Here is a 70,948-nt window from a genome sequence, read left to right on the forward strand (position 1 = left end):
ATATATAATATATATATATATAAGTTCATTCTCTCTTTTTTATAATCGTGATGTTCAGTCAATATTTATGTACAATTCAATTAATTTTACAAATTCTCTATCCATACATGTATGAGGTAACTCTGTTTATCAAGCGTGATCGCTGAAATTAGGTAAATTACCTATTTGAGTGCACATGTATAAATTCAATGTTACTCTATTTTCTCTTCATATTCACTCCTGATCAAAGAAATTGGTCGACACTCGACATGCATAAAGTCAATACATCACAACCTCCCAACTACTAAGTAATTAAGTTCATAAAATGATTTTGCACATTAAAGCCTAAAGTGCATATATTATTACAAAGTCTCAATCATGAGTTGTCAATGATTCATGAGCAAACCATGAATTGATCAAAGTCTACTATATCACTTGCCTCTCAAACCTTTGGTTTGACTTTGTTTGCACTTTAATTTTCCCCACAAGAAAATGAAGCAACAGTAAAGAGGAATGGCCCAGAAGATATATAGGATCATCTAGTACTCATGCATTAAGCTAGCTAGCTAGAATATAGACATGCCATTAATGCAAATTTTTGGGAAGACTTAGTCATAAGGTGTACAAATTAAATCTATGAATTAAACATATATTGGGTAAGGAGAATGGCCGACTTTCTTGTATTTATGATGGATGTGATTGAGATATCCACTTCGTTTCATATTAGTTGTTTATATTATTTAAAATAGTTGTTCGGATTATTTGTTAATTTACAAAATCAATCAAGAGAGAATTTTAATTATTTTTTTTTCATTTACCTTTATAATTACTTCTTTTTGAAGGTATATACAAGTAATTTATAAAGTTTATAATTTTTTAAGAGATGTATAAAGGAGAAAGTGAAAAACTAATATAGGACAGGACGGAAGGAATATTGAATAGTGGATACGCTTGCTAGTCACATGGATTTGAAAAGGAAAGTAGCTAGGATACATAGAGTTATGGGATCAATATATATATATATATATCCTTGAGCAGTTGGCCATTTTGAATTTGGCTTCACAATTTATTTTCTTATTTTTTTAAAAATAATAATAATTAGGGATGGGTTATTTTTAAGAAAAAATAGTAGAAAGCCCAACCAAACAGAAAGGGATCAATTCAATTGGAACTTTAGTAGAAAGATCAAGGTCCTTAATTAATAGTCAAATTAAGTGCCAATCAGTTTAGTTCGTAATTAGTCAAGTAGAGGTGTTAAGACCTTTCTATAAACTCAAACCAATATATTTTGTACTCTGTTCTGCTTTTTTTTTAATATGATTTTTTACTAATATTAAGAGTTATCTCAAACTTTAATCATCTAGTCATATTACCAAAACAAAAGATCATCTAGTCATGATACGTACATATCTTAATCTTAGCTATATAAATTTTCTCAATGTCACAACGACTAAAATTATAAAATAAGAATGAAACGTTATATATATTTGGAAGTGCTGAAAAAGTTTAATTCCTTTATATTTTTGGCATATATGACTGATCAGAAACCACAACATAATCTCTAAGGAATCGTTCGATAGAGTGTATATATATAATTAGAGGGATAATAATTTTGTGTATTATTAGTATTTTGTTTGGTATATAAGTTCGGAGTCAAAAGGGCAATAATTTTTTTTGAAATTTCAAAAGGCCAACAAAATTATTTATCAAACCAAAAAAACAACAAAATTAGACGTCGTTCAATTCCGTTTAAATCAGGGTATCCACCGCAAGGCACGGATACCCATGCGACTTGTAAGGCGCAACAACCTTTAGCCTTCTAAGGCTCAGCCGCCATGCGCCATGCGCCTTACAAGACACATGAGTATCTGCGTTTTGTAGCTTTTTTTATAAGAAAAAATGATTTTGTGAATTGAGTTGTTAGGTATGTTGATGACTTACTACATTTATAAAGAACCAATATAATGTCTATTTTTAATATTGTTAACTAGGGTTCCAAACGAAATTATATTTAACGTAATTAAGAAATTTGAAATTAAGCTTTTAGTTGCATGGTCTCTTTCCATTTTCCATTTTTTGATTATAATCTTCCCTACATTGTTTAGTTAACTATAAAAATCTTATCATTATTTTTATAGAAAAAAATGTAGTACTTAGTATATTTGTAGAAGATAAGCTTCATACATTTGTGGTAGTATATTCCTAAAAAATGTAGAGTTGAGCAAACCACATTAAGAAAAGAGTTAACTTAAAGCAAAAAATTCTCACCACATTTTTTTTATATATAATTTGATATATTGAGTACAACATATAAGGGACATGATAGAAAATATAAAAGACAACGTAACACTTTTAGAGATTATCGTCTGCCTTGATGCGGTTGTTGTTGTTATTGTTTATGTCTACCGGTTCCACAAGTGATGGGTACGTGTGGCCTTGTTGTTAAATAACTTTGCAAGATAATCTCTAGAAGTGTTGTCTTTTATATTTTCTATCATGCATGTCCCTTATATGTTGTACTCAATATATCAAATTATATATAAAAAAAATATTGTGAGAATTTTTTGCTTTAAGTTACCTCTTTTCTTAATGTGGTTTACTTAACTCTACAATTTTCTAGAAATATACTACCACAAATGTATGAAGCTTATCATCTACAATATACTACTACATTTTTTTCGATAAAAATAATGATGATTTTTATAGTTAACTAAACAATGTAGGGAAGATTATAATCAAAAAATGGAAAATGGAAAGAGATCATGCAACTAAAAGCCTAATTTCAAATTTCTTAATTACGTTAAATAATTTTGTTTGGAACCCTAGTTAACAATTTTTTTTAAAAATAAAAAAGTTATATATAAATGGTTCATGGTTTCATTATATTGAACTGAACCAAAAGGTCTAAAAAAATTAATTTGTGAAAAGAAATTAATTAATTAGTGGATTCAAAAGTGTGTTGTTTAAGTTTGATCAATGAAGAATTTGTCAAAGTCAACAATTGTTTTGTCAAATACAGTGTTTATATATAATATATTGATCCACTGGATAAGAGATCGCACAAAACAATATTAAAAATAGATATTATATTGGTTCTTTATAAATATAGTAAGTCATCAACATACCTAGCAACTCAATTCACAAAACCAATTTTCTTTTAAAAAGCTGCAAAACGCAGATACCCATGCGCCTTGTAAGGCGCATGGTGGCTGAGCCTTACAAGACTAAAGGTTGTTGCCCCTTACAAGTCGCATGGGTATCCGCGCCTTGCGGTGGATACCCTGATTTAAACGGAATTGAAACGGTGTATAAATTTGTTGCTTTTTTTATTTGATAAATAATTTTGTTACCCTTTGGAATTTTCGAAAAATTTGTTACCCTTTTAACTCCGGACTCCTTTTTCAATCTATATTATACATTTTTTTTTTGTGTGTATTGAGGTGTGTATTATTAATACATGAATGTTTATGATATTAATAATGCAGGAAATTTTATTGCATGCATATTAGCATGGTTAGCTCCTAATGGTCACTCAAATCTTTTTAAATTCTAAATGAGATGGTAATTTTAATGATTAGTTCTTATTAATTAGTTAAAGTACATTGGATCCACTGCTTCATTTATGTGATTTGTGATTATGTTACTTAATTAGTGTTACTGCAAATTAATTCCTCTTTGATATCACAAGAACATAAGCCAAAAGGAAGAGGTAATCAAAATACAGAGGGTAATTTAAATTGAAGCTCATAATTAACATACAAATGAAATACTATAATTTTTGTATTTAATACTAAGAGACTGATGTCAACTAAGGAAAAAGATGAAAATTTAATTTTTCTTTTCAAATTCATTCACCTTTTTGAATTTTAATTTCTGCATTTCTATTTTTGGTTGGGTTGGATAGTTTTTTGAGTTGAATTTTTATTTATTAAATTAAAATATAAACAAGACTAAAGAAATTATTACCCTTGAAAGTTGTATTTATTAGGTCCCTTGAAGATGATGTTTGGCTTGGAGAGCCTTTAGAGAGAAGGATCATATTTTGGGGGAAGGAGTTGACTCCATTTCTTTTGATATTGTGCGCTGATTCGGGTCGGGTCAAATCGGAGCTTTTAAATTAATTTTGTATTTATTATGTTTAAAAAAATCAAAAAGTATTTTATCCATCGTAATTTGGATTTTTCAATAGGTGTGACTTTTGTGTCTAGTAGACTCAAAAAATTGTGATTTTTATGTTAGTAATATGAAATTTACGAATACAATTATTGATGAAAAAAAAAAACAAGCAAAATTGTGGAACTCACATGTAGGAGAAGAAATAACATTTCTTAAATAATAAAATTAATTAGTATTAACTCATAATACATCATAGGACAATAATAGAAATTCCACAAAAAATATATATTTCATAGTAATCTGAATTTAGCTTCATCTCTTATCTTCACAGTTGAGCTAAACGCTGAATATCAAAAGGATAAGCATCTGATGAACTTTCAGCTCTGTATGACCTTCTCCCAACAACTATATTTGCAGCTTCACCTGGATGAAATGCATCCCAAAATAAATATTCATCTCTATTTTGGCATGGATTTTGTAGTGGAAGACATGTTATTTGCCCGTTATTCCTTCCTACTCCACAACATCCAGCATTCGTCACTCTAAATCCTGAAAAATATTAAAAAGTCAAATATGTTAGACAATCAATATTTCATCTGTTACAATTTATGTGATAGTACTATTTTTTAGTCTGTTTTAAAAAAAATGATGTACGTGAGAAGGAATATTTACCAAATGCTGAGGGATTGTCAATTAAATCTTGGAAGATATCATAAGCATTAATGTAGATGAATTTTGCATCTGGTGTATTGCCATTGAATTCATCCACGAGACCTTTTAGCCTATTGTTGAATAGCTTGTTTGCATTATTTATATTTTCTGCACAGGTTCTTCCATCAGGACTGTTTTGGGCTAGAGCATTTGGGCTACAACCAATTTGGCCCACTCCAATTAACACAAACTTCCTTGCTCCATAGTCATACAAACTCTGATGCAAAAGCCCAATTAGACTTCACGCGTGTGATAGTACTAGATATTTTACGATTTTATCTCTATTAATCATCGAATAACTCTTTGTAAAACGTAAGTACTTTCTTTTAACATGTTATGTTTATCGATTGCTTTATTTTAATCAGCTAATTCAAACTCACCTTTAATTGTTGAGTGTATTGTTGAATTAGAACATCAGCATATTGTTCAGGATTGAATTGTCTGCTAGTGGAGTAATATTGGGGCATGAAATAATTATTGAGATAATCGTTGCTGCCCAGTCCAATTGAGTATATACACTTGCTCAGATAATTAGCAGCTGAATTTTCATCTCCAAGTATTTGCACTACTTGTTGCACTGTGTTCCTGTAATTATTTACCTGACCACCGAAGGTAATCCTTGCTCCCTATAAACATTTTGTAAACAAAAATTCAGCAATAATATGTGAAAATAACCAAAAAAAGATCATTAAATCCCGTGTATTTAGACATGTCATGTGGAAAGTTAGAATTTAAACGACATTCTTTTTTAAACAGACTAAAAGACAAACAAATTGAAACAGAGGATGCAGTAATTACCAATTGTTGGCCAGTTTCTTCTCTAATTCCAGCTGCAGCAGATGCATAATTAACACCTTTGAGAATGTCTTCACCCCTTGCAGATGCATAGGGTGGAATATAATCATCGAACCCCAAAAGCTCAGCTGTAAATAAATTTAAACACAATCAATATTTATATTAAGTTTTGATCACCATTTTTATCACTTTATGTCGCTCCTTATTTTTAAAATGAAAAGATATATCGAATTATGCCTTACTTTTTGGGGAAATACATAGATAGTCCTTTAAGTTGTCATCAACGGCACTCAAGTATAGTTATAAAATGTTATACACACCTTTGTGCCAATTCATGTGTCACGTTTTTCTTTTTAGTCCTTCCCAAAAATGTCAATTTACTATAATTAGAAGCTACATTTAGTAAAATGATATATTTGCTACACGAATGTCTAAGGTACGTGTTTTAGACCACAACTTTCAAAAAACTTTTTTTCTTTCTTAAATTTTATATCAAATCAAACAGTGTCACGTAAGTTAAACAGAGAAAGTATAATATGCATTAGAAGACTACTTAAGTGAGATAATTACCAATGACATCAACAGTAGTTTTGCCATTGGAAAACCTCCCAGTTGGACCATCAGGATAATCAATACCATAAGGCAAGTAATTAGCCCTAGCCAAAGACTGAATATTGTTGTTATTCCCATTATCCACTAATGAATCACCAAATATAAAATAACAAGGCACTTGTTGTGCATTTACATTTACCCCCAAATTCAATGCTAAAAGTACCACTACATACACCACTATCCATCTCTTTACTTCCCCCGCACCCATTATCAAACAAAATGAAGCTAAGGGGGGAGAAAAAAAGTGTGTACTATACTAGTGGAAAATTGAGTAGTTTGGATAAAAGCTTCAAAGAATTGTCTAATTATATAGTATACTTTGAGGTTACTAATCTAGTGATTTTAGAGACTACAATAGTAGTGTGACGAAGACTTCAATTCATTGATGAGAAGTTAGTTGGATGCATTTATTTTCACGCGGCAGAGAAAATGTGAGCAGTGATAGATTCCATTTGTATTATTCATCCGTTCATTTTCACTTGTTCATTTTGAATTTCGGCATGTCTTTTAAAAAATAATGATTGATATTCAGTATTTTATCGTAATTAATATTCAGTATTACATTTTGAAAATGGATTGGACTAGAGGGAGTCATGTTATACGTCTTGAAGAATGATTCGGGAAATGATAAATAATTAATGTTAAGAGTAAAATATGAAAAAATATGTTATTATTTTTATATGTTAATAGTGAGAAGTAAAAGTGAAAATTTATTTTTAAAATAGTGGACGAATAAAAATAAACGGAGGAAGGAGTACATGCAATGTCTCTCTGAAACTGATGTACATGTGCATGGGAATACTACTTTTTTAGTTTCTGAACAACAAAGAGAATCAGTTTTTTATCTTGGTAGAAATGAAATGTGAATTAATTATATTCCATGGGTAGCTCATAGCTGCTAAACAAATTATATTACTATATTCTCAATGATTGTAAAATATGGGTATGGACGTATCACAATTATTAATCCCATGCTGCCAGGCTAGCACTCTTTCAGCTCCCTATCGTTTCAATTTATGTGACGTTGTTTATCTTAATATTTTCTCTGACATGATCATTTATCAAATTAGAAAGAAAATAATTATTATAAACCATCAATCAGTGTAGAGAATCCAAATTAATTGGATGGTTATATATTTGTTGACGCACAAAATACACATACAACAAATAGATATATACATCATGCCGTGCACACAAAAGTTATTAATTTAGTTAACTATATTTGAGACCTCTTATTAAAATAGACTTTAGGTCGATTTTTTGCGTGCCTTATATGAGAGAACGAAAGTAAGTGAGTAGTAACTATTAATTCTTGTAAAAGATATATTGCTACACATTCAAATTCAAATTAGAGTAGAAGAGAAAGGTGTGTGAAGCGTGTTGCATTGAATTCTTGTTGAAAAAGTCTAAGGTAATGCTCAGAACGACTTGGTCACACAAACATGGAGGGGAGTGGAGAAATGAATTTGGGTGTTGGAATTTAATTATGATGATATAGATTAGAGACCCTAGCTACCCAGGGAATTTAATGCAGGTAATTTAGTCACATGGTTTTTGAAGATAATCAAATTAAAATGCCGACATATCTTATCAACTGTAATAGTATTTCCTACAATTTATAAAATAATAAAAATGGTGTTTTTGAATATGAATTGGATTTTTATTTTTATTTTAAAAAAAATTACGAATTTTGAATTGGATATCAAATTTAGTACTATGGATTTTCAGACACCCAAATAAACAAAAAAAAAATTATGCATTATATTCAAGGTGAATCTACACATATCATACATGTCTAATGCTAGTAAGTCTAATTTTTGAAGGTCCAATAGATTAGTATCCTATGATTCTAGTAATATGAAGTCCAAAATGAAATTGCACATATGGTATGTAGATGGGTAATCTCAATCCGTGTTAAGGGTTGAAAATTATACAGAGCAAACTATTAGGTGAATTGAGGTTGTTAATTGTTATGACATATCTTTAAAGCTCAAAAGTCAAATTTGAACATCCCATTCAAACTGAGAACTCCAAAATCGAACATAAAAAATCCAATTCAAACCAAGTTTATTTAAAATTTATTTTCTTCAATTTTATATCCATTGCAAACTCTGGGATTGAATCATTAATCAAAATCCAAGTTTACTGTCGTGTTTGTTCTTCAGGACTAGGATCATAGGATGGGAAATGGAAGTCGGCTTATACATATTTTAGGATTAATCTACATACAAGTTCTATCAATAAACTATATATCACTTGTTAAATTAGATAATTACATTGCTTATTATAATTGCATTTCTGATCTCAATACTAAATTGTTTCTGATCTTTCTGGACCTGATCGACTGCTAAACTCATTCAATATGGCTCTCAGTTTCATGTATTTTAATTTTTGACTTCCTTTAAGATAGTGAGTAATTTTTATTATTTTTGTATGACAAGAGAAACCCATCGTTGCTATTCTTTGGGTGCACACGGGGTAAAGCCCTCGCTTCTATACCAATAGTTCACAAACCATATAGGAGAAGTAATCCACACTAGACAAGCCCGATGCGACGAGTTCGACCCAGAAGACAAACCCTTTACTTTCACTAGCAAGGGGCTTCAAACTTGAGGCATGTACACACTCCATTAATTTTTACTTGTCACGTCTAGTTTCATGAGAATCAATTTGACTGGTTCTTAAAGCTAAATTGAATTAGATTAATTTAATATTTAAAAGTTTGAAAACTATATAAAAAAATGTATAAGTTACAATCATTTTAATATTAATGGGATGAAAATAGCATAAAATATTAGTCAAAGGTTATAAAATTTACCTTTCAAGAAGCAAAAAAGGGGACGAGTAAAAATGATCAGAAGAAAGTAATTTAATTAAATGGATGTTTCACTATATAAGTTCACACATATATTTGAATTTTTCAAAATGCACAATCAATCACTCTCTGGAGTAATAATAACCTAAATTCTCACCCTAATTCTTATCCAAATGGGATTTGATGTCTTTCTACGTAATAAAAAAGTCTTGTACATGACCTTGACACATCTCTCATGGCGTTAATAACTTAATAAATGCATTGTCTTTAAAATAAATAAATTTTCAACCATGAAAAATGTCAAAATTAGGACACTCAATATCCAACATAAAAAAAAATCTCATTATGATAATGCACATGCAAGGTACAACCAACCTTCCAAAGTCGAACTAATTAAAAGGCTTGTCCATTACTCCACTAGACCGTTGATCACAAGAATAAACGTTTTGCGTACATAATAAAGTAAGTACCCACCTAAATTAGCTTAATTGTTATAAAGTCGTCGTAAGTAGTTAGAGACATATTTATACTCGAAGTTAATTTCACTTTGATTCAGATCGACGTATTTTTATATATATATATATATATATTTTTAATGGCATCTTCCGGGTTTTCAAAACCCGGTCAAAATATTCAATCAAGTGTTTTCAATATGAGCACACCCGGAAATCGGCCAGCCCTCATTAAGAGTAACATGCATGATATATTTTGTAGCTACAGCCCATGTCAGGCAGTTTCTACAAGAGGAGTTCCACCACACTAAAGCAGCCTTTTTTGAGTTCCTTTCAGAAGCCTTTCTATCATTGAACAAAATCAGCTACTTCTATACTAGCAAAAATATTCACATAGTTTTGGCTCTTAACAAGTCACGTAAAGTACAAGCCTGGAAACAAAAATTCAGCTTCTTCTACATTGAGCTTTTACACTTCTGTTAGTACTGTACCGGAGAGCAACAAAACTTGTTAGGGAGTTAACCATAATACCTTGGTTTCAACTTCACTCAGTCACAGCTCTGCCCGGGTAGAGAAAGTAGAGGTATATTTTGAAGAAATATCCTTCAAAACCGTGATCAGGCCCTTCAAATCAGTAGAACCCAATTCAAGGCAGTCCTTAAGCAAATCACCTTCTAATACTTCCTTCTGAAGTGTCTCCATTACTTCCTTCACCGGACCCTGCTTCAAAATAAATAAATAAATAAAAACAAACTTAGACAAAATGCACAACAGCAGACTCGACATACATTCAGTCTTCATCCTCGCGTTTTGGTACAGCTCCTAATCACTAACTACCCATCCCCCACTGTAGAAACTGTTCGAAGCTCTATTATAACAGAAAACAGGATTTGTTGGTCCATGCTACTTCCTTTTTTTACCTTTAATTAAGACATTCATGATTCTCTGTTTTGGTGACTAGGAGGGAAAGCACAAAATCATTTACTCCTATGATAATTTCATCAGTATCCCGTACTAGTCGAGTTTCCTGTGTGCTCAAGACAAGACTAATAATGTCCCATACTAGTTCCATTTTACTGTGAGCTCATTATGAGCATCAATTCAAGCATACAACATATCTAAAGATGAATGTTCCCCGTGTGTATTCAGGTTTGAGGTGAATGGAAAATTTGACCAACTATTATTGCAAGTTTGATTTACTTGTAATAATTTCCAAAACTCCAATATGGAGGCCCAAGAATTGGCAGGTTGTGTATCAGAAATTTTGTTCAAAATAGAGAGATATATTGCACCAATCTTCAGTCTACTTATAATCAAGGGAAAATACATAAAAAAAAACCTAAACTTGGCACGAAAACTTACTTTAGTACTTAAACTTAAACTACACGGGTGTTTATATACCCCCTTAACATATTTGACGTGAATTATTTTCAACCCTCCGAACACCAGCCCAGTTGAAGGCTGGACATTGTTACACACGCGCGTTTTCATTAGTCCACGTCGCTAAGGGTTTAAAGAATATCTTACCCATTTTATATAACCCACCCGTTCCCAAAATACAACCCGACCCATTTCTAAACAAATATCCCTAAATCTCCAAGTCCGATTCTCATTCTCTCAAATCTACAAGACCTAATCTAAAGATTTTTCTTTCGTTAGCGTGAAGGATTTGCTAAGTTTAGGGTTTTTGTGCAAGAAGTAACGAGAAGCTGGAAAAAACAGATAATAAGAAAAAGGGAGGAAAGAAAAACCAAAATAATAGATGAAGAAGAATAAGTTCAAATTTTACATTTTGAAGAACAATTATTCCTTCAAAGATTCAACTTTTAGGTTTGAAGAGCTAAGATTTATCAAGAAACAAACAATGAATTAGGTCACCATTTTTGGATGATTGGGTTGGTGAGGGAGAAGAGGAAATTAGGGTTCTTTAAAAGTGAAGATGGATCTTCAAATACGTAATGGGTCGGATATTACCGTTGGAGGGTCAAATTTTATTTTTAAAAAAATGTTAAAAGATGAATTACGCGCCGTTCCAAGCTGTATCAACACGCGCACGAGGCTGGTGTTCGGAGGGTTGAAAATAATTCACATCAAATATGTTAAAGGGGTATATAAACATCCGTGTAGTTTAAGTACTAAAGTAAGTTTTCGTGCCAAGTTCAGGGATTTTTTTTATGTATTTTCCCTATAATCAATAACCTTAAAACTTTTTGATGAATAACTGAATGAAGAAGGGGTAAAATTGAACACTCAACTCCTTTTTTGTCTAATACGATCTTTTGATCTTCAAAAGAGTCAAATTTAAATTTCACATTCCCAACATATTAGAAATGCTCTCCTCTTTCAAATTTACAACTTTACCTAAACGATTACGACACCCTAGAAAACTTCCTTGGTTATGGTTACCATTTCTTGTTTCCCCAATATGTACAACTTTGTCATTTTAACATTTTAATCCTTTTTGAGGTTTTGGTTTGTACATCTTCACGCCAATCAATTATATGAGCAATTCAATATCTAGGATATGATACCCCTGGGAGTCTATAGCCTATGCTTCTTGCTTCGTTGACAACAATCATTGGTCGTTTGTTTGTTTGGTCTCAGAATATTAACTATAATCTCTCTTTCAAATTTGCAACTTTTATTACAAAGTAATCAAATACTTTATAAATGCTTGCACTAAGCCCAAGCGATAAGACATGACTTCTATACAATGAAGTCAGAACTTCCCTAGTTTGGTGTCCATGATGGTCACCCTTCCATTATTTCCTCAATGCGTAAAAGAAACATTATCATTTTAAGTTTTAACCGATTTCAAGGATTTTGTTTGTAAATTTATAGTCTAATCAACTGCATGGGAATTCAATCTCTAGTAATATACCACTAAACTAAAGTTACAGGCTTACAGCAGAGGCATCAATTTTTGCACAATGCGTAGCTACACATAAGTTGTACACAAGATTGATCAGACACTGCAAAGCTTTCACCTAACATTTAGCACATCAAGGTGGTGGCATTGGAACCTAGATACAGAGCTGCTTCTACTATACTCATTACTCGCTCAGTCCAAAATAAGGGTAGCTTTAGCAAAAGCAAATTGTCCGAAAATAAGTTTCGCTTTAAGAATTCAAGACAAAAAATAGTAATCTTTCCAACTATAACTTATTTTTAATAGTGCTCAATTTCAAGAAACATCTAAACAGGGATAACTTAGTAATCTTTCCAACTATAACTTCTTCTTAATAGTGCTGAATTCTCAAGAACATTTAAATAGGGATAACTTAGTAAACTATGGCATGTAAGTACTACCTTCTAGTGTGTGCTCGAAAGTATGTCATGCTCTGTAAATATGTAAATACTGTTCTACTAATTGACCTAAAAATATAGAAGTAGAAACTTACTGGTTGTCGAAACACCTTCCGGAATTTACCAAAAAGAGATTTTGAAACTCTGTATAAATTTTCATAATTCCGATTCATCCATTTAACCCTTTCCGTATCTGAACTGACACTTGAAAAGTCGCTAAGACCTCGCAGAATTTCATTCAGATCAGAGAAAGCACCGAACATTTCAAACGACGTAGCATCTCTCCAAGCATAATTTCGAGCATAGTCCCAACCCACGTTCCACATGACTTTCCAGAAACCAATACCCATACCATTCTCCAGTTTTCTAGCAATGGATCGAGCTCGGGCAGCGCCATCGTAGTCTCCGCGAGCTTCCCGGAGATTAGCAACGCGGGAGAACAGCGAATGAGATAGAGAGAAAACGGCATGGTAGTTGGAAAATGGGAAAGAAAAGGAGGAACAAGGTGATGGCTTAGAGAGAAGAAGGAAGAAGAGGAAGAGAAGAAAGATTGAGGGAGTCACACCGGTTCTCCGCATTGCCGGTAGCGACGGTCGCCGACTAGCCGGACGGTTGAGAACTGTCGAGATTTTAGCCGGACCGAAAAAGGAAATGAAGAAGAGACTTCTGAGTTTCCTTAGCGCTCTTACGTTGACGGCCCAGTCCAATCCAACTCAGGTTTAGCGGGCTGGAGACTTTGGAAGGGCCTCGAAAAGAGCATCTTACATAATTGTACAATTGACAATATACGTATTTACATGTATATGAAATGGAAAAATTACGCGGTTAAGCAAACTTATATTATTTAATTACTCATCATAGCTATAGTTTGCTATAATTATCACTCACGACTAACATTATACATTAATTACGCGAGCTGATTTCGAGTTTGTATAATTAACCACGTTTGTATATGTATAATTCGCCAGAATATACAAATACATATGTATAATATACAATTATCTAACCTATATACATATACAATTCACCTCTCTCCCACTCTCTTGCTCGCCTCTCTCCTCCCTCCTCCCTCTCCCAATCTCGCTTGCCATATATACAAATATATATGTATAATATACAATTATCTAACCTATATACATATACAATTCACCTTTCTCCCACTCTTTGCCCTCTCTCTCCTAGTCTCGCTCGCCTCTCTCCTCCATATAACATGTTGCTACGAATTGTAATTATCAAATTATAATTATGGAGAGTAATTAAGCATTTTTGAGTGGCTATATGTGAAAGTTCACCGTATAAAATACTATATAACTATATATTATTCATGTATATACATATATATGTATTGGTTTTATATATTTCATAAATAGTTATAGTTTAGATTTGTGATAACATAACGTAACTATTCATGTGTTTATGAAATATAGTTATAGTTGCTATATATTAAGCGAGTAAATGAAAATAAAATTTCATAATAATAGGTGAAAAGATTGAAAAACTAAACTATAAGGTACATGATCTCTCAAGCGTATGAGATCCTTGGGGAACATTGTGCATTTTTTGCCCAAATTGGACAATATCATACATTATTAAGAATAAAAAAATGCAATTACTAATATTAAAGTCTAGGTTCAACAAGATGAATGTGACGAAGACAAATGATGACGTGAGACTTGATTTACTTTCCTTCCGAGCTTAGAGACGCACCCATACAAATAAAAACTAGTTACGAATATTTTTTGCCAAAAGTATACAGGCGATGTGGGTATCACATAGTGAATTTTGAAAATTGACTCGTGGATCATGATGATGGGCCACGTGAAACTTAGTTCAAAGTAGAGATTATTGTGTATACGAACAAAACCTCACATTGAGTTAGAAGGGTGGGAAACTACTCTGAGATATATGATTTCTCAATAATGTGAATTTTTTTTGTTTGAGAAAAATAACATATAGCCTTTGTCCAAAATGAACAATATAACACCTTACTAAGCATATCTATAGACTAAAATAAAATAACCTAACAATATTAATTAGCTTGTAACTTGATAAAAATAATACTCCACTAGTTACCATCAAATAGAGTGAAAGAGGTTTACATTACCATTTAACAATCTCACAATCACAATTTATATGATATTCTTTTCTTTTTAGCCGGTATAAGAAAATATCATTTTTCTATATCTTGTAACATTTTAACTTTAAACCAATCACAAAATTTATTTTATTTTTAAAAATTATGTATTTAATCAAACACTTTAACATAAATTGAGACGGAGGATTTTTGGTAAAGGTGTAGATTGTGATTAATGATAAGTTTGGGGGGGTTAGTTGAGAGTTGGAGAGATATATTTTATTTAGTGATTAAAAAAGAATAGTTTGAAAAACGGAACTTGTGTAGTAGCGTTGGTGCCAACGGAGAAAAGCTTTGAACAGGTGCGCATCTTGCATGGCGAAGAAACCCGTGCTCCTCACAAACGCTTTCTTCTATCTTTCACTCTCTTCAAAGGGTTTGGATTTTCTGTAATTTGACGAAACCCCCTTTGTTCCTTTCCTCCATTTTCTTTTCTGTATTTTCACATTTTTCCTCCCTCCCTACATACGTACAAATTGTTGACAACTTGCTTCTCCTGTCTCTATATGGACTGCCTGCTTTCCACTTCTAAATCCCAATTTCTCATTTGGGTCTTTATTATTCTTCTTCTTGTTCTTGTTATTGGGATTGACGCTGCTGAAGATGGAGTCGATTGAAGATACCCACAATTCTCAGAACAATTTGGTACTCTAAATGTTGAATTTTTTTCCGGTTTGAAATCAAAACCCCCCTTTTATTTTGATTGCCGATTCTTGTGGTTGTGCATTGAGTATTTATGGGGTGTTCTTGATTTCTTTAGAGTTTATGAGTTTTTTATTTTTTCAAGAACTGTATAATGTTTTTCTTGGTCTAATATGGATATTGATTTTTTTTTTTTCAAGAACTTCACTTTTAAGAAGAATTGAGATAGATATGTTGTTGTGCATTACCTAAGAAGATAATGTTATGAGTGAGTAATATTGTGGGAACATGTATGACTTACTATTTCATTACTAAAGGAAACAAATTATTGTAAAGATTAGTACTATTTTTTTTCTTTTCTTGGAAAGCTATTCCAGGCAATAAACTTGCTCTCATGAAATGTAGTCAAAAGTTTCTGCTTTATATACTGAATCTCTGTCTTTCTGGTTGATTGGTTTGTATATATATATAAAAGTTGTTTTTCTTTATTTTTTAACTTCAACTCTTTGTGAACAATCGGTTCTTGTGTGAAGGGTTCTTTCCCTTTTTTGGATGATAATTTCGGTGCTTAGTTTACCTTGTGCATTTGTCTGATTGGTCATTAGCCAGTTCAGCCTTATTTTGCTATCAAAGCAATGGTAAATTCATTGAAGCTCACAACTTTAAGTTAGTTTCCTTATACTTGAATGAGTTTCATACTGTCACTGTCAACTCGAGAAATGTAATATGCTATAACTTGTCACATTGTCCTGTTTGGTGAATATGGAATTTGTTCATTCTTTTAAGTGACAGAAAAAAGTTGTTTTTTCATAAGTGCATCATTTGACAGAGGTGTTGTGATTTTTAATTTTTGTGAATAAATAAATGCATCATATGATTCATGATTTATACTAATTCAATTCATATACAGATCCTACAAACATCTGGAATCAAGAATAGTTATGATTCTACTGTTCCATCTAGATTGGAAAGGCTCTTAAGAGAAAGGGAACTAAGAAAGTCAAGCAAGTCTCAAAATGCAAATGAAGGCATAAGAGATGGCAACAAAGACTCAAATGTTTTTGGAAATGGAAATGAACTGTGTCTATCAGATGGAGATAGAAGGGCCCGAGAGGGAGAGCTTATCGAAGGACTTGCAGTATCATCCCTTACTAATGGCTTTGAGAGGCAAGATGGGCGGTTACAAAGACAAAGATTATTGGTTGTGGCAAACCGGTTGCCTGTTTCAGCTGTTAGGAAAGGCGAGGATTCATGGAATCTAGAAGTTAGTGTAGGAGGTCTAGTTAGTGCTCTGTTGGGTAAGCCAAAAAACATAATGCTTTATATTAAAAAAAATGACTAGCGAATTTTGCTGTTGAAACTTTCTTTTTCTCTGTTAGCATTGTTCATTTCCTTATTTTCTTAACCTATATACTACATTTGAGCTTCAGTGGGGTTCTTATCATCTGGTATGTGTGCTAATTGATGACTTCTTATTTTGTTAAAGGTGTCAATGAGTTTGAAGCAAATTGGATCGGGTGGGCTGGGGTGAATGTAACTGATGAAATTGGTCAGAGATCACTTACTGAAGCTCTGGCTGAAAAGGTTTGTAAAATAGTCCCCATTTTAAATTCTTGATGTAGCACTTGTCAACAAAGTGATATGTCTAGAGCCTCTACTTCCGTATACCACCTATCACAACAACATTAATAAAACACTTAACTTCATCTAAAAGATCTTACCTAGATGCACTATCTAACTTATGATCATTATAACGACTATGATAAAAGGTTGATCTTTGATGTGGTTGCAGAGGTGCATTCCAGTTTTTCTTGATCAAGAACTTGTTCACCAATATTACAATGGTTATTGTAATAACATTCTGTGGCCTCTTTTCCATTATCTCCCACTTCCGCAAGAAGACCGTCTTGCAACGACCCGCAGCTTCCAGTCTCAGTTTGCTGCATACAAGGAGGCAAACCAGATGTTTGCTGATGTCGTCAATGAGCATTATCAAGAGGGTGATGTCGTTTGGTGCCATGATTACCACCTGATGTTTCTACCGAAATGCCTCAAAGAGTATAATAGTGAAATGAAAGTTGGTTGGTTTCTTCACACACCTTTTCCTTCATCCGAAATTCACAGGACACTGCCATCTCGATCGGAGCTGCTAAGAGCTGTACTTGCTGCTGATTTAGTTGGGTCAGTCCACTTATCTCAATTCATAATACTGCTAACATGTCATAAATTTCTGAGATATTGCAAACTATTTTAACTTTGAAATTATGGTAAGGAAGACGATGGGTGTAATGAAGTGGACAAGCCAACCTAGACAAAGCACACGAGATACTTACCTTTTGTACCAAGGAATGTTCTTGGTGCTGTTGTACCAAGAGATGTTAGACCTTAAATGAGTCTCCAGGAAAAGATTATGAGCAGTCTCAAGGATCCAGAGCATAACAAGATTGTCAGTGAACAGTCTAGATTAGTGTAAGCAGCCATTTTAGTCAATGCCTATTATCGGGGGGAGTGTTCAGCATATAGTGAGCAAATACTGGTAAAATAAACAAGTGACAAAGTAATGAGTTGAGAATGAAAGACATTTTTAAAGAAAAGCAAACTGTCCATGTTTTTTTGCCTCGAGAAGTTTAGGATGGAAAATTCTTATCGTTGTGATCTAGATGCATAAATGAGGGTCTGAGAAGCATTCCACAAGGAAACAAAGGGCTTGTGTTTTTCAAATACCACCAGTAAATTTAGAAGGCGGATAAGTGCCTCATTAAAAGCACGAAATTCAGCTTATTTAGAATCCATGACTAATTTGTCAACTATGATGATTTCTGTACTTCATAATCTTGCTTTAAGAGGATTTGGAGTGTTCTTCCTTATGTTAATAGTTTAGCTGACTCAGGTTTTGTATTTTTAATCTTGTCTCCAGCTTCCACACTTACGATTATGCAAGACATTTTGTTAGTGCTTGCACTCGCATTCTTGGGCTTGAGGGCACACCTGAAGGAGTGGAGGACCAAGGACAGCTAACACGTGTAGCTGCGGTATATGAATCATTTATTAATAGCCTAAAATCTTTTATATTTTTCTTTTTTCATCACTTGCACTTGAGTCAAGTTCCCTTTTTTGCAAAAGGTTATGGTTGACACATTGACTGGATCCTTTGGATGAACAGTTTCCTATTGGGATAGATTCTGATCGGTTCATTAGAGCTCTTGAGCTTCCTGCAGTCAAGTACCATATCAAAGAACTGCAAGAAAGATTTGCTGGAAGAAAGGTTTGTTCCAACATAAATTCCTTTAGATAAGCATGATACAGAATGATCTACAACATTCAATCAGTATAGCTCGAAATGTGGGATGCCTTAATTATTTCACCCCTGAAATTTTCTGTCACCCTCAGTGCAGCACTTTTAATGTATGCTTCCTTGTGAAAACTCCAAAAAAATATGAAAAGGAAATATAGAAAAAAGGTCAAAACAAATATTTTATCCCCATTGTGTCTTAGTTTGGTTATTATCACAAACAGAGCTGCCTTACACCTTGATTGTGCAGATGAAGGTTGTCTTTAATTTTACTTAAAGTGATCTTTGTGCAACTAATATTGTAATTTTTTTCTAATTTCTTGGTTTAATGATGTGTCCTAGTATAAACTAAAAAACACAGAAGTTAGATGAACATCTATAAAATAGATGGGAAGACAGAATAAAGGAAGAAAATTGAAGAGAAGCAAAAATGGCAACCTAAATTAACTGTCTTTACTGATTTTTGATTAAATATTCATTAATTGTGACAGGTCATGCTGGGCGTAGACCGGTTGGATATGATAAAGGGAATTCCCCAAAAAATATTGGCATTTGAGAAGTTCCTTGAAGAGAACCCAGACTGGCGTGACAAGGTAGTTTTGCTACAAATTGCAGTACCAACCAGGACAGATGTTCCCGAGTGTATGTTCCTTGTCATCATACTTATCTCTGTTGTTTAATTACAGCACATAATTTATGTCTACTATTTGATCATGCATCCCTAACCAGGACAAGAAACATATGGATTTTACAGATCAATTTGAGCTCTTGGTTTAAGTTCCTGATTTTAGTGACTTGTAGATTTTGTGAAGGAAAATACTGCTAGTTGTCAAGAACATCTGGAAAGAGAAAGAAAGGAAAAATGTTGATGTTTTTGGATTGTGATATGTGAGCACGTAATCCTGAGATTGAGACCGGTTTAGTGCATTTGAACTTTACCAACTGCAACAAATGATCCTTAAAAACTTCTAAATGCAAAAGCTCCTCCTCTCTAGAATCCTGATGGTCCTATTAGAAGCACTGTATCTTTCTAATCTTCTCTAAGATTATGCCCCCTTAATCTCTCTCTTATTCTCTCCACTCTCCCATTTCTCCTCGATCCAGATTGCAACCTTCTGCCGCTTCTAACAACATCTTCTTAGCCTTTTCACCTTCTGTTTTCATTTCATGCAAAGAGATCTTCTGATCTGACATATTTTGTCTAGTGCAAAAAGATACCGGTTATAGTAAATTAGCCCTAGTTTAACAGTGATGAAGTACAGAATCTGATGTTTCACGTCTTTGAGATATCTTTTGGATATTTGAAGACTCTCATGATAGATCTGAGTTGACTGAATGAAGGAGAGGATCTGTTTTTACAGGAGTAATGTTGATGGCAAGATACATCATGAGTTTGAATCGTGGTGGTAAGCCAAGTATAGTACTTAAGAGGAGAAGGATAGGTGTTAACCTATTATTTGCTGAGGTTTCGAAGTTGGAAATAGTGGATTTCTACAACAACTACTATGTCTCAGTCACAAACAAGTTGGGATCCTCTATAGGAATCCTCAGCGATCATGTTACCCCATTTAAACTCATCTCAATCTGAGTATGTCCTAATGCTGTCTGTATTGCGAGGATTCATCATGAAGCTGGCTTGTTTTATGCTTGCTAGCCTACCCCAATCCTCCTCTTTTATCTGGGATTAGGACCGGCACTGTGAGTAAGTACTCACACAGACGGAGTAAAATAGTGAACTTCTGATTATTTAAAAAATATTCTAAGTAGAAATATTAACATCTCTTAGCACAATTGTTAGTAAATTTTTCAAGATTTTTGTTGTATTGAATCATTTATTGTTAGTGAGAGTTTCTAAAGTTATATTTGAAGTATCGTCAATTATCATTGAAAAAGATTATTCCAAACTTCTGATAATCAAACTTAACTTTGTAAAGCTACACATAAAACCAGTGTATCGGTATTAAGAGATATTATTTGCCCTTGAAGCTTTGTCATTGGTTAAATTTTTGACATCCATGATGTGATTACTCTCTCTGATTGTTAGTGGTTTCCTCTTTTAACTTGTTGGGCAGATCAAAAGCTGACGTGTCAAGTACATGAAATTGTGGGACGCATCAATGGAAGATTCGGAACTCTAACAGCTGTCCCAATCCATCATTTGGTCTGTCTCTTGTTACTTAATAATATGAATAAATTGTTGATATTAATGGATATATGTATAAGTTGGTGCAGCTTGTTTTAGTTTGTTAATTTCATATGACTCTTCTGCATTTGAGAATTACTCTTTTTTAGCTGTAAAGGTTGGCTAAGACCCCTACCTTGTAAATTAATATCCAAAAAGTGAATACATTCAGGAGGGGGACATAAAACCTAACCTCCTCAAAAAACTTGGTTGATATGGACATGCCCATATTTTTACTCCTCGGGAAATTCATAATATGTTTGAGAGGATTCCTCTCCATGTAACTTGATAATAAAGCACACTGAAAGTAACAAATAAAAATAATAGTGCTATCCATTGTCCTCATACATGGAATTGTTTTTGATTTGCCTTATCCTGAAGTTCACAAATTGGTTTTTTAACCATAAGGCTCAACCCTATGGCTTGCTTGGGCAAGTCATGTAAATTCTGATACCATTTGACCTTGTCTCTGCTAGAGCCAATATTAGCGAGGGTATCTACTTCCCTGTTTATTATTTTATATTTACAAGAAATGGTTTAGTCTCTCGTTCCCATTTTAACACTAAATCATAATGATCAAATGGTAAAGGCTCAAAGAAAAAAATAATCGAAAAAAATAAATAAAAGATCTAATAATAAAGGTCTTGGAGAAACTATTTTGAATCCTCTGATGCAAATGCAATGTCTTTCAAGGAGCATCATAGAGTTAGAAGAATTTTATCAGGTGCAATATTCAACGTTGAGTACTTTCCAGGAATTTTAATAATTTTACAATGTGATCCTGAAACAATACAATTGAGAAACTAATCACTTGCCAAAAACATCAAGTATTTACTTAATAAGGTTAAAGTGGGTGATTGATTTCCTTGAAGAAAATCTCTTTCCTTTCATCCCTTGCCACTTACTCTCAGCACCAGGTTACTCACAGTGAATTTGGACTGCCATACCTTACGATTCCAGAAACTTGTAAGAATTTTCCGGATGTTATTTGCATCAATACTCACCTAATTAGCATGAATATTTACGTCTGTCTAGGGTAAAATGTACAATCGTGCAGCACCTATGGGTGCTAATGAAGTGGGTGGAAATCATGGGAGACTAGACAAAAGACGCTAGGTGATTTCTTCACATTTATTTAAGCCTCAATGATTAGAGTTAACAAGTGCTTGTGTTAGTGGAAGTAGCTGATAGCCAGTGGTATAGTCGAGGTGTGCACAAGCTGACATGGATGCCACTGTTATAAAAATGTAGAGTTGGACATGAGAGATGGGAATTTCGAATGTTAAGGCGGGAGACGCCATGGCAATTTTACTTATGTGGAAACTATAATAACCGAAATATAGCTACACATAATGAAGATCTTCATCATTTATAACTCAATAAACCGTATAATTTAGAAGAAACGACCTACATGATATGTTGAGTTGGTTTGTGTAAAGATATGACACATGGGCCTAGCTCAATCAAAAGTTTGCCCAAGTTTGTGTAAAGATTTCCCAAGTCCATATAAGTGAAGCAGATCACTGGTCCTTCTCAACCAATGTGGGACTCTGACACCCCTTTCTCGAGCGTGAACTGGGAGCCCAAACAGTGATGGACCTGACTCTAATACCATGTAAAGATATGGAACTTGAGTCTAACTCAACCCCAAAAGCTAGCTCATGAGGAGAGGATTGTCTAAGTCCATATAAGTAGACCATTCGTCCATTCTCCAACCAATGTGGGACTCTCTAACCCACTCTAACAGTTAGAAGGACCCTACTCTTTACCAAAGGTAATACTCTTTTATGTTTAATCAGAGGTTTCGGGTTCGAGTAATGAGAATAGAGTGCTTTACTTAACCCACTGGTACGAAATCCTGATTTGTTGGATCCTAAACAGGTACCTGACATTCTGGTGGAAAAACAAAACAAACATTCTTGCAATCATTACCTCAATATAGAAACTCAATTGAACCTTGAGCATGAGGACTGATGGACATTCACGGGAAATTTAGAAATTATTATACTAAAGATGAACTAAATATTGCAGCAGATGCAAAAGGATACGGTTTAACTCGTGATAAGTCATTCAAGTAGTTTAGGATAAATAATTAGAAAGATTTATTGGCATATAGGAGTAGCTACGAGTACACTCATTTGTCTTCTTCTAAATTATAGTTAATGTGCATATTTAAAGTAAAGGACAAAACTAAGAATTTGCTTACCTTCAAGACTTAACTCTTGGTGAATTTTTCTGCGTGCAATCTTTATTGGACTAAACTAAATTATTGCACACAATGTTTGGTATGTTAAAGGTTAAGAAGCTTGTATCGCAAAGCTTGTAATGCTACAGCTTTCTGCTTGATAAATACACTCACAAGCTCTATCCAATAATGCTACATTTTTCAAATCCTCGAAGTATAGTTTCCGTGCTTCAAATGCTAGCTACATTGAGGCAGTGAATAAGATTTTTATCATGGGGGTTCAAAACATAAAGCAAATACAAAAAAGATTGCAGGATGATAAATGGGGCGGGGCGGCGAATGACAAGACTAACCTTAACCCGCCCAATTTTAATTTGCCTTGTCATGTCCCTTTTAACACTTCTTCCTACTTATGTCCTGCTCCATCGACCCTTTTTAAAATTTCTTGTGTTTTTTAAACAAGGGTACTTTTGGGAATAAAATGAATACCTTGATTTCTTAAAGATTACTTATTTTGAAACACATTTAAAATGCTAGAAAATCACTTAAAAGGAAAGGAGGGAGTAAAGATTGCATCTTCAGAAAATGGAAGTTTCATATCATAGGCATGAAAGCACAAAATTTTCATTAGAAATCTTAGATCTTTCCATAAATATCTATAGCAATATCTGTTTCCTTCACCTAAAGTTCGTTAAATTTGTGGGGAACGCCCAAAATAAGGAAGAAAAAGTTCACCATTTTGTCCTCTCTTTCGAAACCGAGTCTAAAGCTAACTGCAGGATATAAAGTGATATATTTGAAATTCATATCTACGTTTGGGATGTCCAAAGTATTTTGCTGAATCGAAAGGTGATGTCTATTTAAAGTTGGTTGGTTAAGTAAGTAAGAAGCTATGAAAAGACACCTTATGGTTTTAGGATAATATGAGTTGTCTATATAATAACAACAAATTAGAACTCATAGATAATTTTTTTGAATTACATGTTCCTTGTCAAAAGTTAAATGTGAGTGAGAGGTTCTTTCTAAGATAATTTCCCTTTTGTGACAAATGTCATCTAACTTGTGTAACATATTGACATTGTTGAGAATGTCTGATTGATAAAGGAATTAAGGTCAGGATAGGCAGGAAATATTAAGATTTTGAGTTGAATTATAATTTACAGAGTATATAAAAAGAAAAAGTAAATAATTGGTGGGCAATCATTATATACTACGGTGACCAAGAAGATGGAAATATAGTGCAGATCGAGAATTGATCCTGCGACCTTGGGGGGATTTTGAACTCCCTTGACCACTGAGCCAAGCATTTGAGTTGTGTCAAGAGGGTTCATTCTGGTATATATACTCAAAAAAATCAAATTTGACACTGTATACTGGGTAATATTCCGGCGAAGGGGGTTCAGATGAACCTCCTTCTTGCAACCCTAGATCTGCCGCTGCATTGAGGCATTCGTTACTGCCTACTAGATTTTTGAAATGGATGCAACAAAGAAGAAAATATTACTCCTAATTTTTACTACTGCATGTCAAAGGAAAGCCCCACATTTTGACATTACTTTACTTATCAAAAAGATTAAAGTAGGCTGAATTATTTTGCTGATGCAGCATTCTGCCTGAAGGGTTCCATCAATCATATCTTCTTTGAATGGCATTCTCATTTGCTTTCTTTCAATACTTGTTACATCTTAATCAAAATGATTGCCCATTATACTGAAGGTTTGGTTCTTCTGTGTTTTCTTTGGTTTCAATAGTACTATAATTAGAAAATATATTGCTCTTGAACCGGGAAAATCTTTGTCGTTCTTAATCTATTCTGCTAGAAGTAGAAATCCTCTGAATAGATTTTCAGTGTGTCATTTTCCTAAGAAAGCTTTTTTTGTATTGACGGAGTCTGTCAATTGCTTTTCTCCAAGTGTATAAATCTTTAATTAATAGCCCAGTGCCTGAGATTGGTGGTCAGGGAATTGGGTCAATTGACAATATCAACATTAAGTTTTTAATTTCACTGTTGTTGCTTGAATACTTTGAGAGATGGATCTTGGACCTTACTCTACTCCAAATGCTAGCTCATGAGGTGTTTAGATGAAGTGGTGGATAACAAGAGAAAACGGTTTTGAAAATGAAAGGGTAATGGTTGATTTCTATGAGAAATTTTTGTTTTTTCTAGAGGATATTTTATTTATTTTTTAAATATTTTTTGGGGTCAAGTAAACTGAAGTTTATTGATGTACACCAAGATGGTGTTAGGCTACGGAAGCATTGACTACATGTGATGCTATGGCCTCAAAAATCAAGCCAACTATCTATGAAAAAAGGATCTTCCTCTTTACACTAAAATAAACTGAAGGGTGAATTTTTGAGTTTAAGAACCAGTTCGTGAATCCGTCAAAAGTTCTCCTATCCCTTTATCTACATCCCAGCTAGTGGTGTTTGATGTTTCTTATTCTAATTTCTGCCTATTTCGCTACTCATTCTCATCATTCCCGTTGTGCTTTACAAGTGATTGCTGTAACCTTGTGAAGATTCTAATCCTTTCAACTCTATACTGACAGGATCGTTCTCTTGATTTTCCTGCACTATGCGCACTTTATGCTGTCACTGGTACTTATTCTTGTTCCTTTACAAGCATATTGTCTCTTATCTCCCTATACATTATACTGGAAATAAGTTTAATATGGTAAGAAGGTGAAAAACATAGTTGAGTTCTTCTGATAGTGATGGAGTAAGGGCAGACATACAGAAGGGAAAAAAAGGAAAACATCAATACATCCTGAGGGATTTGCCTGCTCAACATTTGAACAAACTATGTCCATGTATGATACTACTTGCACTAACACATATGTAGAGGACAAAAGAGAAACTAGATGGCTCACCAAGAAAAATTATCTTTATAAACTAGAAAGGACAAGTTGGTATATCTTTTGCTTGTGGCACATAATGATTGCTTTTTTGTAACATTTTAATTCTATTTTAATTAATACTACCAATTTTATGATGTTTTTTTATATAGTATTTGTAAGTTTTAAATGCTAATTGTTCCTCAATTTACTTCTCAGTCCTTTTCTCACTTCTTCTTTGTTTTGGAAATTTTTAGATGTTGCTCTAGTTACATCCTTGAGAGATGGGATGAATCTTGTCAGTTACGAATTTGTGGCCTGCCAAGCATCCAAGAAAGGAGTCCTAATTCTAAGTGAGGTACACAATTCTCTCTTCTTCTTTGCAATATGATTTCACTAGTAACATTTTCAGAATCCTACAACGGTTAAGCATGTGACCTAATTATACCACTTGAGCTAGCTTTTCGAATTTAGGTCTTAGGTTTATTTTTTCAATTCACAAATCTAAGCAAAACCCATCCTTGATCTTGGGTTACCTAATGTTCGGTCAGACATGTTGATACGCCCAAATTACACCAACTGAAATAGCATAGGTGGTCATCGTCAAATATAAAACCCAACGGGGTTGAGTATCGAATCCCACAGGGAATATGATGAGAAATCAAATGCTATTTTCGTGCCTACTTGTGCACACCCAAAGTTGGAGGGCAAAAATGTGAAATGAGGCCAAGTTAAAGGGCATATTTATGTCCAGCTTTGAGCGTGCAGGGAAGGTACAGGGGTTGGTAAAATCCCACTTTGGTGAAGTGCATGATGGTGTAGTCTCTTTATTTGATTTTGCTTGTTTTGGGATTAAGTTGGTCACTATGCCCATCTTTCCAACAATGATCTTAGGAGAAAGTAGCTCCAATGGAAATCTTAATGTTATTGTTAAATTAGGTCTTGGGCCTAACTCACACCCCTAAAGCTAGCTCAAAGGGAGGAGGATTGCCCAAGCCTTATAAGGAGTCCACCCATCTCATTAACCACCAATGTGGGACTTTTGTCATTCTTTAACACCCCACCTCACGCCCAGTGCTTAGCATCTGGTGCGTGGACAATTTTGATTTTAGGGGTCCCAACATCGGGTGAGACGGGCCCTGCTCTGATACCATGTTAAATTAGGTCTTAGGCCTAACTCACACCTCAAAAGCTAGCTCAAAGGGAGGAGGATTGCCCAAGCCTTATAAGGAGTCCACCCATCTCATTAACCACCGATGTGGGACTTTTGTCATTCTTTAACACCCCACCTCACGCCTAGTGCTTAGCATCTGGTGCGTGGGCAATTTTGATTTTGGGGCCCCCAACATCGGGTGAGACGGGCCCTGCTCTGATACCATGTTAAATTAGGTCTTAGGCCTAACTCACATCCCAAAAGCTAGCTCAAAGGGAGGAGGATTGCCCAAGCCTTATAAGGAGTCCACCCATCTCATTAACCACCGATGTGGGACTTTTGTCATTCTTTAACAGTTCTGCCTAAGAAGATGCCTAAGAAGATACAGAGATAGTACTGCAAAATGTTTTTGTCTCATGTTGGATTAAGTTGGTCACTATGTCCATCTTCCCAACAATGGTCTTAATAGCAAAGTAGCTCCAATGGAAATCTTAATGTTATGCCTAAGAAGATGCAGAGATAGTACTGCAAAAGGCCCGTCTAGTGTTGATAATAAGTATACCTCAACTTGCTAAAAGGGAAATATGATGGTCTATTTATTGCTTTTATATCTACTTCAACTTATTTATGCAAGTTTATTTTAAATGCTAGAATTCAGAAGTCCGTTGGAATTTGATTCAGGAAGGGAACTTGCATCATATTCCTTAAATAAACTGTTTCTCCTTCTAAGTATTGTTTTCTAATTATCAGATTGTTACTGGACCAGTAAACGTGCTATGCAAATGATTTGAGCGGCACATTCTTCCATAATATTTTCTTAATTACAGTTTGCAGGTGCAGCACAGTCTCTTGGTGCTGGGGCTATTTTGGTGAACCCATGGAACATTACTGAACTTGCGTCTTCAATTGGTTATGCTCTAACAATGTCTGCAAATGAAAGAGAAAAACGACATCAGCATAACTTCTTGCATGTCACCACTCACACATCCCAGGAATGGGCTGAAACTTTTGTAAGGTATGTCCTTAATGAATCGAAGTAGCTCTTTTTATGATTTAGACTCCTTACCTTTATATTCTTGATAACAAGGGATCCCTGTTTAGTTTCCATATTATGTACTTATCACGGTGTTGAAGTGTGTGACCATCTCATCTAAAAGCTTAAGTTGGAGCACACTTTTGTTTACTAAACCAACACGGCCTCCTAATGTGTGGGCTTGATTTTTTGTTATGAGCCAAGCACATGATTTTTTTTAATAATAGATGGTGCTCAAACTTAGGATATTTGCCTCTGATACCATGTTGAAGTGTGTGACCATCTCATCTAAAAGCTTAAGCTATTAGAGAGAGCTCACTTTTATTTACTAAATTATGTTTTCAACACACTTTTTTTGAAGTCTAATCAATAAGAATATCAAGAAGCGATCAGAAGACAATAGTTTGCTCATATGTTCTTTTAACTACTTTTACCCAACTTTCAGTTTTAGTGCAATCTAATGCTATTATTTTTTTCTATGTAGCGAACTCAATGATACAGTTGTTGAAGCTCAACTGAGGACTAGACATATTCCACCTCAACTTCCCTCCGAAGTGGCTATTGAGCGCTACTTGCAATCAAATAATCGATTGCTTATATTGGTATTCTTTTTCCCTTCACTAAAATTTAAAAAAATGTATATTTGCACTTTACTACTGTAAAATCGTAATTTCAACCAGTGATTAAAGTATCTTAATTTCTTTTATTTATGGTCTTAGTATTTGGTGTCAACCCAAAAGGATCAACAGCCAGGAAATTTGTGCAGTATGACACTGCTGCTAAATTCTACATTCTATTGAAAGAAAATTCATAAAGTTAGAAAATGGTTGAAAACGATGCATTTTGCCATTAAATACTTCCATATACGGGCAGCAGCTCATGCTGAAGCTATTGTAGCTGCTCCTCTGCCAATTTCTAGGGCTCGCTTTTCTTGGATGTTATTTCGATTGCATTTTTACACCATTTGTTTGGCTTTCAGTTCATAAATTTCAAAGGAGTAAATGGAACGATTAAACAGATAGATATTTTAACTAGAAACTGATGTCTCTGTATCCTGTCATTTATTCATTACTGTTGCACACATTCATCTTATATCTTTTTACTACTATGGGCATCCCAACCAAGCGGGAATGGAGTCTGTTGTTACTTGTTATTGCCTGAGACATATTTTAACATAAGGTGCTGAGCTGGCTTTTGTCAAAATATGTCTCTTGATAAAATTATACTGTTATTACGTCCATCAAATGTTTGTTATGCTGTTATATATCCATCAAATGTTTGTAATATCAAAAGGATTATGTGGTCTGTGGAAACTATTACTGTAAGGGTACACAAGATGCTGCTCCATAAAATTATGAATTTGAAGAGTTTTTGCAGTAGGATGTTATATTTTCTTTCTCTGTTACCATATCTCACCTACCTATGCAATTAACTGAGTACAAGGTAGTTCTGATGCTTCTGTTTTCTGAAAGTCGCTCTTTTGCTTTCAAAAATAGATTCTGGCCTTCGTCACACACGAAAAGTGAAATCAGCTTTTGTCATGAAATTTGTTAGTAAAAAAGTTATTTTTCCTTCAGTGCATCCACTTAATCTCTACTATTCCTTTGATTTAAAAGTGGAATAAATGCACTACTTTAGCGTGATGTGTAATATCCCTTATTAATTCATAGATAGTCTATTTGAGCCTGTTGAAAGAGGAGGACTGTATCAGAGAGCAGTAATCAAGCTAAATGTCCAACTTACTGTATTTTATTTGCTCTAAGCTATCTATCTCATTTACTGTGTGCTTTGGTTATCCTTGTTATAGTTCCAAAAACATTGAATATCTATATGATGCAGACAGGTGATAAGCTACTTTGCAGTTTCCCTAATAGGAAAAACTTAGTTTTGACAGTTATTTTCTGTAATTTAGGGTTTCAATGCCACATTAACAGAGCCAGTGGATGCCCAGGGAAGAAGGATTGATCAACTAAAAGAAATGGAGCTTAAGTTGCATCCAGATTTAAAAGAACCTCTAAGAACGCTTTGTAATGACCCAAAGACGACAATAGTTGTCCTCAGTGGAAGTGACCGAAACGTTCTTGATGAGGTGTCCTACTTTCACAAGTTACTGTCTTTCTATCAGCATTTTTGTTTGTTTACTGACTTCTTCTGCAGAATTTTGGAGAATATAGGATGTGGTTGGCTGCTGAACATGGAATGTTTTTGCGACAAACAGGGGGGAATTGGATGACTACGATGCCTGAAAATCTAAGTATGGATTGGGTTGACAGTGTAAAGGTGAAGCACTGTATTTTTAAACTTGAAAAATTGTCTCAAGTTTGTGAAGTTTTTGAAATCAAAGTCTATCTTCTTTGTTTCAGCATGTATTTGAGTATTTCACTGAGAGGACCCCCCGTTCTCATTTTGAGCTTCGTGAGACCTCACTTGTTTGGAACTATAAATATACAGGTCATTAATTACATATCCAATTTATGTTTATCTGTGGTTTCAGTCTCCTAATTCTGTTAGTGTGTTCTGATCATGCAGATATTGAGTTTGGAAAACTTCAATCGAAAGATCTCTTGCAACATCTGTGGACAGGCCCAATTTCAAATGCTTCTGTAGAGGTAGTCCAGGGTAGTCGATCTGTTGAGGTTCGAGCAGTTGGTGTTACTAAGGTCTGTTCTGGTGTTCCTAGAAATTAGAATGTCATTTTGCGGTATGTTGATTATTTTCTTAAGCAGGTTGTTTTTGTACAGGGGGCAGCAATTGATCGTATTTTGGGAGAAATAGTGCACAACAATGACGTGAAGACACCAATTGATTATGTTTTATGCATAGGGCACTTTCTGGCAAAGGTGTGTTTTTCATTTCATCTTGGACTAATCCTGAATTTACGGTTAGATGATCTATGTGGATGAAATTTTTGTCCAACTGCATATGCTTTAGCGCCCTGAATACTTGAGATGTTAAATTGCAATATAGGAAGTCCACTTTGACCTAAAAACTTTGTGCATCATATAATTTGGCATGGTTTATATGGTTGGATTATGTGCCAGATTCCATCTCAAGAAGATGTTCTTACATAAATATGCTTGCTTTTATATGGCTTGGTCAGAGCTTTGCTAATTGAGAACAAGAAAATAATATGAACATGCTTATGTGTTTTCTTCAGTTCTATACAGCTACCTGGACATTGTAGTAGTTATTCAGTTTAATTATTACTTAATCCTATTTTGTTTTACTTATGTTCTATTTTAGCTCATCCAACAAATATACAACCTCTTAAATGTTGGCTTCCACCATAGTAATACTTGAGTATTCTTTTTATAATTCTACTTCACTATTACTTTGTATTTGATGCAACATCTTGATATCTTCTCACATCTTCCAATTAGTATTTGACATATATACTGAACTCCCTTGTAGTAACTCTCATTCAAATGTTTCTCTTAAACTGCTTAAAAGTCAGGGCAGGTCTTAGAAAATGGGATGGGGAGTGCGTACTAGTTTGGTTTAAAGTTGTATGGTAGAGGAAACTCGCTCCTTCTTACCGAGGCCTGATTTTGGTCTAAAGGCTTAGTGCTTCCCAATAGTTTCATGAGGTCCTTTGCTGCATCCAAACTTGCAAGAAATTCTGAAGCTCATCTCAAATACTGCTTCAAATAACCGAGGAAATTTTTGCTTGCATATTCACATTTCAACCATCACAGTTTCCGGATGTTTGTTGAAGTCTCAGACACTATTATGAAATCAGTCTTCTCTTGAATATCTTCCTTGATGGATCTTTTGAACAATTAAGGAATATAAAAGAAGGCATACCTAAACTAAAGTTTAAAGCCGAAGTGATGCTCCAAAATGGAAATACTGTTACTGGTTGATGCAACAGAAAGATGAAGGAAGTTAAGGAAAAAGAAAAATCGTAGGGATGGGGACAATTATAGATTCTCAAATCTGAGGTTTCAAAGATGGAGATATCTACAATAAAATCAGGCAAAATGTTCTTTCCTAGCTCTGGCTTGGTACTTCCATTTGAAATAAAAAACAATTTTCTTAAGGTTAGGTGATTGGTGATACTTGGTAAAGGTCAAATCATTAGTTTGGTTCTCTATAAGGTTCCAAGCACTGTTTCATCAGTAGCCTAGTTAATACTGGATAAGTCATACCTCTATTTCAGAGGGAAAGGTGGCCACTTGCTCAAGTCTTGTTGAATTTGAGATTCAAAGAACCGAACGCTTGTTGGGATCATTTGGGAGTCATTGTTTGAGGCGCAAACTTCCATGAAGCCCATGGCTTCACCATGAAGCGATAATCCCCTGCTTTGCGTTGCCCCATCGATTTAAGTGACGGAGTGATGGTTTTTTATAACACCCGTCTTATAGTCCTGCATCTTCCTCTCCCTGGGACTCTAGGCAACTTTGCAGGTTAACTTTTATTATTTCCATCCGCTTCTCTAGAAGCTTTTTCAAGGGCCTCGCCAAAACTCACCGCTAGTAGCTTCATTTTGCTCCATCTTTGAATGTTGCTAATGAGAAAATGTTATGTATCACTCATTCATTTAGGTACACTCGTGGTTCTTGTCTTCTTTCTTATGTAGTTAATTTCTTCATGGGCACTTAGCTTGCAATAAACTGTTGTCTTTCAGGATGAAGATATTTATTCATTTTTCGACCCAGACCTTTCTCAAGTACAAGCACCAACTATGAGAACCAAGATAGCTAGTCATCTTAATAGAAGTACTTCAAATCATTCAGCTGGTAAAAGTGGGCATCGGCCAGCTAGTTGCAAAGTTGGCCAGCAGGCTTCAACCATAGACAAGAAAGCCGGCAGTAATGAAAATGCAAATTGGTGGTCCTTGTTTCGTGATAGAATGACAGTCCATGAAGGGTCATCAGTTCTTGACCTCAAGGCTGATAACTACTTCTCTTGTGCAGTTGGTAGAAACTGCTCTCTTGCCAGATACCTTCTTGGTTCATCAGCTGATGTTGTGTCTCTATTGAAAGATATGGCCTATAATTCATCTTGCTGAGCTGTTTCTTCGTACAAGTTGAAGTCTACTATTTGAGGTACATTCATACTTAACTCATTTCAGGTACTGTGTACCTCGTGACTAAATAACTTGGGCTTATTTAGTATATCATTAAAGTAGTCTATTAGGAAAAGTTGCTAAGCCTACAGCCACTACAAGCCTTACCAAGTTGAGTCTGATGGTTGGCCTTTCTCTCTTGGTTTTATACTCCAGCAACAAATCCTACCTTCTAGAATTACTTTCTAACACAACCTGTGTGTCAAGCTAGAAAGGGCAAACCATGAAATTGCTAATATGGCATTTTCTTTTTGGTAGTTTTGTTACTTCACACTATTGTAAGATTGTTGATCCCTTTATCCATATTAGTTGACCTTCTTTCTCTTTGTGTCTGTCGCAATTTAGTTGATCACTGCCCTCTAAACTGGATAACTTTTTCCATTGTGGTAATAAAGCAAAGCAATTATCTTGATGTAACATCTTTTAGTAAAAGACAATTTATTCAACATCATTATGAAATGAATCAGAATAGAGCAGGATGGATAATAGAGGATTCATATAGCTTACCCACCCACACAACTAATATGGGATTGAGGCACAGTTGATTGATTGATTCCACGTTTAGTCATTTTATATTAGTTAAAACAATATATTGATCATATTGATATATGAAAGTACATTCAAGAAACCTGCATTCTAGCTACACTAGGTTGACTAATTTGAGAATTTGTTATCTGAATAAAGAAAGATCTCCAATATGTTGTAATACGATACAGTTCAGACTTAAACTTGAGTATTTGACATAGAACAAATGTGACCACATCTGATCTGCTGATACCAACCAAATTACTACTGCGCCACAATGTTTTTTAGACCTTTCTTGCTGAGTTTTGCTTATGGTTTGTTTATATGTTAAATAAAGTATTGAAACATGGTTGGCACTATCTACAATTATGTATCTGCTCTTTTGATCTTAGCTCATTTGATATGTTAAAACTCTGTAGGCTTTCAAGCCGTGGCTAGGTTGACTGCTGATGCTGCTTCACATTTACGGGCAAACAGACACAGGGAGGGATATAGTACTAGTGCCTTCCTTTTACAACTGATGGACCATGTTTGTACTTGCAAAGAGTTAAGCATATGAATAAACCGAAATGTTCTTGTAGTAACTTTAGTAGAATAAATGTCCTAGGTTTCGTGGGATTTACTTGTAAACGCTTTCCTTTTAATAGTTTAATAAGAACCATATGCCTCACTTTTTAATTCCCTTCTGATAGTGTTTCCTTCAAGGTAATTGTTCTTTCCAGAGTTGGTTTTTGTTCACACAGTGCATCTGACTGACTTAATTTCATAGAAACAATTCCTTTGACTGAATTATAAGATGAGATCTTGTCATAAACTCTGCTTACTTAATTTCATAGAAACAATTCCTTTGACTGAATTATAAGATGAGATCTTGTCATAAACTCTGGAAGCATAAAATGCATTACTATATAAGTTGGTAAACTGATAATAGTGATGTTTGTTTACCATATAATTGACTTTTTTGAAGAATTACTGGACTAGCTAGGTTCTTGTACTTGGTTAATTACAATGTGAAGCCTTCTGTCTTGTCTTGAGATGATAAAAAGCATTGAATCCTAATTTCATGTTAGCATTCTCCTTGTTAGTCTTGGTGTATGCCCAAGAGTATGACCTAGTGGTTAATGAAGTTGGTTAATACTGCACAGGTACAAATTTCGGTGGACCTAAAAATATTAGGTGATTTCTTGATATATGTCTAAGCCTTGGTAGATAGGATTATTTGATATCTGTGTTGGTTGGAGGTGGTGGTGGGTAGGGGTACAAAACCGAACCAAACCGCAAATCGAGTCAACCCAAAAAAAAAACCTGACTAGTGGTTTGGTTTTGAAAAAAAAAAACTCGACTATATTTGGGTTGGTTTGGTTTTAACTTAAAAAAATCAACCCGAGACCAAACCAACCCGACATTTTAAAATTTTATTTTATACATAAAAAGTAAAATAAAAATATTTACTTTGATATAATTTTTAAATATTTCTTATACTTTTTCATAGTTTTTTAATATATTATTTCAAGTTTGAAACTTAGAATTATGAATGGGCCAATAAAAATTGTAGTCCACAAATGTTGGTAATTATAATAAAGCTTAAATCAAAATCAAATTAATACTAATGCAAAAAGAAAATCAATTCAACACTAAGAATGACAATAATATTGAATATTTGTTCTTTAGTTTTACATTGATTTAGACAATTAAAATACATAATCTAATTTTAATTTCCTTTAATATTTAGTCATGTAACTAATACTTATTAAACTTAATTTTAGCATGATTTAGTACTTTTAAATTATGATCATTTTCATTATGACTTGTTAATTTGCAATATTTGTTTTACGCGATTTCATTATTATTATTTTTGTTGGATATTTTAATGTCATTAATCATATCATATTGTGTTATATTTTTAAGAAACATCTTAGATAGTTGTATTTTGGTAGGACTAAAGAAATATTTGAAGTACAAGTAAATTATATGTTTGTATGAATACTTTACCAGAAAAACCCGAAAAACCCGAAAAAATCCGAAAAAACCCGAGAAAACCTGAGGTTGAAAAACCCGAGTTTTATTGGTTTGGTTTATAAATTTAAAAATCCGACACAAATGGTTTGGTTTGATATTTGAAAAACCCGAACTAACCCGGCCATGTACACCCCTAGTGATGGATATCTTATGAAATTAGTCGAGCCGTGCACAAGCTAGAGGAGGATTACATCGAACAAAATTGATCACTTGAACTCTTAACTTTTCAACTAGAACATGCTGTGTCAAATCAATTAAGATAAAAAAAGATGAAAAAAAGTTTAAGCTTTAAATTTCAAATATTATTCTTTAATGGATCTATTAATTTTGTTTAAGAGAGGCTATTATATCATCCAACTTCAAACTGATGTGATTTAGTAATTATGTCATGATCTTTTGATCATAAAAAAAAAGAGATTATTGTTTCTAAATTTGTAAAATCAAAATTCACATTATATCAAAGGTGGATGCAACACATTTGAATTCAATATTTTCAGTGCGGAGCATGAATTTATGTATAAAATCTCCTAAAATTGCAACAAATTATAGGCAACAGTAAATAATTATAACACTAAAAATTTAAATTCTGAATCCGTCTCCGCATCTCATATATACCTCTGACTTCTCTGAAATCGATATATGCATACAGACATTATATCACTTTCAAAAGTCCAACTCAAATCATTCTAGTTTTAGAGGGAAAACTTTATTCTGAAGTCAAATAGGCAAAATCTTAAAAAAGAAAAAGAAAAGGTGGACTTTCTCCTTCTTGATAAAACGCCAAACTAGTTAAGAACAAAAGTAGTGCAATTAGATGCTATAAAAATTCAAGAAACATCTTTTTCCTAGAGTTGATATCTTCACATTGAGAAAAAATATGTTGTGACATTCTTTTAGAGCGTTGAAATTGAATTGTCAAAAAGTATATTACGGCCGAGCCAGAATTTGAAACTTATGGATTCTTAATTCTAATTTTTTATAGTTATTGAGTTCTAAATCAATAATTTGTACATATTCAATGAATTTTAAAGACAGATATAAGATTTGAAACAAAGTTACTGAATTCAAACGAACTCATAGGCCACAAATATAAGATTCGAACCAAAGTTACTGAATTCAGCTGAACCCACAGGCAAGACCCTAGCTCCACCCCTGCATATATATGGGCATTATGTAGACTTATGGAATTGCAGAAGAAGACACAAAGAAGATGTGAGTTCAAAATTCAGTTGTGCACGCCTGGTCCTTTTTATAGCTACTTCCACTTTTGTAAATTACACATAAAGTGTGGGTAGTGAGCTCCATTCTAGTTTTTTCTTCATATACCACTTACCCATACCCAATTTTGTACATTTGCTTCTTTTATAGGGTGGGGAATCTACAAATAATTCCATCTTCTTTTCTTTTATAATTAAAATTCATTTCTAAATCAGCTTACGCATGCTTTGGTTACTCCTACGTAATGGATATTTGAAAATACACACAATTTAATTGGAACATTATATCATATATTCAAGTGTTCGATTGGAACAAATCATAATTCTAAATGAAATCTACTTACTAAGTTTGAGGATTTTCGACTTACTAAGCCTTATAATAAAATAAGTCACTATGACATGATGCCTGAATTCTGATGGTATATTTGCTTTAAAAAAAAATAGTACTACACTCTTAACATGTGAGGAATTTCGGTTTGAGCTTTGAACTTGTTTCTCATTTGGTGTTTGATATTTATATTAGAACGCAATTAAATTAAATTTGGGATTGCAATCCATTTTAAAAACAGTGTTACGTTCCTAATAAGATTTTCTTCATCCCTAGAATTCAAACCCGAATTTCTTGATTTAAAGTGAAGACCCCACCATCCCACCATAACATGTTGATAATCCACCCAGGCTTACTACATCAGAAGTAATACATGCAATAGTTGAAACTTACTATAGTCTCTTCTTGTAGGGTAACACATAGCCTTTTCGATGAAGTTCATGATGTTTCTCTTTCTTCTCTTCATGAGTTACCTATGAAATAAAATCTAAATGAAAAGGGTTTCTTAATTTACTTGAAATTATGTTCAAGATTATATGATGCCAGTTCTTAAGGAATCAAAAAAGTAAAAAAAAAAAAAAAAAAAACTTTCATACTCCCTAGTCCTCCCTATCAATTTTAGGTGACTTTTCGCTTTTCAAGAATTAATTTGACTAATCTTTAAAATAAAATTGGACAAAATCAACATGATATTTTAAAATTAAAATTTTACATATTCAAAAATATCATAAGTTGTAATTCTTCTCATGTCAATATGATATGGAAAAATATATTTTAATATGTCCGTCAAAGTTTTTATAATTTCAATCCCAAAAAGATTAAAATACTCCATAAATTGAGACAAAGAAAGTATATAAACTATTAGTGTTTTGTCCTCCTATAACAGATAGAGTAATAGCTATTTAGATATATTCTAAGATATACTGACTTACTAAAAACTATATATAATGACACGAAGTAAAATTTTCTTCAGTAATTGCTAATACTAACATTTATTAAGAATCAAAAAGTGGTTACGACATTTTGGCATAAATGTATATATAATAGTACTCTATATATAGTAGAGTAGTATTTATTATAATCATCTTTAATAAGAATATAGTGCAATTCATTTTAAGGTATACACCATAGTACGGTTCATCATTTTCTTTAGTTAATTTGCCTCATATATATTAAGAGCTTAAAGATGACAAAAATAAAATAAAATACCCTTAAATAAGATTAAGGGAATTACAAGGTGTTTAATTAATAGAATTAAAGCTAAAATATAAAATGATAGAGTAATATCTTTCTTTCAAATCATATTCAGTGAATATTTGGGTGCTTATAAGAAATTATAAATGTTTGTTTGATGTTAAGATGACGCTTAAAACAATTTACTTGTAATAAGCTTTCACTTTTGACTTTACGTTACACATTTTTATCTTGGTCGTTATGAGATTTTATTCTAAATATATTACATAGTGAAAACGTGAGTTTTTTTGGTTTAAAAATACATTGATTCTAATGAAAAATATACTCGTATACAACACGGTGAATTTTTTTTAGACGAAATTACGCAGATAAGCAAACATATTAGTTAATTAGCTAATATAGCTATAGTTTGAATTAATTACTACTCACAACCTATTTTTAGCTATAATTACGTGCGCCTCTCTTAAATTGTATACAAATACAAATACAAATTATACATAACATATACAATTATATAATATATATATACAAATACAATTTGCCTCTCTCCTTCCTCTCCCAATCTCGCTTGTCTCTCTCCTCCCTCTAACATGTAGCTACGAATTATAATTAACAAACTATAGCCATGGAACCTAATTAAGTTGTTTTTAGTGGCTATTTCCGAAATTTCCTCTCAAATAATATAATAAGTAATATACAACATACATTTCACAAATTTTCAAAACTAATATAAGAAATAATTGAAATTTCAACTATATATCGTGCCTTTCCCTATCACTCTTTAACTTTGTTAAAAAAAGGAAAAGAAGAAAAAAAATTACACTTGGTCATTTAAACAGGGATAGATAAATATAACTTTGTACCAGAAAAAATATTTTTACATGAATACATTTAATTTTCATTTGTTTATTTTTATTAAAATACATTAATTGTAGAATTCTAATTCAAACAGGCTCTCTTTAATTTGGATTTTCTCTTATTATTCATCAAATCTGAAATTGTCCAACTCAAGCCAAAAAAAAATAGAATTAATTATATTGACCTTGATACTTGTCATATTAATGACCAAATTACCCTTTTAGATAGAGATTCTCTAGGTCCACAAGAGGTCTAAAAAAGACAATTTCATTGGAAGTAAATTAAAGAGGATAGAAATATTCACTCAATTCCAACCAAGATTCTACAATCCTTTTTTTTTGGTTATAAATATCCATTTATTTTGCATATAACACTTCACTATTCATATAATACACAAATCATTGTATTTTTGTAAAAATATGAATTCATTTTCCACACTCTCATTTCTTCTTCTCCTTGTGCTTCCCCTCTTGGCTTCATGTCATGAAAAACAGGTACCACTATATTTAATCATTCTCATTTCTCATTAATTAATCCTTTCTTTAAACTCTCTAGTTATGTTTTTTTTTTTTAATTATTAATAATATTTTTATGGTGTTGAAGGTTTATATAGTGTATTTTGGAGGGCATAATGGGGAGAAAGCATTGCATGAGATTGAAGAAAACCATCACTCATATTTATTATCAGTGAAGGATAATGAAGAAGAAGCCAAATCTTCTCTCATTTATAGTTATAAACACAGCATCAATGGATTTGCCGCACTTCTCACCCCTCATCAAGCCTCTAAATTATCTGGTATGCAGTGACAAAATCAGAATTTTCATTAGAGTCGATGATATCTAACATGTTTTACTTATCTATAAAATGTAACGATGTTAATCTGATAGTGTAAAAATTCTTTTAAACAGAGTTGGAAGAAGTGGTATCAGTGTATAAAAGTGAGCCAAGAAAATATAGTTTGCATACAACAAGGTCATGGGAATTTTCTGGAGTGGAAGAGTCAGTGGCACCAAATTCTTTGAACAAAGATGACTTGCTATTGAAAGCCAGATATGGAAAAGATGTTATTATTGGGGTTCTTGATAGCGGTACATTTTATTTATTTACTTACTATACTTATTTGGTTTATCATTATTTAATTTCCAACATTGAAAAAATTCCCTTTTATTTAAACTTTAAATGTATTTCCAATATGGACACACAATCTAATTAACGTGTGACTACAGTTTCTCTAATTGGTGATTTGGACAAGACTTTGTATAACAGAAAGGGATATATATAACTCGTTACTTTGTTCAACAGTGTTAACCTATTGTCAAAATTCTACTTTTTAAATGGTCAAGGCATGACAGAGATAGATTCAGAATTTGGATTTTAAATTCTAATCCTTATTGAATTCTAGAATAATAATTTGTTTATGTTAAATACAAAATTTGGACTAAGGTCTATCGACCTTTCCTACCTGAAATTTAGAAGCTTCGTTCATGTGCTTTCTCATACCGTCACTAAACTAATAATTATTAACCTAGAAAGTGTTTTCAAGTTAATAACTACCAGTTGAATCACCATCCGTTAAAAAAATGATTGTATATGTGATGAATGTTGTTGGATGATGCACCATATAGGGCTATGGCCAGAATCTAAGAGCTTTAGTGATGAAGGGATAGGACCAATTCCAAAGTCATGGAAAGGAATCTGCCAATCTGGAGATGCTTTCAACTCTTCAAACTGTAATAAGTGAGTCTTAAATATTCCCATCTTTTTCCTTTTTTGCCTTATCGATTTATTTTTATCTCCATGATGTGATAGTATACCTATTTTGCAATCATTAATAGCCAATCTTGGGTAAGAAAATCTTCAGGTGCTCAATAAATCCAACACCAAACATTTTTTTGTTTGTTGGTGTGTGTAGGTGAGGAATTTCAGTTAAACATAAAATAATTTACTTTACTATATATACATAACACATCTTTATTTTGTTCAATATAGCAAATTGTTTCCTTATTTTATAAGAAAACTAGATGGTCAAATGGTTCAGATCCGTAATTATTTCTATTTTTAGTTTATAAAGAACCTTGTATAATTTCATAAACTAGGTTTTAGGAACCTATCGTCAAGTTATATATCACTTCATGTTTAGATTAATTTTTGGCACTTGTCTCTTGTCTTTTATACATTGACTTAACGTTGAATGATTTGTTATGTTTAGCCGTGCATATATTATAAGTTTGGTAAAAGAGGTCAATTTCAAGGGTTCTGGAACTTGTCTTTTTGTCTTCTATAGTTTATATAAAAGCAATTAAAAATAAGAAAAAAAACATATTATTATTATTATTGTACTTTTCTAATTGGTTGAAGAGACGTTTTTTTTTTATAGGACAGGACCCATTGGGTCTCCATGCCTGTCATTTGGTGGCCTTTTGATATCAGTGTAATAATTCGAGTATTTGTCTATTTCAATCAAACCAAAACAAGTTATTCTGACAAATAGCTAATTGTTTTTTGGATTATTGCTTTGCCATCTTGTGAACTTTGTAGCCTTCCAATGCCTCTAGTGTGCAGTATTACTTTTTTTGTTTGCATACCTGCATGTATTGTTGATCATGTATGGAGTCCACAGTGAAATTTTAGGTGACCCTTACTTCCATTATTGCACGTATATTCTCATTAGTTGGACTCCAACCTTCACTAAGAAAGTGAAAGTTCAAACGGTCAACCTAAACTACTAATATACCCGTTTGTTAGTAGTATAAAGTGGCAAAAAAGAGTATTATCTCATTCTTTTCTTACCTTCTTCTCAAATGGCATGGGGTGGGAGGAGAATGACCTAGTTTGTTATTATACTTGTTTGACATACTATTTCCTCTGTCTCTAATTATTGTTCATTTTTTTTTTAATTGTTCCTAATTACTTGTCCATTTTGACAAATCAAGAAAGGACAACTTTTTTACCTATTATACTCTCAATAAATTACTTTGAAAAAGACAGAACTTTTTGAAAATCTTAAGTTTTTAATTCATCCACTTCATAATTAATAAGGGTAAAATGGTAAACTCACTATGTCAATCATTATTTTCTTAATAAGTGTGTCAATTCAAAAGTGGACAAGTAATTAGGGACATAGGAAGTATCTTTTTAGTCTGTTTTAAAAAAAAGTGTCTCTTTTCACTTTTAACAACTCTTTAGTTTCAATTTTCCACCGATCATGTTTAAGACCACAATATTCATGAGTCTTTTTTACTTTTTGAACTTCATGTCAAAGTAAATATAAGTCGAATACATTGAAACGAAGGTAGTAATTTATTTCTCCAAAAAGCATTTCACCATGCATGTTATCATATGGTACCCAAAAAATGAGATTTTGTATACCTTTTCACTAGATTGTGTGGTTCACTCATTTATTTTCTTCTTTTCTTTAGAAGAGAATATTTTATTCATGGTGATTGATAGGGGTGAGAGAGGATGGGGATGTGTGAATCATGTCCTTTAATATCTTATCTAATCATATGAGACATCTCTAGAGTGACTCCGTGGGTTCAACTAAATCGATTTCTTTTAGTTGGGGGGTCCAGTCAACTTCCCGTCCTAAAGAATCGTTGACTAGCTAGCTAATCGAACTAGTGGACATCCTATTTAGAGACAAACTGAAAATCAAGCCTTTCGAATTGTCACAATGCCTGTCTTTCAAATAAAGAATAGGGAGAAAGATAATGGAAGACCTTTATTGCCATAATCTTTCCTCCAACTTGTTTTTGCCTTGCAAGATAACGTCTTGTTCTTGCGAATAAATTTTAAAATGTTTATACGTAGTAAAAGTACACTTATTCTGAACTTACTGACTCTAAATGATAAATTTGCCTTTCTTAATCATGTAAGATATGAGAACTTTAATATTTATTCTACTATGCTACTTTGGGACTTCTTTTGCAGGAAAATAATTGGAGCTAGGTACTATATAAAAGGTTATGAACAATATTATGGCCCTCTAAACAGCACCTTAGATTATCTATCTCCAAGAGACAAGGATGGACATGGAACTCATACATCATCAACAGCAGGAGGTAAAAAGGTTCCAAATGCCTCTGCCATTGGTGGCTTTGCATCTGGCACCGCCTCGGGTGGGGCCCCACTCGCACGGCTTGCAATGTACAAAGTCTGTTGGGCTATTCCAAGGGAGGGGAAAGAAAATGGGAACACTTGCTTTGATGAAGACATGTTAGCAGCACTGGATGATGCTATTGCAGATGGTGTTGATGTTATTAGTATTTCCATTGGAACAAAACAGCCTCAGCCTTTTGATCAAGACAGCATTGCAATTGGAGCACTTCATGCCATGAAGAAGAATATAGTTGTATCTTGTAGTGCTGGAAATTCAGGGCCTGCACCTTCTACATTGTCTAATACAGCTCCTTGGATTATCACTGTTGGTGCAAGCAGTGTTGACAGGAAATTTTTGTCACCAATTGTACTAGGAAATGGCAAGAAATTCATGGTAAGCCGAAACTATTACACACGTAACACAAGAAAACATGAGAAGAAACATGATAATCTATTCAATTTTCGACTACTCTTTCATCTAAAACAATTAAACGCTAGGATTAGAACATGTTTCCTAAATTGCACCCGTTCTTCGTTTTGTATGTTATGCATGAAATCAGGGACAAACAGTTACACCTTACAAGCTGAAGAAGAAGATGTACCCTCTAGTTTATGCCGGAGAAGTGATCAACACTAACGTAACCAAAGATTTAGCAGGGTACTCTCCTTCCTTCCTTCCAAGTTTCAATATTTTTCATGTGATTATATCAAACAATATCTGAACTTTTGCAAAAACATTTCAGGCAATGTTTACCAGGTTCTCTTTCGCCAGAAAAGGCCAAGGGGAAAATAGTAATGTGCTTGAGAGGGAATGGGACAAGAGTAGGAAAAGGCGGAGAAGTGAAAAGGGCAGGAGGAATTGGTTACATACTAGGAAATAGTAAAGCAAATGGGGCTGAGTTAGCAGCAGATGCTCATCTTCTTCCAGCCACAGCAGTGGACTATAAAAGTGGAGTTCAGATTCTCAACTACATCAGTTCTACAAAGTCCCCTGTAGCTTATATAGTCCCAGCTAAAACAGTTTTGCATGCTAAACCAGCACCTTACATGGCTTCATTCACTAGTAGAGGTCCAAGTGCAGTTGCACCGGATATCCTCAAGGTCAGAATTTACAATATAAGAAACTGAAAGACATTTACCTGATTTGTAATATATGCATTGTCTTCTAAATAAAATTCTGATTTGTGCTCTTTCCACAGCCGGATATCACGGCACCAGGGCTGAATATATTGGCAGCATGGAGTGGAGGATCATCCCCTACGAAGCTAGATATTGACAACCGTGTAGTTGAGTATAACATACTCTCAGGTACTTCCATGTCTTGCCCTCATGTTGGGGGGGCCGCAGCACTTTTGAAGGCTATACATCCCACTTGGAGCAGTGCTGCAATAAGATCTGCTCTCATAACCTCAGGTACCTTTAACTGCCTCTGAAATTCGTCAGGGAATAGAAGTTGAACTCTTCTTTTGTCCATAAATTTCCACTCTATACTGATTTAATCAATGTAAATTTTCAGCTGAATTACAAAATAATGTTGGTGAACAAATAACTGATGCATCTGGGAAGCCAGCAGATCCATTCCAGTTCGGAGGAGGGCATTTCAGGCCATCAAAGGCAGCAGATCCTGGACTTGTCTACGATGCTTCCTACCAAGACTATCTTCTCTTCCTGTGTGCCTCTGGTGTCAAGGATCTTGACAAATCCTTCAAGTGTCCTAAGAAATCACATTCGCCTAGAGACCTAAATTACCCATCTCTGGCTATTCCAAATCTCAATGACACTGTCACTGCTAGAAGAAGATTAACAAATGTTGGTGCACCAAAGAGCATTTACTATGCCAGTACCAAACCTCCATTGGGATTCTCTATTGAGATTTCACCACCCGTCTTGTCTTTTAACCACGTTGGCTCCAAGAGGACGTTCACTATCACAGTGAAAGCTCACCGTGACATGATGGATAGAATTCCGAAAGATCAGTATGTGTTTGGATGGTATTCCTGGAATGATGGAATCCATAATGTTAGGAGTCCAATTGCTGTAAAATTGGCATAAATACTCAAACCCATAGCAGTATAGGGGTATATAGTGCTCTGTTTTCCCTCAATTGGTGCACATAACTTTACTTTAGTTACATCTGAAGCAAAGATATCTCGCTAGAGAATAAAATCAGTGCATTTCTCATTTCTATCCTAATGAAGTCTTAGTATGAACTTGCTTCCCTGGCGTTATACTCATCCCTGCAGTAGAGTTTTGAGAATGTAACATGGAAAAAAGGTGTCACAAGCCGATGAGAAAATTGAAATTCATGATTTGATTGATTACATGAATACTTTATACCATTAATAGTTGTATGGAACGTCTCTGTACAAGAAATTTAGATACAAACATGTTAAGACCAACAGAACTAAAACCAATCTTTGTACTGAAAAACCCAATGATATCAGTATAACGGGGAAAATCTCTTTCACTATGAGGTGTAGTATGGTTTGGTAGTCTTGCTTCTGCTGCATAAGAAATCAACTGCGATGAGGTTTACACTTTCATCAATCTTGTGGACTTCTAGTTATATCTTGTATCATCAGCCAAGTAGAGTCTTCGCATTCAATACACAATCTCACCAGGGATATATCAACACAACTACAGCAACTTGGATTTTATCTGACAAGAGTATTTTCCAGTATGTATAATATCAACCAAGTACATACTACTCTTCCCCACCCATGCAAGGAATAGCACTTTTATTCATTCCATATCTCTTCTCACTCTTGCTCTTTCACCGTTGAAATGGACATATTTCCATCTGCTTTGATACTTTTTGAGAACCAGTTTTTGGTTATCTTCTTGGCCCAACATCTGGAAGGCTCTTGCAACTCTTCTAACTGTATCTTCATCTGGTTTTACCCCTAACTCCTCCATGTCTGCAAACACCTGAATTTTCAAAAAGCATGCTTCAAAAATAGAATCAAACTTTCAACAGTAGAGGAAATCCATTACGAAAGATAGAAGTGAGGATAATCCACAGCATCATGCTGTTCTGCAGAGAGGGAACTGAACAACCAGTTATACCTGGACCAATTAGGAAATATGCAAAAAATTTCATTTACCTCAACTATCTTGTCTGGCACATGATGATGATCATACAATGAAATCATCCTGGAGAAGAGCCGTTTTGAAACAGACCGTGTGCTTGTATGCAAAATCATATTCCATAACGTTTCTGCTTCATCTACCCTATTGTCCATATCAAATGATAGTAGAAGTGCATCATAGGTTGCCATTGTTGCACCTTGACCTTTGCTCAACATCCACTTAGCAACCTAAGCATAGAGTGTTAAAGAGCAAGTATGATTTAGTGACAAATGGCTATTCTGAAATACTTCAGTACATAATCAAACTAGTCACCATGATCTGTCTAACAATTAAGATTCACATATACTCAATTACACGAACCACTCTTTCCTACCAAGCCGATTTAAACATGCCCCGACAATCCAGAGGAGTAGAACTAAATCTCAGTATCACCAAGTTCAGTTTCTACTTCCATGTAGCCAGTAGTCAATACGTTCAAATGATACTTGTCGAATTGATTATGAACTACAATTACATCAAGGGGGATGGATGAATTGACGTTGATTGAGTAATGACAAGAGATAATCCACACAACTGGGAAAATTAAAAGTGCAACCGCATCAGAGTTTTTTTGTCTTGCAATGGAAAAACAAAAGAACCTGAAGCAGAGCCATCTTGTACTTGGTCAATTTGAGTAGTTGAGTATGATACTTATGAAGTTAAGACAAGGCTTCTAATGTCATAGCTTGTTGACAAATGATATTTATCACTACATTGCTTCAGAATTTATCAAGGCAAGATGCTATCAAATATACCACCAATGCTAAAAATAACAAAATGAAGTTCCCAAGCATCGTACTTGAATCACTCGTTTCCACAGCTGCTGTTGCCTTAAGATTCTTAGAGCCTTAGCAGCTGCAATCAATGGAAACTCTGTCTCCCATGCAATCCATTTATCTAATGCACCATAAACAGACTCTTTCTCATTTGGAAGTCCAGAAATCTGTCCATTTACATATCACAAAGAAACAGAAGGCAACGTCAAAATACGTCTATTTCAGGTATACGAGAAAACATACCTTTCAGTGTGCAAACTATAGTGATTAGCCAGAATAATTTGAAAAAACTTACAATCCGAACAAGATTCAGCGCTTTTTGTCCAGATCCAGCAGATTCTCTTTTCTTCCATAGGTGATGTTCTACTTTTCCAGCCTTCTGAACTTTCCTGCATCCACACCGAGGATAATTAGTTTAGAGAAGATAAAAAGAACATTTAACATGGAATTCAGCTTGACATAATACTCCATTGAATATAATCAGTTACTTCAAGAAAATGAGTATCTGTTATCAAACAAATGTGTTAATGGGTAGCATTACTTACTTCTGATCAGCAGCAGCGGAGATAGTAAGAGAAAGTTCACCCTGCTTCTTGGAATGTTTAAGAGCAGAGGTTACATTTAACTGCATATGATAGTAGAACCTTAGACACTGAGCAATAATCTGTATCAAAAATAGTAAAAAAGGAGCATCTCACTCCAACCTTATCCGATGACCCGGTTGAGTTTATTCCCTTTAGCAAAATGTTGCAACTGAAGAAGTGAAATTGTAGAGAACCTCCCATTCTACCACAGCAGTTCTAAAAATAAATTCTTTCCAAATATACACATCAGGGGACTCTCATAAGCAAGAATGGTTCTTAAAGAGGCAAATTAGAAAATTTGTAACTCAAAGTTATTAGCATTAACTGACTTATATGTAGAAAAAAACAAACAATGTGTATTACCAGTTTCTGCAAGAATGATGGATAATGAGGGATGGCTGAATAAACTTGGTTGTGGAGCCAAACCTTGTATTTAAGCAGATAAGGGTCGAAGGACGGGCCTATTATCCCAAGTTTCGAGGCTGCATCAGCCGATATTTTTGTCAATAGAAAAAACCCGAGAAAGGAAAAACTGAAAACTGAATCTATGCAGCAGAAGTTATCATCTGTTGGGTCTTCAAATTTTAGCTTCTGTCTTTCATATAAGCTAAAAATTGAGAAGAAAAATCATAGATAATAGCAAGCAGCCATAAATTCTTAAAAAGCTCATCTATGGCTGCAATCCTTTTCTTTCCTCAATTTTTAATTTTACTTTTTGGTTCACAGCTTGCTAAGGTCTGCTTACGCTCTACCTTCCCCAAAGAGATTACTAGGTATGTTGTTGTTATTATTTTTTGGTTCACATCTGTGGCTATAATCAATTAAGAGGCTAGATAATTGTAATCACCTCTACTTAATGACAAAGAAGCTTATAATTATAGTACCCAGACAGCCATTAAGCTCACATACTTGATTCAGTTTATCACTTCATATGATAACAATGAGATATATAACAATTGTAAGGAAAAAAACAGAGTTCTGTGCTACATAAATAAAGTAAGTGGGAAGATAAAATCAGCATCATTCAGTGATTAGCTTCATCAATAAAAGGGATTAGAGAAAACCGCGGGAACGTACAGTTCCATTTCTCAGTAGAAACTGCTCGGAGAGAGGTCGCCGGAGAAAGAAACTGGGTGGAGGAAGTGGCGGCCGGCGTAGAGTTGTGGTGGATCGATAGATAAGACCGGAGAAGAAGCTCGAGAAGCTCTATCGTCCTTTCAAATTGGCGGGTCGGAATGATTTGGCGTTTGAGATCCGAATTTGAATTATTTGGGCTGCCACTGTTCCAAGGAATTGGGCTTATAAGCTGTAATATAGGGCTGGCCCAATCCTTGCAGCCCACTGGTTCTTATTTTGGTCTTTTTTTGAAAGAAATAGAAATATATCATGCATTTTTGTTTGAAAAGATCTTTTCAGTTTTTATTTACATTAAGATATGTTTTAAGGAAAGAATTTTTTTTTTACTCCTAATACAAAGGTAATTTTCTCTTCTATTTACGTCAAAAAAATAATTTGATTCTTTGAAAAATACGATCGATAGTTAGGACTTAAATTTAATTAATTTGTAGATAAATTTTCTCTCCGTTTTGATTTGTCCAACAACCTAGTGAATGTAATTAAATTATATATAATTGGTCGTTACATCATCTTTTTAATTTTTTTTTTATATAATCATAGTGTATGAGTAACTTTGTCCATCAAGGACGATCGACAAATGAGAAGAAAACACGAAACTTCATGATGCTCAACCCACTTCATTTACTATTAAGCCACATTTTTAGGTGAATAATATCTTATTTTATAAGGTTTATATAACGCGTTAATTACTGCATGTAATGATGGACTAAATAATTGACACGCTTTTAAAATTTTCTTAAAATATTTTAACCTATCAGACTCTCACGTAATATTGTCCGACCCCTGAGTTAACATATAGTTTTCCAATATCTTGCTGATGCATAATGGTTGATATTTGTAGAATACTTAATTAATGACCAGTCTTCCTTTAGATGTATTTAAGTACTATCTTTTTCCATCTTTCAATTCTTTCATTTATTTTACGAGACGTATTCTAATATAATTTATTTATTATTATAGTTATCTGCTCACTCAATTTTTTTGTCCTACCATGTAGAATATTTGAATCAGTGTATATATATTTATATCTCGAAACATCAAAATTAAAAATTTTCTTCTGAAAAATCCCTTTTACGTAAGATTTGATGATAATCGACATCTTAGCAAGCAAAAAACGCGCCCAAAGAATGACTATTCTAATTGCTATGAAATTTAAATCAAACAATTAAATGATATTTGTGTTTATGGGGGGATGAGGGTGACATATTTGTAATTTCGTTAGTTTTTTCTCGTCAAGTGACAAAAAAACTTTTAATTAACCTATATGATCATGTCTGACCAAGTCATATATATATATATATATATATATATATATATGAAAACCTTTTTTTTAATGAATTAAGGGCCTTACGATGTTTCATTTTTGTGTTATTATTAACATGAAAATGAAACATTATCTTTTGGTTAGTACTAAGATGTAACGTGGTTTGACTATTAATCTCGCGTGGAGCCGCCAATATTACATATATCAACTTAATTAGACGACCAACTGAAATTGACATTCATGTTATTTTCTTAATTGATATATAGTTGTAGTAATATTTTTGTTTTGCAAGAGGAGAATAATTAACAGATATGAATAACCAAATGAATTCAAGCATAGTTGGTTTTTTTCCGATGTCAAATCAAATTATTAGTCGTGTCTTTTTTTTTATTTACGATTTAATTCGATTTATGTTATGCCCAAATTTTTTTAGTTTACCACTCTGTTGATTTAGCCAAAAGAAAAGGAGGTTGATCGATTGACTTGACTTTAACCCCTTTCTATGAATTCAATTATTGTCGCAAATAATGAATTTTCGGTTAACGATTTTATTTTTATGAATTATTTTTGGGGTACTAATATTATGCGGTGAACGTGGTTTGACTATGTTTTTGGTCTCGCATGAACACACTAATGTTTGTTATTTTCTTAATTGATAGTTGTCGTACTAATATTTTGTTTTGCAAGAGGAGAATTAATTAGTGATTTTTTGGTTATCATTAATTGTACTATTGACTAGAAAAGCAAAGGACCAAAATAGCCCTTGAAGTATAGGTATATGTTCATTTTGGTCCTTAAGATATAATACTAAGTAGTTACTTTCACAATCCTCGTAAATATAGTATTTTTAGTCCACTGTCCACATATTTAACAGAATATATATCAGTTAATTAAATATAATTATTAAATAGAAGTATATTACCAATGTCACGAATAAAACCATAAAAAGTTAAATTAATAAAAGTTTCTTGACAAGCATCAAGGGTATGTAATAAGGTTTGAAATTCTTGAAGAATCGAACTTTTTTCTACTTTGAGATTTGAAGTTAAAATATTGGCAAATCTTATTCTTAGACTTTAACACTATTATTTGTTACACTTCACCTTTTTTAATCGTAAAGTTTGAATGCATATACCTAATAGAGTTGTGTGTATATATTTTGATTGGATCAACTAAAATTGACCTGAGTTTTTTCCTTATTTTCCTATTTAAAAGTTGCAAGTGACTATTTGCCTTACTATTTCATCCAGCGTTCCTAGACAGATAAATATAACCAAGTTTAAGCTTGACAAGAAATAGTCATAGTCCATTTCTTATATATAATTAGCTACTATTATAGACTCTTTCCATTCTAGTCGACGTATATATAAATTATTAAAACTCGTAAGATCATTAATTAATCGCATGTTGTATTTATTATATTACTATCATATCACTATAAAACCCCTTAAGTAGAAATCAACTCATACCAGACAAATCAAAACAAGCCATCCAAAATGAAGAACCATCACATAATTGTATTTTTCTGTTCCCTCTTCCTAATTATGAGGCTTGGTAGCTTTGTTTCATGTACTGAGGAAACAAAGGTATATATTGTGTACCTTGGAGAGCATAATGGAGATAAGACTTTGAAAGAAATTGAAGATCATCACTGTTCATTTCTTCATTCTGTCAAGGGTACTACTACTTCCAAAGAAGATGTTAGAGCATCACTTGTTCACAGCTATAAAAACGTCATCAATGGTTTCTCTGCGGTGTTAACGCCACAAGAAGTCGATATGATATCAGGTACAAACTTCATGAACATGGTATATATGAACAAGTGAGCCTGATTCTTTTTTATGGATCAAACACGTAAAATTATTGTTATTATGTTTGCTTTATGGGATGTGGCAATAGTTAAGAGTTGAATCAATAAAGAGTGCACTTCTAATTACTTAATTATATTATGTCTCAGCGTACCAAATTGCCTTATTTGTTTCTGATCAGTGTAAGTATATTTTTTCAAAAAAACAGGGATGGAAGGGGTAGTGTCAGTATTTCACAGTGATCCTTATGAAATAAGGCCTCATACTACTAGATCATGGGACTTTGTGAGCTTACTGGAAGGAACTTCACTGTTAAATTCTAGAGAAGAATTGCTACAAAATGCAAGTTATGGAAAGGACATAATTGTTGGAGTTATGGACAGTGGTAAGAGTTCTTCTCTGTTTTGAATTAATTTGAACAGTACTACTCCTTATGCCTCAAAATTATCTAATTATATTTACTCTTCATCTTTTTATTAAAGGGGTGTGGCCAGAATCTTTAAGTTTCAGTGATGAAGGAATGGAACCAGTTCCAAAATCATGGAATGGAATTTGCCAAGAAGGTGTCGCCTTCAACGCCTCCCATTGCAATAGGTTGACTACATCATTAATTAATTAATTATCGCTCTATAATTAACTTATATTAATTAACACTTCTGTTTTCCCCTTTCTCAAGGAAATTAATTGGAGCGCGGTACTATTTAAAAGGTTACGAAGCAGCAGCTGGTCCTCTTAATGAGACAAGGGACTTTCGATCACCAAGAGATGTAGACGGTCATGGTACTCATACAGCAGGCACAGTGGGTGGTAGAAGAGTAGCAAATGCATCAGCTATTGGTGGATTTGCAAAAGGTACAGCTACTGGAGGTGCGCCCAATGTTCGACTCGCCATCTATAAAGTATGTTGGCCAGTTCCGGATCAGAGTTTAGCTGAGGGAAATGCATGTGCTACGGATGACATTCTTGCTGCATTTGATGATGCCATAGCTGATGGGGTTCATGTACTCAGTATTTCCCTAGGGTCTCTACCTACATCAACATATTATACAGAAAATGCTATCGCAATTGGATCTTTGCATGCTGTGAAGAAGAATATTGTAGTAGCTTGTAGTGCTGGAAATGATGGTCCAACACCTTCAACTGTTGGAAATGTAGCACCATGGGTTATCACAGTTGGTGCTAGTAGCATCGATCGAGTTTTTTCATCTCCAATTATGCTCGGAAATGGAATGATCGTCGAGGTGAGGATTGACTCACATTCACTTGTGATTTGCTATGCACTAATAGAATGAGAACACTTCGAAGTAAACACAACCAAATCTGTGTTATAAGGAGTAATCTTTAATTAGTAAACCTCATCAAATAGTTAGTAACCTACTATGACAAATGAAATTAATTTGTATTCTTTTTATTTATAAAAAATATAGGGACAAACAGTAACTCCAATAAGGAGAAGGAGATTGCATCCTTTGGTTTATGCTGGAGATGTAGAAATTAGAGGAACTACCGCAAGCAATACAACAGGGTAACTTTCAATCTGCTTGATACTTTTAAATTATTTCAACCACTTAGAATATGAAAACTAACTTTTTTTTTTCTTCTAATTGAATATACAGAACATGTCTTCCTGGTACACTATCAAGAAATCTTGTGAGAGGAAAAGTTGTCCTCTGCATAAATAATGTTAGGGAGGCATCGATGGAAGTGAAAAGAGCTGGAGGTGTTGCAGCTATTTTAGGAAATCGATTTAACGAGATACAAGTTACCCCTTTTTTGGATCCCACAACAGTTGTCTTTTCATATAGCCTAAATACACTCCTGACATATATACGGACCGAAAAAAATCCAATGGCAACACTTGTTCCAGGAAATACATTGATTGGCTCCAAACCAGCACCTGTCATGGCTTCTTTCACTTCCAAAGGACCAAATGTTGTCGATCCCAATATTCTCAAGGTAATATATATTAGTGCCACAAAATGAGTATTTTACTGTCTGTTGGTGTATAGAAGCTGAACTCTTTCTGAAGAATAGTTTTACATTGAAATGCAGCCGGATATAACTGCTCCTGGATTCAACATACTAGCAGCGTGGAGCGAGGCATCATCTCCCTTGAAAATGCCAGAGGATCGTCGGGTTGTTAAGTATAACATGCAGTCTGGAACATCCATGTCTTGCCCACATGTTTCTGGTGTAATTGCACTCTTAAAATCAATTCATCCAGATTGGAGTAGTGCTGCTATCAGATCAGCTCTAATGACCACATGTAATTCTGTTTTACTCTGTTTCTCTTTCAAAATTGAATTCCTTGTTAAATTTTTTTAACAGAATTTCTCACAGACAGTTGTTAAATTTACTCTTACTGCAGCAACAATCAATAATGTGGTTGGTAGGCCAATAAAAAATGCCACTGGGGATGATGCAAACCCCTTCGAATACGGATCAGGACATTTCAGGCCATCAAGAGCAGTAGATCCTGGACTCGTTTATGATGCTACGTACACAGATTATCTTCTCTATCTCTGTAGTCAAAACATAAGCCTAGATTCATCGTTCAGTTGTCCTGAGAAAGTAACTACGGCGAGTAACCTCAACTATCCATCAGTTGCAATAGCAAACATGAGAGGATCCATCAGGACTGTCACAAGAGTTGTTACAAATGTTGGAAAAGATAACTCGACTTATGTTTTAGGTGTGAGATCACCTCCTGGATATGTTGTTGATATTGTTCCAAAGAGCTTACACTTCAGCAAATTGGGAGAGAAACACAGCTTCAACATAACAATTATTAGAGCACAAAGTAGTGTTGAAAGGAGAAATGAGTTTTCCTTTGGTTGGTACACATGGAGTGATGGAGTCCATGTGGTTCGAAGTCCAATTGCAGTATCATCCACGTAATTAAATCATGCATTTGTGAATAATTAGTACCCAAAATATTTTTACTAATTCATGATATTATGAAATTTCACACAAAAATTGTTAGCTAGGTTCCATACAAGAATTGAAATTGCATTTCTTTCTCAGTTGATCGGATTGTACTGTGCAAAATAATGGAGTAATAATATACACATCTTTGCAATTTCGATTTTTTTTCCTACCATGTAGAACCTTTTGAGTCGATGTATCTAAATACATATTTATACTCTCGAAACATCAAATGTAGAGTTTTTCTTGTGGAGAATCACTCGATGTATGAGGTCTGATGATAATTAACAACTTAGCTTGCAAAAATGTGGCTGAAGAAAGACTATTCTAATTTGCTAACGAAAACCTTTTTAATGAATCAAGGACCCAAAGATGTTTAATTATTATGTTATTAATAACATGAAAATGAAACGTTATCTTTTTGGTTACTACTAGGATGTAACGTGGTTTGATTAAGTCTGTAATCTTGCATGACAAGTTATTTTCTTAATTGATAGTTGTAGTAATATTTTTGTTTTGCAAGAGGATAATTAATTAGTGATTTTTTTTTGTCATTATTGACTTATTCTTTATAAAAGAAAAGGACCAAAATAATCCTTGAAGTATGGGTATGTGTTCACTTTGGTCCTTGAGATATAACTTTAGTTACCTTTACAATCCTTCAAGTTTGTAAAAGATATACGCTACTACTTAGAGTTAATAACTTTGATGGTCACTTAACTATCAACTTTTTTCACAGAAAGTCACTCAACTTTCATTCTCAACTCAAAAGTCACTCAACTATGCCTTATTTGCACAAAAAGTCACTCAACATATTTAATTATTTTTTTCACTAAAAATTTCTGACATGAAATTTTTATTTTTAACCAAAATTTTTATTGTTCATAAGCATCGAATCAAGAATCTGACTGAATTCTAGGGACCTAATGGGCGAAAGGAACCCACTAGTGAAATCCCACATACCTAGTGACGAATTCCACGGAGAAATCTTTCGATTTTGAGGCTGGAACTGAAGAAACCTCGTTGCGTTCTTGAACTAGGGTTCTTGACCCTTTTCTCCTTCTTGATTCTAATTCTTCTAAGTTTGATTAATGATTTGACTTAGGTAGGTTCTAGTTATGTTTCTAGGCTTAAACTAATTAAAACCTCATGATTTATGGTCTAAACGACGTATCTTAGGGGTTAAACGAAATAGGAAAAGACCAAAAGACCCTTGAATTAGCTGTTGTCGGAGTGACTGACGGTCCGTCAATCAATCGACGGTCCGTCGATTGGGTCCGTAGGTCGAGTCTGCCCGACAGGGCTTCACTAAAACGGGCATAACTTTTTACTCGGAGGTCGGAATTTAGCTAACTTGGTGGCGTTGGAAAGATAATTCAATTATCTATCTAACCATAGGTCATGGGACACATAATTCATTTTGTGATAAGAGTTATGACCATCTGAAGTTGACCCATCAGAATTTTCACCTAACTGGCTGCTGACCCTCATCTAGGTCAGACCTACGGATCGTGGATCGAATGACGGTCCGTGCTGGTCGACCATAGTTTGTGTCAGAGGCTGGGTAAGGGAAGTCTCGATCCACGGACACAGACCACGGAACGTGGTCTGATCTACGGACCGTGGGTCTGTCCGTGAGTCGGGACTTAGCCAATTTTCTGAGCTGGCTGGGGAGGGGTTGCAGTGGTAAACCACGGTCCACCAGCACGGGCCGTGGTATGACCTACGGTCCGTGGATGGTGACCGTAAGTTGCACCTGCAACTTCTCAAAATCTGCATTTTTGTCTATTTTGAATACGGGGTGTTACAAATGATCTCCGAGTGCCGGTCCATTTCACACTCATCTTGTGCGTTAGAGTTTATCTCTAAAAAGTTTCTTTCTAATCTGTGCTTGCGCGTATTTCAGATAGTCATGCCTCCACGAAGAGTTGGTAGAGGGCGTTTTCCTAGACGTTATGCTGATGAGCAGGAGTTACCCTATGCACTGGGAGTGCAAGATCAAGGGGAAGTTTCTATTGTCGAGTTCAGAGAGGCAATTAGGATGTTGAGTCAAGCTGTAGCTAATCAGATTGGTCAGCAAAGGGGAGCTCGACAGGAAGGAGCTGACACTTCTAGGATCTGTGAGTTATTGGGGATGAATCCTCTGAGTTTCATAGGTTCAAGTACTACTGAAGATCCAGAGGACTTTATTGAGGAGTTGAAGAAGATTTTTGATGTGATACATGTGGTAGATACTGAGCGGGTTGAACTAGTTGTGTATCAATTGAATGATATTGCTAGAACTTGGTTCGACCAATGGAAAGAGGGCAGAGCTGAGAATGCACCACCTGCGAGTTGGGTCTCTTTTGAGGAAGCTTTCTTGGGGCATTTCTTTCCTCGAGAATTGAGAGAGGCCAAGGTACGTGAGTTCCTCACCCTTAAGCAGGAGTCTTTGAGTGTTCATGAGTACAGTCTGAAGTTCACCCAACTATCCCGCTATGCTCCGGAGATGGTTGCGGAGATGAGGAATAGAATGAGTTTGTTTGTTGCTCGGTTGTCTCGGTTGTCAAGTAAAGAAGGTAGGGTTGCAATGCTTATCGGGGACATGGACATATCTAGGTTGATAGTCTATGTGCAACAGGTTGAGGAAGAGAAGCTGAGGGACAAAGAAGAGTTCAGAAATAAGAGAGCGAAGTCCGGTAATGAGTCCGGGCAGCAGAAAGGTAATTCAAACCTTTCCTCCTTTCAGCAAAGGCAAAAGGGACCTGCTCCATCATCTACTAGAGCACCTGCACCCAGATACAAAAGTGAATTTTATGGCCAGAATTCGAAGGACTACAGGGCTAGACCAGCACAATCTTCGGGTAGTGTGGCGCAAGGGAGTAGTAAGCCTCCTGCCTGCGCCAAATGTGGTAGGAACCACTCAGGTATTTGTCGAGAAGGCTCCATTGGTTGTTTCAAGTGTGGTCAGAATGGACATTTCATGCGAGAGTGTCCAAGGAATAGGCAGGGTAATGGGGGCAATAATGCCCAGTCTTCTTCAGTCGTTCCACCAGATAGGATGGCACCTAGAGGGGCTATTTCTAGTACCGGTGGAGGAGCAAATCGCCTCTATACCATCACCAGTCGCCATGAGCAAGAGAATTCTCCGAATGTTGTCACTGGTATGATCAAAGTCTTTGCTTTTGATGTGTATGCTTTACTAGACCCAGGAGCAAGTTTATCTTTTGTAACTCCTTATGTTGCAAATAAGTTTGAGGTTCTTCCTGAAAGACTTTGTGAACCCTTCTATGTTTCTACACCTGTTGGGGAGTCTATTCTAGCGGAAAGAGTTTATCATGATTATCCTGTTTCTATCAATCAGAAGAGCACCATGGCTGATTTGGTTGAGTTAGACATGGTAGATTTCGATGTCATTCTAGGTATGGATTGGCTTCATGCTTGTTATGATCGATAGATTGTAGAACTCGAGCAGTTAAGTTTCAGTTTCCGAATGAGCCAGTCTTAGAGTGGAGTAGTAGTTCAGCAGTGCCTAAGGGTCGTTTCATTTCGTACCTTAAGGCAAGAAAGTTAGTTTCAAAGGGTTGTATCTATCACTTAGTCCGAGTTAATGACTCTAGTGTTGAGGTACCTCATTTTCAGTCAATTCCTGTAGTAAGAGAGTTCCCAGATGTGTTTCTTATTGATCTACCCAGAATTCCTCCTGAGAGAGAAATAGCTTTCGGCATAGATCTCATTCCAGATACTCGTCCTATCTCTATTCCGCCATATAGAATGGCACCAGCAGAGTTGAAAAAATAGTTGAAAGATCTCCTAGATAAGGGTTTCATTCGATCGAGTGTCTCACCATGGGGTGCTCCGGTCTTGTTTGTGAGAAAGAAAGATGGTTCCCTTAGGATGTGTATAGATTACCGCCAGTTGAATAAGGTTACCATCAAGAACAAGTACCCTCTTCCGAGGATTGATGATCTTTTCGATCAGCTTCAGGGTGCTACCTGCTTTTCAAAGATTGACCTCAGATCAGGCTATCATCAGTTAAGAGTAAGGGAATGTGATATTCCGAAGACAGCATTCAGAACCAGATATGGTCATTTTGAGTTTTTGGTCATGTCCTTTGGTTTGACCAATGCACCGGCAGCTTTCATGGACTTGATAAATAGAGTCTTCAAACCTTATTTAGATATGTTTGTTATCGTCTTCATTGATGACATACTAGTATATTCAAGGAACGAGGAAGATCATGCTAATCACCTCAGAACAGTTCTTCAGACTTTGAAAGACAAAGAGTTGTATGCCAAGTTCTCTAAGTGTGAGTTTTGGTTCAAGTCTGTGGCATTCCTAGGCCACATTATGTCCGGTGACGGAATCAAAGTAGATACTCGGAAGATTGAGGCAGTGCAGAATTGGCCTAGACCCACATCTCCAACTGAAATTAGGAGTTTCTTGGGTTTAGCTAGCTACTCTAGAAGGTTTGTTGAGGGGTTCTCGTCTATTGCATCTCCTTTGACAAAGTTGACTCAGAAAGCAGTGAAATTTCAATGGTCTGAAGCTTGTGAGAAAAGCTTTCAGGAATTGAAAAATAGATTGATTACAGCTCCAGTTTTGACGCTACCAGAAGGTACTCAAGGTCTTATGGTGTATTGTGATGCATCTAGAATTGGTTTGGGTTGTGTCTTAATGCAGAATGGCAAGGTTATAGCTTATGCCTCCAGACAGTTGAAAGTTCATGAGAAGAATTACCCAACCCATGACTTAGATTAGTGGTTGTAGTGTTCGCTTTGAAGATATGGCGTCATTACTTGTATGGTGTGCATGTTGATATACTCACTGATCACAAGAGCCTTCAATATGTGCTTACTCAGAAAGAGCTTAATCTCAGACAGAGGAGATGGTTAGAATTACTCAAGGACTATGACCTGAGTATTCTTTACCACCCAGGTAAGGCTAATGTTGTTGCTGATTCTTTGAGCAGGTTGTCTATAGGTAGTACCGCCCATATTGAAGAAGGAAGGAGAAAGTTAGCAAAAGATGTACACAGACTGGCATGCATGGGAGTCAGACTTAAAGATTCCGCAGAAGGATGAATAGAAGTAACGAGTAGGGCCGAGTCATCACTAGTGTCAGAAGTGAAAGAGAAACAAGATCAAGATCCCATTTTGCTTGAGTTGAAGGCAAATGTTCAAAAGCAAAGAGTATTAGCTTTTGAACAAGGGGGAGATGGTGTATTGAAGTATCAAGGTAGATTATGCGTACCATAGACTCCAAGAGAGGATTATGGAGGAAGCTCACAGCTCCAGATATTCTATTCATCTGGGTTCCACCAAGATGTATCGTGACTTGAGAGAAGTCTATTGGTGGAATGGCATGAAGAAGGGCATTGCAGAGTTTGTTGCTAAGTGTCCAAATTGCCAACAAGTGAAAGCTGAACACCAAAAGCCCGGTGGTTTAGCTCAGAGGATAGAACTTCCGGAATGGAAGTGGGAGATGATCAATATGGATTTCATCATAGGGTTGCCAAAGTCTCGCAGACAACATGATTCCATTTGGGTTATTGTCGACCGAATGACAAAGTCAACCCATTTTCTACCGGTAAAGGCTACCAATACAGCAGAAGATTATGCCAAGTTATATTTCAAGAGATAGTGAGACTTCATGGAGTTCCAATCTCCATTATTTCAGATAGAGGTGCCAGTTACTGCCAGTTCTAGAAATCTTTTCAGAAAGGCTTGGGTTCAAAGGTGAACTTAAGTACTGCCTTTCATCCTCAGACTGATGGGCAAGCAGAGCGCACTATTCAGACTTAGAAGATATGTTGAGAGCTTGTGTGATCGATTTCAAAGGCAATTGGGATGATCACCTACCTCTCATTGAGTTTGCCTACAACAACAGTTATCACTCTAGCATCCAGATGGCTCCTTAGAAGCTCTTTATGGGAGAAGATGTAGATCTCCTATTGGATGGTTTGAAGTTGGTGAAGCACAGTTGATAGGACAGATTAGTTCACCAAGCTATGGAGAAGGTGAAAGTGATTCAAGAGAGGTTGAAAACGGCACAGAGTCGCAAAAATCCTACACTGATGTTAAGAGAAGGGCGTTAGAATTTGAAGTAGATGATTGGGTGTATTTAAAAGTTTCGCCCATGAAAGGGGTTATGAGGTTTGGTAAGAAGGGGAAACTTAGTCCCCGGTATATTGGACCTTACCGCATAGCAAGAGGATTGGCAATGTTGCTTATGAGTTGGAGTTACCACAGGAACTAACAGCGGTTCATCCGGTATTTCACATCTCATGTTGAAGAAGTGATAGGCAATCCTTCATTGATCCTACCAACTGAAAGTATTAGGATCAAGGATAAATTATCTTATGAGGAGGTTCCGTTCAGATTTAGATTGTCAAGTTCGTAGGTTGAGAACGAAATATGTAGCCTCAGTCAAGGTCTTATGGAGGAACCAATTTGTTGAGGAAGCCACTTGGGAAGCCGAAGAGGACATGAAGAAGAGATATCCACATCTCTTTGAATCCGGAGGAAATGCAGATTAAGGTATTAATTTCCTTCTTAGTGCTCTTTTAATCATCATGAGCATGTTGTTGCGTTTGCATAGTTGTTTGTTGGGTGTTTGAGTTGATGTTGCACCTTTAGCCTTGGTAAGAGTAACCTCATTCGAGGACGAATGTTCCCAAGAGGGAGATATTGTAAGATCCGGTAGGTTGAAATAACTATGAAGAGGCTTAAAAATCAAAAATAGTCATTTTTTTGGAAAAAATTCAAAATCTGGAAATTTGGTTAAGTGTAGGAAATTAGTAAGTTTTGGCCAAATTTGAGCAGTCATAACACCTAGCTCAGAATGAGTTAGGAGTAGTTATAGTTATGTTTGGAATGCCCTTGGTATGATCTTTCCAACGCCACCGAGTTTGCTCGATTCCGAGTTTGTATGAACGAGTTATGCCCTTTGAAAGTTGGGTTGTTGGCAGGGAATCCGGCCGGAAAATTTAAGGGCATTTTGGTCTTTTCTCTAGCTATTTCTTTTGGGGTTATATTGTGTGTTAGGCTGATTTTTTTGATCATTTGGCCCATTTTAAAGAGTCAAAGCTAGGGCTTGAGAAGAATAAGAGAAAAAGAAGAGAAGAAGAGGAGAAAGAGGAGATCAAGCAAGTTTTCGTCGTGGATATCGTCGGGGGTGATCCCCACTAGGTATGTGAGTTCTTAGTGTTGGTTTGATCCTTTCCCCCACACACCAAACTCATTTTATTATTTAGAAAAGATTAGATTGTTGTTGAAGTTGTTGGGTTGTACTGTTGTTGATGTTGTTGATTGTGTTATTGAAGTCCCTTGTTGATTTGGGCATGTTTTCGGTTGTGTTTGGGTTGAAATCTATTGTATGTTGAGGGATTTATGATTCTAAATGTTTGGGGCTGGAAACCTTGAAGTTTAGAAGGTTTAGAGTTGGAGAAAAAAAGGAGAAAAGTCCAAGTTGTTGGGGAAAAGGGGTGGCGCGTCGCGCCTTGCAGAGCGCCCCAAGAATTGCTCTGACCTTCACCCCTTGGGGCGCCGCGCCCTGCAGTGCGCCTCAGCTGGCTTTCTGAGCTTCAAGGGCTGGCGCTCCGCGCCTTGCAGAGTGCCAAGGACGCCAAGTTTCCCCCATTCTTTCACACTTTCTCATGCTTGTTCCTTGGTATTGTACTATGTTTCCTACTTATTTCCAACACTCCAAAGTACGTTTAAATGTCAGGAACTCATCTATAAACGTGTGGTCATATACCTTGAATCCACAATCCAATTCAAGTCGAGTTAGAATCAAGTTAAAGTAAAGTTAGAGTCAAGTCAAGTAAAGTTAAGAAGTAAGTCCAAGCAAGTCCTCAAAGCTTTTCAAAGTCGTTATTGAACGTTTTAACTTCGTTTCAAGTCGAGCAAGAGTATAGAGTTCAAGATAAGTAAAGAGTCTCGAGTTTCAAGTTAAGTCAAGAGCATAAAGTTGAGTACATTTCTCAAAACCTATTAGGGAACTAAGTATTCCCAAAGAAGTTTATAAATGTTTTTTTTTACATTTGAATAAGAGGGGAACCATGTTTCCAAAGTAGCCTTTGGGCTAAGTTTTGAGTAATCATCTCAATTAAAGAAAGATGTGTTTAAAGACACTTATGAGCCAAAGTATTTTGGGAGTAGTATTGAGCACCGAATTGGGGACACGAGTTCATACTAACTCAACTCTCTATAAGAACCATGCGCCAACATGGGAGTTGACGTATCATTCTTTTTAGATGATCACGTAAGATTAAGCTAGTGGATCCATTAAGCAAAAGTAAGGTCCTATCATGGCAAGGTATAGGATGGTCCTTGGGCTACGTGAGGTAAAGCGTTGTACCACCACTAGGTCTCATAGTGGTGGTTGTCGGTTAAAGAATCTCCCACTAAAGTTATACTACTTTTATATAAATAAAGTTGAGTTGTTATTGCTTTAATCATTAACGAACTAAGTTGTTTTGAAATGTTTTAAAAGCTTTATATATCACATGTGTCTTATTGCCTTATATATATATATATATATATTGAGTTCAGTTAAGTTATTCTTGAGTCGTACAGGGCCAAGGTAAGTGTTCTCTTGTATTCCTTTCAAGCTTAAGTCGTGGTTTATCTTTCCATCTCGCATACTCGTACATTCCATGTACTGATGCCAGTTGGCCTACATCTTATTATGATGCAGAAACAGGTACCTCGGATCAGCATCCTGCATGTCGTTGATCCAGCTGAGCACTCCAAAGTCAGTGGTGAGCCTCCTTGCTTCCGGAGGACACGGTTGATTTATGTTCTTAAGTTTTGTTTTATCAGGATGTGTGGGGTCTGTCCCAACATCCATCTCAGTATTTTGAGGCTTCATAGACAGTCAGTCAGTTAGTTTTGAGTCTTTTATCTATGTATATATGTAAATATCCTATTTTGAGATTCGAGTTGCCTTTGTGGCCAGATTTTATAACTAAGTTGTTTGTTGACTTGCATTTGCATTAAGTTATTCTGTTGAGTTAGGTTTCCATTGAGTTAAGAAAGCCAGGCCAAAGGTTCGCTTGGGGCCAAAAATGGTCTTCGGGTGCCGGTCCCGCCCAGGGTGTATACTCGGGGTGTGACAACATATTTACACTCAACTACTATCTTATTTTTCACGTCTTAATAAGACGCCAGATTTTCGCAAATTCAACATCTATATATTTTTAGGATAACTTTATTATAAAACAACTATATATATATATATTTTACATATGAATATACCGTATATTTAAGTACATTTATTTATTTATTTTACAATACTACTATTAAATCTATTTTATATGACATATATATATGTCGCACCTTGTATTGCACTCATTTTAAACTAACTAAATAACTTATCACTAATTTTTAAAGCAAATAAATAAACAAGTTTTTCTAATCATATTTTTCTAAATTGAGTTTAAGGATTATCTTCAGATAGGCTCTGAGTGATGCTTAATACCTTCCACTCGAGTAATCAAAACCCTTACTCAGAATCTCACTGGTTTCGCAAATCAAAACAGAGTTTACATTTATATATTAAAAAATGGTTTTCCTAACATTTTCCTTAAAATTTAGGTGGCGACTCTAAAACAAAAACAAAAAAAACTTTTCAAAAATTAGAGTGCCAGCCATATTATGGTGTGAACTGTTTTGGCCGGTTCGAAATAGGGCGCGACGTCTTAGCTTGTGGATTTCGTCAAGGGGTGATCCTTACGAAGTATGTGAGATCACATAGCATTGGGTTAGTTCACCCACGCGCCAATCATGATTCAATTCAGCGAAATATGTTTGATTTGAAAGTAAATCTTTTGAGTTCTTGATGAAATTCGTTTGAATTCTTGTGGGTTGTGTTGTTGAAGTTTCTTGCGCTTTGATTCATGTTTCCAGGTGTAATTTCAGTTTGAATCTAGTATACATATTGAGGGTATAAATGATTCTAAGTGTTTGGGGAAATAACCATTGAAGTTTAGAGGGTTTAGAGATGAAAAAGGAGGAAGAAAAGCTGGAGTTCACCTGGGCAGGGGATTGGGGCGTCGCGCCTCTCATAGCCCCATGAGAGGCTCTCGGAACTCTGACCTCTGGGGCTCCGCACCAGCCAGAGCTCCCCAAGTCACTCTTTGAACTTTGAGGGTTGGCGCCCCGCGCCTCTCAGAGCTTCATGGATGCCGGTTCTCCCCATTCGTTTCCCACCTTTTAGTACTTGTTCCTTATCAATGTACCTATCTTTTCTAGCTGATTCCAACACTCTAAGGTACATATAAACATCATGAAATCATCCATAAACATGATATCATGAACCTTGAATCCATTGCCTAATTCAAGGAAAGTTAAGATCAAAGTCAAGAGAAGTTTATAAAGGTTTCAAAAGTCTTTCACAAACATTTTAACTTTGTTTAAAGACTTAAGTTTCAAGTTAAGCAAAGAGTAAAGAGTTGAGTTCATTTCTTAAAAAGAAGTATATCGGGACTTTGTATTCCCAAAGAGTAAAATGTTTTCACATTTAAACAAGAAAGAAAACTTTGATTTCCGAAGAGCCTTTGAGCTAGTTATTAGCAAAGAGTAATCGCTTTCTAAATGAAGCAAGAGAGGAAACTATGATTTCCAAGATAGCCTTTGAGCTAAGTTTTTGAGCAATTATCTCAAATCACAGAAAGAAGTATGTTTTTAAACATAAGAGCTAATATCACATTTTTGGGAGTAATATTGAGCACCGATATGGGGGAGAGTTCAGACAACTCACAGCCCACATAAATCATGTAGCCATCATGGGTAGAAAATACGTTCTAGATGATTCCTTTAGTGTTTTTTAGCATTGACTAGTGAATCCACTTAGTAGTTCAGGTTCTATACCCTGGGCAAGGTATAGGACGGCCCTGGCAGCGTGAGGCAAACGTTGTATCATTATAATAGCTCTTACGTGATAATTGTCGGTTAGAGAAACTCCCACAGAAGTAATTGTATTCTTAAATACACTGTTTATTTGTATTTTTACATACATCTCAAAGTTATATGTATCTTTGCATACACACAGAGTTGACATAATGTTTTAAACAGATTTTCTTTATATTGCACTTGTTTTAAACTACTTTATATTGAAATGAGTTCAGTTATATTGAGTTGAGCGAGGTAAGTTCTTCAGATTCCTTTCAAGCCTATGTTGTGTTTAGCATTCCAACTCGCATACTTGTACATTCAATGTATTGATGTCAGTTGGCCTGCATCTTATTATGATGCGACACAGGTAACTAGGATCGACATCTCGCGCATCGTTGATCCAGTGAGCACTCCAGAGTCAATTGGTGAGCCTCATTGCATTCCGGAGGATTCCTTTTTATTTCTTTCAATTATTTTATTAGTTCATTAGGATGTCGTGGGGTTTGTCCCGACATCCATCTCAGTTGTTTTAGAGGTTTCATAGACAATCAGATGTTAGTTCTTTAGTCTTTTCATTGTCATTATCTTATGTTAAGACTTGAGTTTGCCTTAATGGCCAAGTTGAATGTTCCTTTATAACATATCATTTTATTACATAAACTTGTCTTTGTTGAATTAAGTCTTCCGTTGAGTAAATAAGTCAGACCAAGGGTTCGCTTGGGGCCAACAATGGTTCTCGAGTGTCAGTCCCGCCTAGGGTGTAGGCTCGGGCCATGACATACTCCCTCCGTCCACTATTAATTGTCATACTTTCCATTTTTAGAGTCAAACTATAATAACTTTGACTTAGATTTTACAATATATTTTTTCATCATATTGATACGCAAAAAATTGCAATGTATAGTACTTTTCATATAGTTTTTGAATATCTAATTTTTTTGTTTAAAATATTGAATTAATGTAATATAATTTAACTTTGAAAATTAGTCAAATTGACTTTCGAAAAGCGCAACATGACAAATAAAAGTGGATGGAGGGAGTATTAACACACCAAACCAAACACTACATAAGAAATAATCTCAGTATAATTAATGCAAGTATTATCAATACAAGCATTATGAATGCATACATTATTAATAAACTCTATTCACCATTATTTGTATACATCCAACCAAATGATCCCAGAGTATATAACTAATGCTTACCAAACAGATACTAATTAGGGGTGGATCTAGGAAGGTCCAAAGGGTGTCACGGGACATTGCTTTATCAGAAAAACTTACAATATATATATATATAAGGTGATGAGTTTGAGTAATAAAGGTGATGAGTTTGAGGAAAGATGTGGTTTGTGATTTATGTTGTAAAGTCCTACTCAGTACTCCCTCCTTTGGTTCCCTTATCTAGTTTAGTAGTTTGTTATTACTAAATCTATGTAATTTCTCCCAAAATACTTTTTTTTTTACTCTGTTCATCTCTTTCCCTTAGCCTATGTTGTTAGCAACTTCTTCTTTATCTAAACCCCGCGAATATATATATATATTAAAAGACAAAAGATGAAAGATATATACAATATAGTGTTACCTTTTGTTATAAAGGACACGCAGTTCAATTGGTTAAGTGTGTCAATTGTTGTGTGAGGGTCGTGAGTTCAAACTTGTACAACTTGTAGGGATGGCTATTGGGCGGGGCGGGTTGAGTTTAACCCGCAAAATTTTTAATCCTCCGTGTAATAATTTTTTTCATTTTCAATCAGCATCACATAATTTTTAAAATGTTTTCTTTTTCTGATTAAGTTTGATACTAAAACTAAAATTCATACAAATAAATTCATTTTTTCATTAAGTTGTATTAATTAATAGATAATGACTTAAAAATATATTTTTTAGAGGTCAATTGAAAAACATGTAAGAAATTGTATTATTTTTTATTGAACCATTTTCATTTACTATCTTCAATATTTTAGTAGCTTTAAGGAAATTATCTTAATAAATAATGCTCTATGACTTTTATAACATGTAAAAATTAAAATTAAGTTTGAACCCGCTTATAATTACATATACCCTCCAAAAATGTTAATGGTTATGGTTAAAAAACCAAATCGAACTGCAATCCGAATCAAACCGATTAAAAAAAATTGATATTTGTTTTGGTTAGGTTAGGTTTGGTTTTAAATTTTGAAAATCGATACTATTTGGTTTGGTTTTGGTTTTACTAAATAAAAAACCCAAAAATAACCCAACCAAGCCGATAAATTAGATATATAAATTTTATAATTATTTATATATTACTCATAAATAAAAGATAAATATTTTGTAAACTTTTATTTAACTTAAGTCTTTAACTTTACCATTTTCTCAAACCCAACACTTTAGCCCAACTATAACAATCCTACGTCCAAGTCCATCAAAATTCATTTTAGTCTTTAACTACCCTACTTCACATAAAATAGTCATACTTTCTCTTAATTGAATCACTTTATTCGTGTAATGATAATTTTTAGTATTGTTTAATTGAACCGACAATAACTTTTCTATGGATTGTTCATGTATTAGGTGTTTGTGTCTATTGAGATATGTATATCCTCAAAAAAGTTATTACTTTCAAACCGAATAAACCAGAAAAACTGAACCAAACCCAACCAAATCGACAATAACCAAACCGACGGTTATTCTTTTCGTTTAGCTTGATTTGGTTTTAGAAATTTAAAAAACCGACTAGATTGGTTTGGTTTTGGTTTTAATCAATAACCGATCCAAACCGAACCACGAACACCCCTAATACCCGCGAACCGCCCCGCCCCGCATTAGTTTTGAAAAAAAAAACACTTCAACCCACCCCGTTCCGCATAGCCTCAAACCCACTCCGCCCCGCATACGCCCTGCTCCATCGTCATCCCTAACAACCTACTATTATATTTAATGAGATTATTTTCAAAACGAAAACTTATCCAGGAAAAGTTTTTAAAAAATTGTCACTTTTTGAAAAAAATATAAATAGTATATGTGAATTGTGTTATATATATATACTTAAAAGTAGACACCGCTTGCAAGATATCCTATGTATGTCACTGATACTAATAATAAACAAAGCTAATACATTCTATCAAACGACAAGGAAATTTTGTGTTTTGCTTGTTTTCTTTTATTTTTTTAAAATAAAGGTCATTTTTTGGACAAGAAAAACAATTATGTTGTTAGACAATTAATAGAGCCAAACTTGACGTTTCCGTAAGACTTGGGTCATTGACTTGAGGATGACAACATTTTCCAAACTTTGGATTGATTGATTATTTGATATGAATAAATTGTACGATCAGTAATTTATTTCATAGAAGAAAGTTTGAATTAGAAGCATGTATATGAAGAATGATTATTATTTTCCCTACCTAATATTTCTCTTTGAAATTTCTACAAGACTAGTAAAATTTAAAGAAATGTGTTTAGTATTTAAAAAGTGAGAAAAAATAAAATTTATAGGCTGTGTTTCCATTCAATTATGGAGTAGTAGTCTTTGGTGTAGTAAAATAGAAGTTGATCAATCATATACAGTGAATTCTTTAAAATCAAATGTAAATTTTAAAAAAATAATAATAAGTAAAACCTTGTCCGCAATTGATGTTTATATCAAGTATTCAATTTAAAGATTAAAATTTCCATTATTGATACATAAATAGTCTTTTTCTCGATTTAAATTAGGTGTGTTTTTTTTTCTTTTAAGGACAAGAAAATGAAACTTCAATTAAGTGGAAAGCACTCAAATAGCATTGCCACAACTAGTACTTTTATTAGCTAAAAATAATTATTTGCACAGTTCTTTTTTTTTAATAAAAAAACTTGGATTATTTCTAAATTATTGAATATTATATTGGAATACTGGTCATAAAATTAATATTATAATTTGTGACAAATTCATTAAAATATTATTCTACTTGTAATATTAATGAACTTAAAAGAAACGGCTATAAATACCAAGATTAAAAAATAAATTATATAATAATACAAAGAGGTATTAGATAATATGTGATATAACAAGGATAAAATGGACAATGCATAAGATAAATGGAGGATTTTGATTTTATTCAAAGTTGTGGGAGGGAGTTTGATTTTTAAAATCATATCTATTAGAAAAGATCAATATTTCAAAATTATTATTATTTTACAGAAGAGTCATGCTACTCTATCGTATTTATGACGTTGGACTAATTTGAGAATTATACTTCCCTATTCATTTAGCTGACTAAACGAACTATTCACCAATAGGATAATTTTATTTTAAAATAATAATAATAATAATTATAAGACTGACTTGTCATTGACTAGCAATACCATAAAAAAAGATCTCTAAATATAAATAAATGTGTACACTACACAAGTTTATCAAAAGAAAAAAAAATCCAAGAAAATAGCATATTATCAATATATTTGATGATGGTTCCCAAAATAGTTCAATTTCTCATTCTCTTATATCTCTTTTCGGTTACTTTTGCTTCCAAGGAGGAAGAAATTGCCCTCCTAAAATGGAAAGCAACTTTCAAGAACAAGACTAATTCCTTATTAGCTTCATGGACTCAAAGTTCGAATGCATGCAGGGATTGGTATGGAGTTATTTGCTTAAATGGTAGGGTAAGCAAGTTGGATATTCAAGGTGCTCGTGTCATCGGTACACTCTATGACTTTCCATTTTCGACTCTCCCTTTTCTTGAATATGTTGATCTTAGTGTGAATAATCTCTCTGGAACTATCCCACCTGAAATTAGTAATCTCACTAATCTTGTCTATATAGACTTGCACACCAATCTTGATTTCAGGCACAATCCCATCACAAATCGGGTCATTAGCCAAGCTCCAGAACATTTACATCTATGACAACCTTTTAAATGGTTCAATCCCACCT

At 34.5% G+C, this 70,948-nt stretch overlaps 6 protein-coding genes and 1 pseudogene across 9 annotated transcripts; 4 read left to right on the forward strand and 3 right to left on the reverse strand.

The window, feature by feature from the left end:
- Positions 1-4,297: 4,297 nt before the first annotated feature.
- Positions 4,298-6,633, reverse strand: LOC125836137 (GDSL esterase/lipase At5g45670-like). Its single transcript, XM_049515222.1, has 5 exons — positions 6,172-6,633; positions 5,605-5,729; positions 5,187-5,432; positions 4,768-5,023; positions 4,298-4,644 (listed from the first exon to the last, which is right to left on the reverse strand). The coding sequence occupies exons 1-5, from the start codon at positions 6,419-6,421 to the stop codon at positions 4,421-4,423; spliced, it is 1,101 nt and encodes a 366-aa protein (XP_049371179.1). The 5' UTR covers positions 6,422-6,633; the 3' UTR covers positions 4,298-4,420.
- Positions 6,634-9,791: 3,158 nt separating this feature from the next.
- LOC125836243 (uncharacterized) lies at positions 9,792-13,458 on the reverse strand. Of its 2 annotated transcripts, none has more exons than XM_049515405.1 (2): positions 12,882-13,458; positions 9,792-10,203 (listed from the first exon to the last, which is right to left on the reverse strand). In XM_049515405.1, exons 1-2 carry the CDS (start codon positions 13,362-13,364, stop codon positions 10,033-10,035), a joined length of 654 nt encoding a protein of 217 aa, XP_049371362.1. In that variant the 5' UTR covers positions 13,365-13,458; the 3' UTR covers positions 9,792-10,032. The 2 variants fall into 2 exon arrangements, with proteins under 2 accessions (XP_049371362.1, XP_049371363.1); XM_049515406.1 differs by having other exon boundaries at positions 9,799-10,200; positions 12,882-13,456.
- A 1,824-nt stretch (positions 13,459-15,282) lies between these two features.
- On the forward strand, positions 15,283-34,522 carry LOC125836290 (alpha,alpha-trehalose-phosphate synthase [UDP-forming] 1-like). Its single transcript, XM_049515464.1, has 20 exons — positions 15,283-15,309; positions 15,524-15,565; positions 16,473-16,860; positions 17,049-17,146; positions 17,355-17,743; positions 18,480-18,594; positions 18,726-18,827; positions 19,346-19,496; positions 20,927-21,015; positions 25,774-25,822; positions 26,316-26,416; positions 28,039-28,226; positions 28,729-28,846; positions 30,157-30,333; positions 30,402-30,524; positions 30,608-30,695; positions 30,774-30,904; positions 30,986-31,084; positions 32,872-33,292; positions 34,257-34,522. Exons 2-19 carry the CDS (start codon positions 15,524-15,526, stop codon positions 33,253-33,255), a joined length of 2,832 nt encoding a protein of 943 aa, XP_049371421.1. The 5' UTR covers positions 15,283-15,309; the 3' UTR covers positions 33,256-33,292; positions 34,257-34,522.
- A 5,262-nt stretch (positions 34,523-39,784) lies between these two features.
- LOC125836199 (subtilisin-like protease SBT5.6) lies at positions 39,785-45,766 on the forward strand. The gene is made up of 9 exons (XM_049515315.1): positions 39,785-39,947; positions 40,057-40,249; positions 40,363-40,542; positions 41,080-41,191; positions 43,385-43,946; positions 44,113-44,210; positions 44,296-44,653; positions 44,752-44,965; positions 45,069-45,766. Exons 1-9 carry the CDS (start codon positions 39,873-39,875, stop codon positions 45,602-45,604), a joined length of 2,328 nt encoding a protein of 775 aa, XP_049371272.1. The 5' UTR covers positions 39,785-39,872; the 3' UTR covers positions 45,605-45,766.
- Positions 45,767-45,845: 79 nt separating this feature from the next.
- LOC125836201 (pentatricopeptide repeat-containing protein At4g18975, chloroplastic-like) lies at positions 45,846-49,191 on the reverse strand. 3 transcript variants are annotated; one of them, XM_049515317.1, is made up of 8 exons: positions 49,119-49,191; positions 48,405-48,523; positions 48,162-48,257; positions 48,003-48,082; positions 47,753-47,846; positions 47,481-47,624; positions 46,657-46,869; positions 45,846-46,480 (listed from the first exon to the last, which is right to left on the reverse strand). In XM_049515317.1, the coding sequence occupies exons 3-8, from the start codon at positions 48,240-48,242 to the stop codon at positions 46,295-46,297; spliced, it is 798 nt and encodes a 265-aa protein (XP_049371274.1). In that variant the 5' UTR covers positions 48,243-48,257; positions 48,405-48,523; positions 49,119-49,191; the 3' UTR covers positions 45,846-46,294. The 3 variants fall into 3 exon arrangements, with proteins under 3 accessions (XP_049371274.1, XP_049371276.1, XP_049371275.1); XM_049515319.1 differs by having other exon boundaries at positions 48,162-48,243; positions 49,119-49,148; XM_049515318.1 differs by having other exon boundaries at positions 48,162-48,297; positions 49,119-49,148.
- A 2,722-nt stretch (positions 49,192-51,913) lies between these two features.
- LOC125836200 (subtilisin-like protease SBT5.6) lies at positions 51,914-55,230 on the forward strand. Its single transcript, XM_049515316.1, has 8 exons — positions 51,914-52,230; positions 52,459-52,635; positions 52,733-52,844; positions 52,927-53,491; positions 53,678-53,775; positions 53,867-54,206; positions 54,303-54,516; positions 54,619-55,230. Exons 1-8 carry the CDS (start codon positions 51,939-51,941, stop codon positions 55,146-55,148), a joined length of 2,328 nt encoding a protein of 775 aa, XP_049371273.1. The 5' UTR covers positions 51,914-51,938; the 3' UTR covers positions 55,149-55,230.
- Positions 55,231-70,482: 15,252 nt separating this feature from the next.
- The window catches only part of LOC125836347 (probable leucine-rich repeat receptor-like protein kinase At1g35710), a 1,242-nt pseudogene continuing 776 nt past the window's right edge, over positions 70,483-70,948 (forward strand).

The sequence above is a fragment of the Solanum verrucosum genome, unplaced genomic scaffold (assembly GCF_900185275.1).
Source record: "Solanum verrucosum unplaced genomic scaffold, falcon-dt-bn FXZP01000278.1, whole genome shotgun sequence".
Lineage (NCBI taxonomy): Eukaryota > Viridiplantae > Streptophyta > Magnoliopsida > Solanales > Solanaceae > Solanum > Solanum verrucosum.

Excerpts from the sequence above, each read along its gene's own strand:
- LOC125836137 (XM_049515222.1), bottom strand. The coding sequence starts at position 6,421 with ATGGGTGCGGGGGAAGTAAAGAGATGGATAGTGGTGTATGTAGTGGTA. Across the intron at positions 5,730-6,171 it reads AACTACTGTTGATGTCATTG|CTGAGCTTTTGGGGTTCGAT; the intron begins GTAATTATCTCA and ends ATTTATTTACAG. Across the intron at positions 4,645-4,767 it reads TGACAATCCCTCAGCATTTG|GATTTAGAGTGACGAATGCT; the intron begins GTAAATATTCCT and ends AATATTTTTCAG.
- LOC125836243 (XM_049515405.1), bottom strand. The coding sequence starts at position 13,364 with ATGCGGAGAACCGGTGTGACTCCCTCAATCTTTCTTCTCTTCCTCTTC. Across the intron at positions 10,204-12,881 it reads GGAAGGTGTTTCGACAACCA|CAGGGTCCGGTGAAGGAAGT; the intron begins GTAAGTTTCTAC and ends TTTATTTTGAAG.
- LOC125836290 (XM_049515464.1), top strand. The coding sequence starts at position 15,524 with ATGGAGTCGATTGAAGATACCCACAATTCTCAGAACAATTTG. Across the intron at positions 18,595-18,725 it reads AGCTAACACGTGTAGCTGCG|TTTCCTATTGGGATAGATTC; the intron begins GTATATGAATCA and ends TTGGATGAACAG. Across the intron at positions 30,696-30,773 it reads TTGGAACTATAAATATACAG|ATATTGAGTTTGGAAAACTT; the intron begins GTCATTAATTAC and ends CTGATCATGCAG.
- LOC125836199 (XM_049515315.1), top strand. The coding sequence starts at position 39,873 with ATGAATTCATTTTCCACACTCTCATTTCTTCTTCTCCTTGTGCTTCCC. Across the intron at positions 41,192-43,384 it reads AACTCTTCAAACTGTAATAA|GAAAATAATTGGAGCTAGGT; the intron begins GTGAGTCTTAAA and ends CTTCTTTTGCAG. Across the intron at positions 44,211-44,295 it reads GTAACCAAAGATTTAGCAGG|GCAATGTTTACCAGGTTCTC; the intron begins GTACTCTCCTTC and ends AAAACATTTCAG.
- LOC125836201 (XM_049515317.1), bottom strand. The coding sequence starts at position 48,242 with ATGGGAGGTTCTCTACAATTTCACTTCTTCAGTTGCAACATTTTGCTA. Across the intron at positions 47,625-47,752 it reads CGCTGAATCTTGTTCGGATT|ATTTCTGGACTTCCAAATGA; the intron begins GTAAGTTTTTTC and ends GTAAATGGACAG. Across the intron at positions 46,870-47,480 it reads TGTGGAAACGAGTGATTCAA|GTTGCTAAGTGGATGTTGAG; the intron begins GTACGATGCTTG and ends CTCTATGCTTAG.
- LOC125836200 (XM_049515316.1), top strand. The coding sequence starts at position 51,939 with ATGAAGAACCATCACATAATTGTATTTTTCTGTTCCCTCTTCCTAATT. Across the intron at positions 52,231-52,458 it reads AGAAGTCGATATGATATCAG|GGATGGAAGGGGTAGTGTCA; the intron begins GTACAAACTTCA and ends TCAAAAAAACAG. Across the intron at positions 52,636-52,732 it reads TGTTGGAGTTATGGACAGTG|GGGTGTGGCCAGAATCTTTA; the intron begins GTAAGAGTTCTT and ends TTTTTATTAAAG.